This window comes from Haliotis rubra, unplaced genomic scaffold, assembly GCF_003918875.1.
Source record: "Haliotis rubra isolate DU_JTF1 unplaced genomic scaffold, ASM391887v1 Scf403, whole genome shotgun sequence".
NCBI lineage: Eukaryota > Metazoa > Mollusca > Gastropoda > Lepetellida > Haliotidae > Haliotis > Haliotis rubra.
This window is the reverse complement of record NW_025767084.1, coordinates 882,743-954,831: the sequence shown is the minus strand read 5'-3', so window position 1 is coordinate 954,831 and position 72,089 is coordinate 882,743. Positions and strand designations below refer to the sequence as shown.

The 72,089-nt window shown below is 43.0% G+C and overlaps 1 protein-coding gene across 1 annotated transcript; it reads left to right on the top strand.

The window, feature by feature from the left end:
• Positions 1 to 29,218: 29,218 nt before the first annotated feature.
• LOC124287658 (palmitoleoyl-protein carboxylesterase notum1-like) lies at positions 29,219 to 71,368 on the top strand. Its single transcript, XM_046724163.1, has 13 exons — positions 29,219 to 29,470; positions 46,182 to 46,234; positions 48,329 to 48,424; positions 52,372 to 52,432; positions 52,922 to 52,980; positions 53,070 to 53,172; positions 55,981 to 56,169; positions 57,095 to 57,192; positions 62,482 to 62,638; positions 63,465 to 63,512; positions 65,082 to 65,195; positions 66,230 to 66,360; positions 67,228 to 71,368. Exons 1-13 carry the CDS (start codon positions 29,226 to 29,228, stop codon positions 67,437 to 67,439), a joined length of 1,566 nt encoding a protein of 521 aa, XP_046580119.1. The 5' UTR covers positions 29,219 to 29,225; the 3' UTR covers positions 67,440 to 71,368.
• Positions 71,369 to 72,089: the final 721 nt, after the last annotated feature.

Genomic DNA, 72,089 nt, shown 5'->3' with positions numbered 1-72,089 from the left:
GTAGCCTTGTGTTTAAAGCGTTCGCTCGTCACGCTGAAGGCCCTGGTTCGATTCCCCACATGTGTGAAGCCCATTCCTGGTGTCCACCGCCGTGATATTGCTGGAATATTGTTAAAACCCAACTCACTTACTCACTAGCGGATTGATCGTCTATCGTGACAGCGAAAGGTCGGGTTGGATTCCCGCCAGCGTCATACCAAATGACGTTAAAATAAGGTACTTATTGTTACTCGGCCTACTCGGCCTAAAACCTAAGGCTCGGAGCTGGGGTGTCCATGTTCAACTGACCCGTGAAGGTCCTGGTTAGAATCTTGATCTTCAGTAACCCATGCTTGTCGTAAGAGGCGACTAACTGGTCAGGCTCGCTGACTTGGTTGACACATGTCATCGGTTCCCCATTGCGCAGATCGATGTTAATGCTCTTGATCACTGGATTGTCTGGTCCAGACTCGATTATTTACAGATCGCCGCCATATAGCTGAAATATTGCTGAGTGCGGCGTAAAACTAAACTCACTCACTCACCCACTCCATGTTCAACTGCAACATTATATCTCAGGGGACACTTTACTGTAGTGCAAGCAGTTATCAATTCAGGAATCTATATCTTCAAATCGAATTCCCCTTCACGTGCCAGTTGTGCACATGTTGACGTGCGCATGTTGACGTCATATATCATTAATGACGTCACGTAGCGTATCCCGGAAAATATAGAAATGAGTGGCACCTACGTTGTACCATGAAGGTGTCCATATTGGCAGTAGGAAATAAGAAGTTGAGTGGACTGGAATGGAGTTTAACGTTTCAGTTCAGTGAGTGAGTTGAGTTTTACGCCGCACTCAGCAATATTCCAGCTATATGGCGGCGATCGTTACGTTCAGTATTATTGCACCAACTATAGCCGCTTGCATCCACATGTCCAGCGCCAGGCACGCTAACAACAAGTTCCATCTTTTTACACCATCACTATCACTCATTCTTGAAACAGATCGTTAAAAAGTATATGGGGTGTGAAATGAACTTGTAACCAAATAACTCTACCCCGTTTGAAACTTTACGTCGACTATACCCAGATACATGTACCACTCATCAGAAGTTGTGAATGCGATTGGTTTTCATTTTTAAAAGTTTAAAATCAAATTATATTTTTCATGTAAACAGAAGTAGAAATATTCTTTGGGAAATATCGACTTTCAAGTGAGTGAGTATAGTTTTACGCCGCTTTTAGCAATATTCCAGCAATATCGCGGCAGGGGACACCAGAAATGGGCTTCACACATTGTACCCATGTGGGGAATCGAACCCGAGTCTTCGGTCTGACGAGCGGGCGCTTTAACCATTAGCCTACCCCACCGCCCTTATTTTCAATTGAAAAATACATGTTACAACATCAACTGAGAGGTATGTTGTCTGATCCAAGCAGCAGTAATCACACAAGTCACTTACTACTTCCATCGTTACACGGAGGGTAGTCCTGTGGTGAACCGATCGCCCGTCAAGCTGAAGGACCTGGATCGATTCCCAAAGTGGGAACAATGTGTGAAGGATTTACCCGTGTACCACACTGTCATTGTGATAGATATTACTTTACAAGGCGTAAAACCATCTCACTCACTCATACTGTACCTTGTTCTATGACACATACTGCACCATCTTCTATGACACATAATGTACCTTGTTCTGAGACACATACTGCAGCATGTTCTATGACACATAATGTACCTTGTTCTGAGACACATACTGCACCATGTTCTGTGACACATACTGTATCTTGTTCTGAGACACAGATTGTACCTTGTTCTATGACACACAGTGTACCTTGTTCTAGGACACATGGTGAACCTTGTTCTATGACACATACTGTACCTTGTTCTATGACACATACTGTATCTTGTTCTGAGACACATTCTGTACCTTGTTCTATGACACATACTGTACCTTGTTCTATGACACATACTGTACCTTGTTCTATGACACATACTGTACCTTGTTCTGAGACACATACTGTACCTTGTTCTATGACACATACTGTACCTTGTTCTGAGACACAGATTGTACCTTGTTCTATGACACATACTGTACCTTGTTCTAGGACACATACTGTACCTTGTTCTATGACACATACTGTACCTTGTTCTATGACACATAATTACCTTGTACACATGTACCTCTATGACACATACTGTACCTTGTTCTGAGACACATACTGTACCTTGTTCTGAGACACATACTGTACCTTGTTCTATGACACATACTGTACCTTGTTCTATGACACATACTGTACCTTGTTCTATGACACATACTGTACCTTGTTCTATGACACATACTGTACCTTGTTCTATGACACATACTGTACCTTGTTCTGAGACACATACTGTACCTTGTTCTATGACACATACTGTACCTTGTTCTGAGACACAGATTGTACCTTGTTCTATGACACATACTGTACCTTGTTCTATGACACATGGTACCTTGTTTTATGACACATACTGTACCTTGTTCTATGACACATACTGTACCTTGTTCTGAGACACATACTGTACCTTGTTCTGAGACACATACTGTACCTTGTTCTGAGACACATACTGTACCTTGTTCTATGACACATACTGTACCTTGTTCTATGACACATACTGTACCTTGTTCTATGACACATGCTGTACCTTGTTCTGAGACACATACTGTACCTTGTTCTATGACACATACTGTACCTTGTTCTATGACACATACTGTACCTTGTTCTGAGACACATACTGTACCTTGTTCTATGACACATACTGTACCTTGTTCTGAGACACATACTGTACCTTGTTCTATGACACATACTGTACCTTGTTCTGAGACACATACTGTACCTTGTTCCATGACACATACTGTACCTTGTTCTGAGACACATACTGTACCTTGTTCTATGACACATACTGTACCTTGTTCTATGACACATGCTTTACCTTGTTCTGAGACACATACTGTACCTTGTTTTATGACACATACTGTACCTTGTTCTATGACACATACTGTACCTTGTTCTATGACACATACTGTACCTTGTTCTGAGACACATACTGTACCTTGTTCTATGACACATACTGTACCTTGTTCTATGACACATACTGTACCTTGTTCTATGACACATACTGTACCTTGTTCTATGACACATACTGTACCTTGTTCTGAGACACATACTGTACCTTGTTCTATGACACATACTGTACCTTGTTCTGAGACACATACTGTACCTTGTTCTATGACACATACTGTACCTTGTTCTATGACACATACTGTACCTTGTTCTATGACACATACTGTACCTTGTTCTATGACACATACTGTACCTTGTTCTATGACACATACTGTACCTTGTTCTGAGACACATACTGTACCTTGTTCTATGACACATACTGTACCTTGTTCTATGACACACACTGTACCTTGTTCTGAGACACACACTGTACCTTGTTCTGAGACACACACTGTACCTTGTTCTGAGACACATACTGTACCTTGTTCTGAGACACATACTGTACCTTGTTCTGAGACACAGATTGTACCTTGTTCTGAGACACAGATTGTACCTTGTTCTATGACACATACTGTACCTTGTTCTATGACACATGCAGTACCTTGTTCTGAGACACATACTGTACCTTGTTCTATGACACATACTGTAACTTGTTCTGAGAAACACACTGTACCTTGTTTTATGACACATACTGTACCTTGTTCTGAGACAAAGATTGTACCTTGTTCTATGACACATACTGTACCTTGTTCTATGACACATGCAGTACCTTTTTCTGAGACACATACCGTACCTTGTTCTATGACACATACTGTACCTTGTTCTGAGAAACACACTGTACCTTGTTTTATGACACATACTGTACCTTGTTCTGAGACACAGATTGTACCTTGTTCTATGACACATACTGTACCTCGTTCTGAGACACATACTGTACCTTGTTCTATGACACATACTGTAACTTGTTCTATGACACATACTGTACCTTGTTCTATGACACACAGTGTACCTTGTTCTGAGACACATATTGTACCTTGTTTTATGACACATACTGTAACGTTTTCGTAACACATGCACCACCACACCAGGCGATCTACAAAATATTCAAACACTTTCTAAGATCAAACATCTAACCCACCACACTTTACACGTTTAATTCAATCGAGACTACATTTGAAATCGCCCTTCATTTATTACAGTACAAACGGTACCGGTAGAGTAGGCTTTACCGTTATCCCTACACTATGTAAATTGCTCGCCTATCATATCAAACGCCTTGCTGACCGTTGACCGTATAACAAACGAGTTTGTGGTTGTGTTGAGATGGCGAGGCGCTCCAGTTATCAGTCGACTATTCAGCAGGTATGTCGCAGATGATCTCTGCCAAATGCCAGACATTGTTGGGGCGCTTCCTATCCCCTGGAACGTAATAGATCATGCTTGCTGTTTGATGTGCTTATTGTATGATACGTTCTGGGCTTTCTTGGCACGGCGGCAGCGGCATCGCACGCGACGACTGACGGAAGCAACTACGGCGGGAGCCTTCCAGGGCACCTGCCGTAGTTGGCTGTCACTAGCCTAGTGGTTAAAGCGTTAGCTTGTTGCACTAATGATCCAGGTTCGATTCCCTTGGCTTTCATGTAGATTATGATGTTATGATCGCTCAATCATTATTCGTAGGTGATTGGTGAATCGGTATGAGGACATGGAAGGTTTTTGGTACATATGTTTATATAGTACTTCATTATTTTTGTGCGATGTATTTATTTCCAGTGGCGGTGGGGTAGCTTCGAGGTCAAGGCGTTCGCCCATCACGCCCAAGACCCCGGTTCGATTCCCCACATGGGTACAATGTGTGAAGCCCATTTCTGGTGTCCTCCGGTTTCATATTGCTGGAATATTGCTAAAAGCGGCGTAAAACTGAACTCACTCACCCACTATTACTTTTCGAGGCGGGATATAAAGCCATATAGCTGGAATTGTGCTGAGTGCGGCGTAAAACTAAAGTCACTCACTCACTGGCTACCGGTATACAGATTTTATTTTCTTCCTGTTTATAATTAGATGCCGGTTTTAATGGAAGGGTTGTTCTCCTACACAATGTCTGACGAGTTCGAAATAATTTTGTGCCCACTCACTGAGAAAGCAGTTAGCCATCACGTAATTTTGAAAATGACTTTCAAATGTGAAACGTGTTGCCACGTTCTTGCTCCAACCAATCAGTTTGGCTTTGGGAGGCAAGCTGTGTTCTGACTCGCCGATCGCATCAAGAAACGATTTGGAAAGAATGAGTATTATTTTACGCCGTTTTAAGCACTATTCCATTTTCAGGACCGAAACACCACATTGATAAAAAGGAAACACGTTAATATAACGAGTGGTAGGCGGACAGTAATGAGTAATTGACTATTGGTAATCTCTATAACGGTTAATGACCTGTAACGAGTACCGTGAAGATCCGGGTTAGAATCGGTCTTCAGCTACTCATGCTTGTCGAAAGAGGCGCCTAACGGGATCGGGTGGTCAGGCTCGCTGACTTGGTTGACATATGTCGTCGATGCTCATGCTGTTGATCACTAAATTGTCTGGTCCAGACTCGATTATTTACAGACGGCCACCATTTAGCTGGAACATGAGTTGAGTGAGGCGTTAAACAAAAACCGAAATAAAAAAATCCTGCTAAGACACCCCACTGTCAAATTGTAACCACGTCGTGGACACGTTAGATCGATGTTGTGAGATACTCGTTGTTATGATGACTATAATGTCGTCTGCGATGTCCGAATGAGATACATCATCACCGAATAACACAGAGAACATTGTTTGTTTCATTTTAGCTGCCATTAACCGTTAGCGAATACTTTCCTTTGCCAGGTAGTGTATGCAGTGCGGTTTAGTGCAGCCGCTCCCGCCTAACCCCGACCCCCTCTTCCACGAAGTTGTATCGCTTTCGTCAGGTGGCTGGTCTCCCTTCTTTTGCCAAATCTGATCAGTATCGATCAATCAGCGGCGTGCGTGTCGTGACGCGGTCACATCAAAGGCTCGCACCTGTTTCCACGGGGAACCTGTAGCGTTAGACACTGAGAGAACTCTTGTTACCCTTTGGGAGGACGTGATAGACTGAAAAGACTGTTATGAGGATAATTCAAGGGCTTTATTTAAAGATATTAACGTGTCCATAGGAATACACAGAAAAGGTGAACGGGGCTGTCAAATCAAACTTTTTGAGTTTTCTCTCTCGAAATTATAAATTTATCGCAAAAGAAGTTCGGGGGAATTGGTAACTTAACCTTCCACTGTTCAAGAACTCGCCGCACAGTCGAAGCTAGGCTTACTTTTCAAGGTTTGTACTTGTGTATTGATAACTTCAGAACTGTTTTTCTCTGTGCTGAAATTATTTTCAAAAAGTAGGAGGTATTCCTTTTATTTTCTTTGTTAACACCTGCCAGATATGTGATGCAATCAAGTGACACAAAATGACACAAACACATGTATCCTTCGTTACAACCAGGTACAAGGCACCATGACATTATATTGAGATATAGTCTATGTCGAGTGAGTGAGAGAATGTCCTCCAGAACTACCAACAAGTGATACTCCTTATCGCGGGGGTACACGAGGGTGGTATTAGATTATAGTGACGAGAGGGGTGTTCATATTAGACCATTGTAACAAGAGGGTGCCAATATTAGACAATGGCGACACAACTACACCACAGTTACCATAGAGGTCGTGACCATGAAACCCGGATTCATCAAAACAAATCAAACTCGCACATTTTGTTCCACTGAACTGTTTATGCAACGTGGCATAAAAGGTTATCGATCACTAAAGGTGAACGTTCTGTAGTGCAAATGATTGTAATCGATGTATTGTGATTTCATCCAGGACGATCAAATTTGTGAAGTTCAAAGAAAATCACTAGCGGAAACACGGAAGTCCACAGTGACAGCCCCCGGCAGCAACGCGTTGTAAATGTATTATACACACGACTTTAAATAACGCTACAAGAGCGTCAATTTTCTATTGGACTCATGATGACATAATTTGCTTTGAGTTGTGGTGATAATGGAACGAAATAGTTTCGTAACCTTCCGAGAAGTTTAATGACAGCTCATAACAGCAAAACTAGAACACCATTCCGTTCGGGTAAACTTCCTGGTTTAAAACGGACAAGTAAGCATGGTTTCTCGCGTGTTCAAGGGACGTAACTCTGAACAGTGAATTACGGCGCCACTGACAACTGGGTTGCCCTTATTGGTTACACAAAAACAAATGTCTTCCAATAGACTTCCATATTAACGGACCCGAGAAGATCCGGGGTCTTCAGCAACCCATTCTTGTCATAAAAGGCGAATATGCTTGTCGTAAAAGGCGACTAACGGGATCGGGTGGTCAGGCTCGCTGATTTGGTTTACACATGTCATCGGTTCCCAATTGCGCAGATCGATGCTCATGCTGTTGATCACTGGATTGTCCTGTCCAGACTCGATTATTTACAGACCGCCGCCATATAGCTGGGGTATTGCTGAGTGCGGCGTAAAACTAAACTCACTCACTCACTCACTCCATATTAACGTTATATGCTTCAAATTTGAAGCCATTACATGTACATATATGCACAGTATTGCTTCAGAGCTGCAATAAAAACACAAATTTTGACATGGTTAATCAATTCCCTTTCCGAGTACAGAAAGCTGAAGCCACCAACCCAAAGGTCCGCACCAAATGTCACCTACGTGAAAATGTCTGTGCAAACATTCAACATAAGTCATCGTGGGAAAAGGCAGCACTACATATTGAAAAATGTGGTCAGTTTTAATAACTGGATGGATATACATTAAAAAACATAAATATCTTACACAATATTATCTAATCACAGCTGTCGCTGAAGTAACGTGCGATACTCGCTCTTGGAGCAACTAGTTTTTAGTTAGTGTAATAGAACCTATTCCCGGATCTATGAAATCCAGGATGTATGTAGAACAGCAGAAAACCCATGTGTATCTGGATTATTCAAATGTTTCAAGAACCTCAGTTGTGCCAAAATCCTATAATAATGGTTTCCAGAATTATATTCGCCCGGATCCAACCAGGACTTCCTTACTGGTCAAGCGGACTGTGCCACTGTTCAATGTTGCGTTAAAACCTAACCTCACCAAACCATCGACCTCCCGCTCCCCAGGCATACGATGCATCACTCAAAGATGCTTTAACTCTGTTTATGTGTTTTCCACCCAAAACGTGGGCTAAATTACTGCATGAATACAACCAAGTCTTGACAAGGCTGCTTTGTTGTTTAACGCCGCACTCAGCAATGTTCCAGCTAAATGGCCGCGGTCTGTAAATAATCGAGTCTGGAACAGACAATCCAGTGATCAACACCATGAGCATTGATCTACAAAATTAGGATACGATGACATGTGTCAACCAAGTCAGCGAGCCTGACCACCCGATCCTGTTAGTCGCCTTTTACGACAAGCATGAGTTGCTGAAAAACAATTCTAACCCGGATCTTCACGGGTTCTTGACAAGAACCATGCTCAAGAAAGATACCTTAAGACTCGTCGTTAGTTTATGATAAAATGTGACATACGACAGTCGCAAATCAAAGATAGCTTTGTGTCAAAGGACCTACACAGACCAGTGGTGGACATCATAGGTTATGCAAAGGATAACAATCAAGGCGTCCGACCGGCACACAAAACATTTATTCGTGAGGCCTACACAGGACAGAAGACAAGACGAGACTGATGCACACATGCAGCACGGACGTCCCGCTAACAATATTCAGACCTGGGGCGTGTTCAGAACCGCGGACCGCCTCCGTGGTGTTATGGTTAGAGCGTCCGCCCGGAGAGCGGAAGGTCACGGGTTCGATCCCCGGCCGCGTCATACCAAAAGACGTTAAAATATGGTACTTGTTGGTCCCTGCCTGGCGCTCGGCATTAATGGGTACAACAAGGACTGGTCGGCTCGGAGTCAGTATAATGTGTCTGAGTGGGGTATTCATGCTTCACTGCGGTATGGTATCTCAGTGGGCTAGCACTATAAAAACAGCTTAAGTCTGGGCTAGTACAAGCAGCCGCACATACACATACACACGCATGCACGTCGTCATATGAGCGAAATATTCTCAAGCACGACGTTAAACCCAATTTCCCCTCACCTCACCTCAGAACCGCGACCCCACTTGGGCACAATGTGTGAAGCCCATTTCTGGTGTCCCCCGCCGTGATGTTGCTGGAATATTGCTAAAAGCGGCGTAAAACCAAACTCAGTCAGTCAGTCAGAACCGCGAGTGCCCGCGAACGCTAGCCAGCGCTCGATCCTGAACGCCTGTGCCTGTTCGAGCGCCCGCGCGCGCACGCGAACCATCCTCACGGCTGCCTCGCCTGGCGAACCAAGATGGCGACCATGTTTAATGTCATTCGTCACCACTCCCCCCCCTGTCCGTAACCTCCAACAAGAAGACAAGAAGCTATTCGGCTTGTCCCGGAATAACACGAGTTGGTCACGCGGTTCTGAACACGCCTCTGATTGGCTCACCGTGTCATGTGTGTGATGCACGGGTATCGCATTACTTAAAGGGACCATACGTCTCATGTTTACATCTCACAGTTACGATATCGTGACAGTGAAGTACCTTGATAAACTCATACGGACGACGTATGGTGCTGATAAAAATCATGGATCTTGTCAAATCGGGGTTCGAACCCGTGATTACAAGTGCCACCCGTGACTTACTTAAGTAGGTGAGTGGGTTTAACGCCGAATACAAGGTTCGAACCTGGCAGTACAGATAAGCTAAGGTTGCAAGAGCCGTTATATGTGAGTTCATAACATCATTACAAAGACTTAATCCTTAGTTTTGATGGTATTCACCGTCGAAATTCTTCATTCGAAAATCCTGAAAGAGATTCTGTTTTTTCAACTAGATCGTAGTGACTGATGGGTGTATTCTATGAGGCCGTGCATTTCACACGCCGGACCGTAATATTATCGGCGTATTACGAACAGTGTGAAACCCACTCATCCACTCATACGATGGAGATTTGGTTCGTTAATGATTCGTTAAAGGTTCCGGGTTAAAATAGATCCTCACCGATATAAGCGTGAGAGGCGACCAAATTGACTTGGTTGCACCAAGCTAAGGCTGTGGGGTAGTCGTGTAGTTACAATGTTCGCTTGTCTCGCCGAACGGGTAAAATGTGTGCAGTACATTTCTGGCCTGCCCAGCTGTGATATTGCTTCAATATTGATAAAGTTGGTTGTCTGGTTTGTTGTTTAACGCCACACTCAGCAATATTCCAGCTATGTGGCGGCCGTCCGTAAATAATCGAGTCTGGATCAGACAATCCAGTGATCAACAGCATGAGCATCGATCTACACAGTTGGGACACGATGACATGTGTAAACCAAGTCAGCGACCCTGACCACCCGATCCTGTTAGTAGCCTCTTACAACAAGCATGGGTTACTGAAGACCAATTCTAACCCGGATCTTCACTGGTTTATTGATAAAAGAGGCGCCAAACCTTACTCACTCACTCACTCTCTAATATCGTGTCCTTGTTTGCCGACGGGGTGGATCTGTGTTTATAATATCAATCACTAGATTTGTTTAGACTTTATCACTCATGTCACGCTCTCGCGACAAAACTGATAAATCTCTCGCCAAACTTGGTTGATATAAAAAATAAAAATTCGTTAAATATCTCACAAATAGATCTGTGTGTATCGTTTTCAGTGCATTTTTCTGAGAAGGGAATTTTCAATTAAGCGTTGTCCTCAGGGGGCTTCAGGACCCGACCGGGGAGTGTGGCCCTTTGACCCCGGCATCTCAAGCGTTTTGTCTCTCTTGGTGTTCGAAGCTCTGTAATAGTGCTGGTGATATTTAAAAGGCGACGTAAGATCCTATCTCATTCACACAACTATGTAATATTGGATATACAAATGAGGCTGTTTTGGCCAGTAAAGAGATTTCAGTGCGACAAAACAGTTTAGTGTTAAGGGTTAATGTAATGAGGATGGGCGTGATGCACGTCGGGGACAAGGGTCATGGGTTGGCGTTAATCTTGTAGAAATGACCTTGTCGAAAAAGCCCCTTGTCGGAAACACTCTATGAACTCTGCGCATTGCTTGGTGCATGAACCAGAGGTTGCCTAACCTTCATTCATCGCTGTGTAGAGTTCGCCACTGATACATCGCTCTCACGGTGTACACTGTTCACGCGATATTGACAAATGTGAATTATATTCACCAAGAATTGAGTTATTAACAGGGTGTTGCCGATACAATGAAGTCTTTCATGGCGAATGCATCTCACGTGGAATGAGCCGTGTACTGGTTGACCTTGGTCCAGGCTATCAGTTACACTGCGATTGATGGGGTTCTGTCACGTGATTACCTTGAATCGAAATCCGATCAAAACCGTACCTAAAATTCGCAGAAAACCAATCCCCCTGTTATTGTTTACTGAAACTTTTCGCATTGTAGCGGAGGTTGTTAAAGGGAGTCTTGGCTCCGTCAGATTGACAGGCCCAGCGGGTTTGCGTCATGTCGTTGAGCGCAACGCGCCACTCTGTGTGTGTTCTAATTCACTTTTTACTATGTATATCAGCTTATCTGATAAAGACTACCCTTTTCACAAAAGAGACATTTTTCAGTTACACGTGAGACATTCATTTCAGCGGAAAAGGAAATCCCCCCATACCCTCGCTCCGAATAACTACGGGGTGAGGCGACATGGGGTTGAACGTTCAAAATTATTGCGCAAACATGCGACATGAATGATTGGTTGGTTGGTTTGTTGAGAGAGAGAGAGAGAGATAGAGAGAGAGAGCGAGAGAGAGAGAGAGAGAGAGCGTGTGTGTGTGTGTGTGGTTGTGTGTGGTTGAGTATTTATTATTGTGTCACGCAAATGTGTACATAATATATAAAATCTTCAATATCACATATAAAACATCTGTCAGGCACATAAAGTCCATAAAACAATGCATAGATAAACTATACCTCTATACACACATAGTAAAACTTAAAGAAAAAGTGAGTGGTGTAATGTCATACGTTATTATAATTAACACATTGATAAGTAACACTGAAGCAGCTAAGGGATATACTAGATTATCACATTCCATAATAACAATAGTCTGGCCGACAGGAGTCATCAAGCTAAACCATAAAACTGACCTTATATCGGAATATATATTACATTTCGATAGAAAATGGACCTCGCCTTCAACGGCACTATTCTTACAATATTTACATAGCCGTTGTTCAAGAGGGGTTTTAGGCCATGAAAAACGACCAGGCTCAGTCTCCAGTGGTAAAGTTCCATATCGTAACTTGGCCAGGTTACTTCGTTGCGACCTTTTGAAAATAGTGCGGACATATGTTGATACTGATAAAGAGGTCTTAAACAGCGTGAACGTTCGTAGTTTGTTGCCGTTACAACAGCCAGTACCATCCCATAGTTGTGAATACCAGTTAGAATAATCAAACAAATTCTCTTTTATGAAAATGAAATTCATTGGTGAAATATGCAGCATATCAAGAAGAGGTAAATCCAGAGAAATTAATAATTGTAGAACTTTGTTATCCCATGACTTACGGAAGGACAATGACCAGTTGTGAATATTGCTTATAATACTATCGGGCCTAGAAGACTGTAGGCGTTTCCAATAACGGACAGATTCAATACGATGTTTTGTGGGGTTAGAAAACTAACCCATCTCGCCTCTTACGGCTAGGTTCGGGGTATTGCGACCTACACCCAAAAAGAAACGACATGCCCTATTTTGAATAGCATTTATACAACCGAATTCACGTGTTTCCCAAACAGCAGAGCCATACGATAGTGTTGGTTGAACTAATTTATCATAAAGTATCATAATGCATCTCACCAACTGCTTTAATTTACTAATTAAAATACCCAGTGCTCTTCCAGCAGACTTAGCGATTTCCTTTGCAGTGAAATTAAGATCAAGGTGTTCGTGTAACCACAGTCCTGGATATTTATAGACGTTACATACATCGATGTCGTCATTGCCACAAGAAAATTTGTACTCTGTTCTTGCCATAGAAACAGGTCTATAATGAACTATTTTGGTCTTCGAAGCATTAATCTGCAAACGCCATCTTCTACACCACTGATTGACACAGTCCAACATAGACTGTAAGGAATCTTCGTCCCCTGCAATGAGCGCAGTATCATCTGCGTAAAGAAGAACACTGAGCATGAAATTGGCATTGATCTGAATACCACAATTCAGCTGATTGATTTCATCCACCAAATCATTTATGAACACCGTTAGTCGCCTCTTACGACAAGCATGGGTTACTGAAGGTTCATTCTAACCCGAGCGCTTGTGTGTAGCTGCTTGTTTGGTTTATTCCCTTAAATCCGAAAGGCAGGCAGGGCAACAACAAGTACGTCGTTTGAACTTAAGTTTGTATGACCGTGAATCAAACCATCGACCTTCCGCTCCCTAGGCATAAGCTTCACCCAGACCTGGGAGGCAGCTCAGAAACAATATGGCTGAATCTTTCTGTCTGACGCTCACATTTCTTATCACTGGCTTTGAGTTTTGAATATGAAAACCACACGAAATTGCTTTTACATTGTTGTTAAGAAGGTGATGTGTTAAGCTATGAACTCGTTACGATGACGCCACAAACTGTTGCTTTAAAGGATTCTCCATCATTCTCCATTATCCCTCCTCTGCTGGACTTCCTTAATGTTCCAAGTAGCCAGAGTAGCTTTAAAGGCACTGTGTCACACCACACTTCTCTAAAAATAAAGAATGTATTTCTCTCAATAATACTATCAGTCCTCGGAGAAGCTACCATACAATTTATTCCAAAAACAATATTACATATTTAGATTACTATATTAAATTAAAAAGTTCGAATGAATTAATGCAACGTTGCATTAAATCGACTTTCGCGCCTTCTAGTGGCCGAACATTATTTCAAGGAAACCCCATAGTGTTATGTCCCTTAGAGCGCTCTTTACGGATATTCTACGCACAACTTGTGATTGAAACCAGTTCGACAAACACGGACAAAACCGCGTGCGACAGTTTTCGATGTACGGAGCAATTGTTTGAATTCCATATATGGCCACCCTCGATAATCTCCAGGGTATACGTTACGATCACTCTCCACTATACCCTGGATGCATCCACGGCTTGGGGCGATGATTGTATTACCTCCCTTTGCTGGCTCCGCATTCTCACAGTAGCCAATCAGCTAAGCCGCCGTTACAACCGAGTTTGCCAGTGTCAACAAAGATAGCGGTCGCAGTCGCGAAGGTTTGTTCGCTGTGCCACTCAGATTTTTGGGGAAATAATAAAGACAAATTCACAGATATGAAACTTTAAAAAAAAATATATGAAATAACTCCTTCTACCTCTTTCAGAGTACTTCTGCATCAATTGTGTTGCCAAGTTTAAACGGTTAGATAATTTAAGAAGCGAATGTGAGTTGTGATTGGTTCGACAACTTCCCAGCGTAGACACCTGATTGGATAAAAAGCCAGCAAAGGGAGGTAATAAAATCATCGCCCAAAGCCGAGTTAACTTTCACGATGATGAAACTTGATGATGGATTCAGTAAAATCCTCCTAAATAAACTCACAGCCATTCACTCCGCAAAGTTCTGTTATACGCCGAGTCATTGCATTTTTTGCTGGGTGCCGCGTAAATCGCAAAGTAAGTGAGTTTAGTTTTACGCAACTTTTAGCAATATTCCAGCAATGTCACGACGGAGAACACCACAAATGGGCTTCACACATTGTACCCATGTGGTGAATCGAACCCGGGACTTCGGCGTGACGAGCGAACGCTTTAACCATTAGGCTACCCCACCGCCTCAAATCATCAAAGAGTCCTGTGGTATTTTCTACGCCGAGTTCACATTTTCAAAAATGTTAATAGACGGGGTATAAGTATCACACATGATTAAAATGAAATGAAATTAATAGTTGGTGAAATAGAGGTGAAAATTTAATAATTGAAACTAATAATTCTGATTTAACTATTCATAATCACTTAGGTTCATGAAACAAATATACACTCACGGTATATCGTATTGTCAGTTGAAAGAGTTATACGTTCTCGGCGGAATAATCCCTTTAACACTGAAGCGGTTTACGTACAAAGAATTGCTTCTCCTACCAAAGGCTGGGATCACAGGGCTTGTTACACATGGTGATAGGGTTTTCATTTACTTCAAAGAACAGAAGATCGATCGCTTGTCTCACCTGTGCCGCTGAACCTCATGAAAAGCACTGCCGCCTTTTGATAAGAACTACCTGTTCACTACACACGAGGCACAAGACGCTTAACGCAGGATTTCATATGGTCATTACCTGACCACAGTGGTGGACACGTGATCTCATTGAGCGGTCAACGCTGCAGTAGGCATGTCACCAGTGTTACAGCCAATGCCCTGGTCTATATATTTTCTAAGGACTAATTATCCCAGACTTTCAAAGAAATCTCAGAACAATCTCATCAAAGGGGAGGACCATAGGGTTTCGCTATACCGTACAAAGCCGTATAATTATCACTCAAGACTTCAAACCTAATTCCTGAAGCGAAATGAGCATCGGACGCAAAAACAGCCACGGTTTGCCCTCCCTCGGAAGCCAATAAGAACCCTTCGACCGACATCGAGAACAAGTGCTAATCCCTGTCTCATTGGGTTCACAGTCTCTCTTGTACTGTGTCGACCGAACGCAGCAATAGATCGGGTGTGCTCTACACCGACGGTCTGCCCCTTAGCTGAAATATACACTCATACCTGTCCATCAACGTCCCCGATGCTACGGAACTTATTTATTCTCATGAGACTTTGTTATAAACAAGAATCGCGAACAGGTGATGGTGAAAGAAGTCCGCAAATGTTTCTCGCTTTTTGATGCAACCGTTTAAGTCAGGAGACCGGTTAATCAATTAACGAATTATTTGTTAGAGTGGGGTTTTTTTCACGTTTTGACTGAATAGTCTAACACTGACGACCGGTAAAGACATTTGCAGGCTGTCTAATTTTCACAAGGGCTTTGTGAAAGATACTTTCTCATCCTTTACCTGGGGAGTTTGTATTTCAACAGGTGTCAGCAACTATAGGAACGGTTTCTTGGACCAGCTGCAATTGACAAGAACTGAAAATCAGAAGCTTTTGCCCGGATTGTACAGCCCGGACCATGCCAGGATGAGGCGACAATCATCACTGTCTGGATTTCTAATTCTCACTTAATCGGATCGCCTTTGTAAGGTAAGAAATCTCTTAAACAATTCGACTTTTTTGATTAAATCACTTGTATATTTATTTTCTTTGGTATGCAACCTGAAAACATAAATAAACTTTAAATTGCCATCGCGGTTGCCGAAGGTTTCGGTTTTAAATCCAGGTGTACTTTTTGTAAAAACTGTAATTTATCTTCCGCTTTTTAAACTTGACTTATTAATTACAGATTGTTTCGTTGTTCCTTTTTCCTCTTCGTTCGAATACTTCACATATATGCTTAGTACCTCGTTCGTTTAACGATTATTCAGTTCAACGGAATTGAATCCTCGGATCCCGTTAATAAGAAATTCCAATCCCCTTTTGATGTTATTTGGAAGTATTTGGATTTTCAAGGGACATCACTCCTGAGCCATAAGTCATTAATCCGGATATGCCGAGCGATTTACAACGGTACCGTCCGGTTTAAAAAGTTCAGTGTCCACTGATGTTTACTTTGAAACGGCACGATCTGCTTTAACAAGGTTCAGTGTGCCCAGCTGTTAGCACCGTCGTCTCCAAATCAATTATTTCTTTAGTTTTCATTTGATATGTAGTCAAACACCTGCAGAAAGGTCTGCTCAAACTGTGCACTCAAGACGCTAATACCACGACTCGCTCCGCGTAAATGCCTGTGGATCTGTTTCATTCACGCGACTGTTTACATTTCTCGCAGGCGAGCGAGGTTGCGGGAGTGTTTTGCTCGTGCAGCGCGTGTGACTGCTCATTCCGTACGCCGTTGAGGTGTTTTTCAGTACATAAACTACTGATTGAATAGTTCTCTAATCAAAGAGGGGCGATGGGGTATCCTAGTGGTTAAAGTGTTCGCTCACCATGCCGAAGACCCGGGTTCGATACCCCATATGGGCACAATGTGTGAAGCCCGTTTGTGGTGTCCCCCGTCGTGATATTGCTGGAATATTGCTAAACTAAAACTAACCTCACTCACTTAATAACTCAAGTCAATCCGTTTTACATTAATCACATGACAACTGTTTGACAAGGGAATCAATTTGTAATGAAATATGTTTAATACCCTGAACGGGAGACATTCAACTAGCTGTTCGATTAATTCGACTTAGTAACTAAAACCGTCCGTAGGGGAAGGGATAGCGCAGTGGTTAAAGCGTTCGCTCGTCATGTAGAAGACCTGGTTCGATTCTCAAAATGGTTGGTTGAAGTCACTTGGTAGTGGCAGTGGTAGTAAGTTGGTAGTCACTTACTGAACTGTCAAAAAATAATGTATGATTTAAGTGCTAGGACTGTATTCGTTAATTTTTAACATATGTTATATTTGGGATTACACTTTCGTAGTAAAGAGTGAGTGAGTTGAGTTTTACGCCGCACTCAGCAATATTCCAGCTATATGGCGGCGGTCTGTAAATAATCGAGTCTGGACCAGACAATACAGTGATCAGCAGCATGAGCATTCGATCTACGCATTTGGGATACGATGATATGTGTCAACCAAGCCAGCGAGCCTGACCACCCGATCCCGATAGTCGCCTCTTACGACAAGCATGGGTTACTGAAGGTTCATTCTAACTCGGACCGTCACGGGTTTCCGTCCTGAGTACTTTTGGACGCTTTAGCCATATAGCTGGAATATTGCTGAGTGCGGCGTAAAACTTAACTCACTCACTCACTCCCGGATGAAGAAATCTCGGGTTTAGATACCGAATGGGTGGGTATACGTTGTTCATTCTTGCTGTCAGATAGCTGGAGTGTTCATGATATGTCTTTAGTTTTACGCCGCTTTTAGCAATATTCCAGCAATATCACGGCAGGGGACACCAGAAATTGGCTTCACACATTGTGCCCATGTGGGAAATCGAACCCGGGTGTTCGGCGTGACGAGCGAACGCCTTAACCACTAGGCTACCCAACTGCGGTCAGTGATATTTCGCACTTGATGTGTGTACGGTCTGTTTTATATCTGGGCTAAAAGCGGCTAAATAACTTTCTCATTTATTTTGGGGGATCTTCGGGACAAACACGTTTCTTGATGGAGTTTGAGGTCGTTGGTGCATAAGGTGTTTCAGTGTGTAATTATCCAACGACACTTTTATTCAGTGTCCACTTAAATTAATTTACATTCTCATTACACAAAACAAGCAGGCATTTCAAAATACATACAGTTAAACCTCGACAGTACGAACCCCGTTGAATTGGAACCCCTTCGTTCTGGACTTTACTACATAGGGCACTCACAGCGAACTCCAATTAAGCTGCGTATCTGCATAAAACACCCTCAATAAATCACAATAATGAGTGAGTGAGCTTAGTTTTACGCCGTCTTTAGCAATATTCCAGCAATATCGCGGAGATGGGGTAGGGTGGGTGGGGTGGGGTGGGGTGTGACCGGACACCAGAAATGGACTTGTGGGGAATCGAACCCAGGTTTTCGGCGTGGCGAGCGAACGCTTTAACCACTAGGCTACCCCATCGCCCCAGTAAGCCACAATAACTCATTTGAGTTGTTTGTGTACAGTCATGCAAACAAACAAAAAACAACCGTGAATAGTATAACGGCACAGTCCCCAATTACCCAAGGTAGCATTTTCAGTTGAGTACATATGTTTTTATTGATCCTTTTTTTACTGATGGATTGCAGGAATCACGTGTACGTATATATCTATAAACACAGAACGCCTCATTGGTATAGTGGGTAGAGCGTCTGTCTAGAGAGTGGTAAGTTGGTGGTTCGATCCCCAAACGGATCAAAATACGTTAAAAAATGGTACTTGTTGTTTCCCTGCCTGGTAACAGTAAACAAGGACTGGTCGTCGGCTACATTGTCAGTGTTTATGTCTGGGCATCAATATTAAGTGCAGTAATCTGGAATGCGACGATTTGCCCAGTTTCATTCATTCATTCATGAGTGAGTGAGTATGGTTTTACGCCGCTTTTAGCAATATTCCAGCAATATCACTTCGGGGGACATCAGCAATGGGTTTCACATATTGTATCCGTGTGGGGAATCGAACCCGGGTGTTCGGCGTGACAAGCCAGCGCTTTAACCACTAGGCTACTCCACCTCCCGTTTCATTCATGTCACTTCATTGTTGTTTAACGCTGTCAGCAGCAGTATTCCAGCTATATCTGTAAATAAATTGAGCATGGACCAGACAATCCAATGAGGAACAACATGAGCATCGATCAATGGAATTGAGATACGATGATTGTTGGTTTGTTGTTTAACGCTGCACTTAGCAATATTCCAGCTATATGGCGGCGGTCTGTAAATAATCGAGTCTGGACCAGACAATCCAATGATCAACAGCATGAGCATCGATCTACGCAGTTGGGATACGATGACATGTTCAAGCAAGTCAGACCCGTGAAGATCCGGGGTAGAATAGGTCTTCAGCAACCCATGTGCTTGCCATAACAAGGCGACTATCTTGTCGTAAGAGGCGACTAACGGGATCGGGTGGTCAGTTTCGCTGACTTGGTTGACAAATGTCATCGGTTCCCAATTGCGCAGATCGATGCTCATGCTGTTGATCACTGGATTGTCTGGTCCAGACTCGATTATTTCCAGACCGCCGCCATATAGCTGGAATATTGCTGAGTGCGGCGTAAAACTAAACTCACTCACTCACTCACTCACTCAAGCAAGTCAGCGAGTCTGACCACCCGATCCTGTAAAACTAACAACTGGGGGGTCCCTGGGACATCCAAGTTTGTGAGTCGAGGTAAAATCCTGGGCATCTTTTACCGTTAAGGTACCCACTTCATCTTTTTTAAACTCAGACATGACTCGGCAGTAACTGTAGATAAAATAGTCTTACATATGTTCAGTGCATTTGTCTCATAAGCGTCATGCGAAAATTTAAACAAGAGGCCTTAACACGTGTCCAACATGCCGCGCGAATGAATACCTTGCTGGTTTCTTTGAACTTTTCACGCAGTTCCGCTTGCGCTATTTTGACGCGGCACTACACATTAAATTAATCACTGTAGGTGCACCGCAGCCGTCGAAACAGGGGTAAGACGTTGTTTTAGCGTTGAAACATCGTCTCTAAAATCATTTCTGAGCTAATGTGGGGTTAAGAAATACTGCTGTTTGCATCGCACTCTGCCAAGGACCACTTCGAGGCGAGTTCTCTTTGATCTGGATCCAAGTCCGATGATCGTGTTTGGCGAACTATTTCGTCTGTGGGAATACTAGATGTTTTTTGATGCCGCCTCAACGCGCGGTCTGGCATCGGTGTTCATCATCAATGGCTGAAAGCCTTTGATGTGTCGCGAGGTGGCATTCGATAATTAGAAGTAAAGGTACATGGAGTAACCTGGTATATCTTCGGACGGGTACTCTCTCTGCTTTAGCGCTTATCTGCATCGTAGTTTCTCGCTTGTAACTCCGCCTTCAAATTACATCCTTGGTTCAAGTCCACAACCTAAAATACTATCCCCACTCCATATGCAGTTCCGACCTACAATCAATGTCCCGCCCCAATGCGCTCCACACACACCCCACTATCACCTCCACCCACCTCGTCGTCGGTCTCCCCCCAACCCCTTCCTCTACCTCTCCTTTATCCCCACCCTCGCCGTCAATCCCCACCCCTTTATCTACCTCTCCCTCCCATCCCCACCCCCTTTATCTACCTCTCCCTCCCATCCCCACCCCTTTATCTACCTATCCCTCCCATCCCCACCCCTTTATCTACCTCTCCCTTCCATCCCCACCCCTTCCTCTACCTCTCCCCTTCCATCCCCACCCCTTCCTTTACCTCTCCCCATCCCCACCCCTTCCCCTCTCTCACCTCTCCCTCCCCTCCCCCACCCCTTCCTCTACCTCTCATCCCCACCCCTCCTCTCCCTCTCTCCCATACCCACCCCTTCCTCTACGTCTCCCCTTTCATCCCCACCCCCTACTCTACATCTCCCTTTTTCCCCACCCTTTCCCTCTACTCTCCCCCTTATCCCAACCCCTTTCCTCTACCCATCCCTTCCCCTCTACCCTCCCTTCCATTCCCATCCCTTTCTCCCCACCTCTCTCCCTTTTATCCCCACCCCTTCCTCTCTCCCACCCCTTCCCTCTACCTCTTATCCCCAACCTTCCTCTACCTCTCATCCCCACCCCTTCCTCTCATCCCTCCTCCCCCACCCCTTCCATCCCCACACTTCCCCTACCCCACTCCCTTCCATTCCCATCTCTACCTCTCATCCCCACCCCCTTCCTCTCATCCCCACACCTTTCCCTCCCTTCCATCCCCACTCTTCCTCTACCCCATTCCCATCCCTTCCTCTATCTCTCACCCCACCCCTTCCTCTCTACCTCCATCCCCACCCCTTCCCTCCCTCACCCCTTCCATCCCCACCTCCCCTACTCCACCCCGCCGTCACTTTACACACACTTTTTCCACTCCCCACCTTTAAGCCACACCCACTACCCTTCCAACCCACACCCACTCACCCCTTCCAACCCACGCCCACTACCCCCTTCCAACCCCACACCCACTACCCCTTTCCAACCTACACCCACTACCCTTCCAACCCACACCCACTACCCTTCCAACCCACGCCCACTACCCCTTCCAACCCACACCCACTTCCCCCCCACACCACACCCACGACCCCTCTCCAACCCACACCCACTACCCTTCCAACCCACACCCACCTACCCTTCCAACCCACCCCACACCCACTACCCCCTTCCAACCCACACCCACTACCCCTTCCAACCCACACCCACTACCCCTCACCCAACCAACACACCACTACCCCTTACACCCCTTCCAACCCACACCCACTACCCCTTCCAACCCACACCCACCCACGACCCCTTCCAACCCACACCCACTACCCCCTTCTACCCCCTTCCAAACCACACCCACTCACCCCTTCCAAACCACACCACACCCACTACCCCTTCCAAACCACACCCAAACCACACCCACTACCCCTTCCAACCCACACCACACCCACTACCCCACCCACGACCCTTCCAACCCACACCCACTACCCCCTTTCCAACCCACACCCACTACCCCTTCCAAACCACACCCACCCACCACCTCTTCCAAACCACACCCACCCACTACCCCTTCCAAACCACACCCACTACCCCTTCCAACGCACACCCACTACCCTTTCCAGCCCACACCCACGACCCCTTCCAACCCACACCCATGCCAAGGCATAAAACCAAAATTAGAACCTGCCACCGATCACAACCAAATAAAATTATAATCAATGAGTTATGTTGCACATGGCTCGTCCTTTTAGATAAAATGGACATTCGCGCTTGTGTATTCTCTCACGAATGCATATGTTCCAATTTCACACGTAACCAATATGATACCCTTTTTTAATATATGCTTCAATTTTCTCCTTGGTTCCAATTCATTGCTACATGAAAGGTTGGGAATTGCTTTGAACGACGTATCCGGCATCACTTCACCTAAAGCCTAATGCCATTTACCGACGGCACACAGTAACTTCACACTAAAATAAGTTGTTAAGAAAATACGATGTCTTCTGTAATGGTAAAACGTATCAACAAACACCTTTGAATGATTGTAGATAATGTTGAAAGGGATGTAAACATCTCAGACGGGGTAACCTTTGATCCGTGAGTCTTATTTTGTAATTCCAGATTAGAAATAACAGTTAATGTGGGATTAATGAGGAAAGCGTTGGTCAGGAGCCATCAGTAAGGCTGTGAAGGTTTTTTAAGGATTGAAAAAAACACATATGTTTCAATTACGGAGTAATTTATGGTACGGAGCTTACATTTAACAACTGATTTTTATGATAGATGTGTATGCGGAAAGATATTTAAAAGAAAGCTAAACAGACTTCAGTATGTATGTGGAAATGTTTTATGTTTACAAAGTACCGAGTATTCGGTAGTCGTGAGTCAATGAAGTTAATCTTTTGAGATTGTCAGTGACTTGGGTCCCGAGAATGAAACTTGAGTCATTAATGAGTGGGTATGACTGAACGTCGCTTTGAACAATTGAGTGAGTGAGTGAGTGAGTAGTTTTACGCCACACTCAGCACTATTCCAGCTATATGGTGGCGGTCTGTAAATAATTGAGTCTGGACCAGACAAGCCAGTGATCAACAGCATGAGCATCGATCTGCGCAATTGGGAACCGATGGCATGTGTCAACCAAGCCAGCGAGCCTGACCACCCGATCCCGTTAGTCGCCTCTTACGACCAGCATGGGTTACTGAAGAATGCTTGACACATGTCATCGTATCCCAAATGTGTAGATCGATGCTCATGATGTTGATCACTGGAATGTCTGATCCAGACTCGATTATAGCTACAATATTGCTCATTCACTCACGTTTACATTTGAGAAATTCTTATGATTTCTATTTGTTTATTTCATGGCATATTTCATGACCCCTACTATCGTCTTTTCGGATCCAATTGTGCACAATTGACCAGTGGCCGCTAATCAGATTTTTATTAGGAGCGGAGGGGTAGCCTAGTGGTTAAAGCGTTCGCTCGTCACGCCGAAGACCCGGGTTCGATTCCCACATCGGTACAATGTGTGAAGCCCATTTCTGGTGTGCCCCGCCGTGATATTGCTGGACTATTGCTAAAAGCGGCGTAAAACTAAAAACTAAACTCACTCATTCTTATGACATATCATGGGAATGCTGCTCTCAAAGCACTGCCCTATTTTCTGTCTCATGAATGTTATTGTGGTATGCAATAACACAGACTATTACCTAGGAATGTGAATCGTGGCAACCCCTTAGATTTCAAAACATGTACAGTAAACTGGTTGCAACAAATTCAAAGGAACCACTAAAATTTTGTTCGTAATAACCGAAGTTCGTATTCGTATTTTGTCCCAAACACATAACTTCCTGGGCCCCCAAACAGTTCGCTTTATCCGTCAGTTTGTTATAAGTGTGTCGTTATATACGTAGCTTTCTGTCTTCAGAACATGTCCTGTTTTGTTTTGAACAGTCACCAGGAATCTTGGGAAGATCAGGTTTGACAAACATCCATCATCATCATAGTTTGGTTTTGACAGTTTTCCGAGAAAACATAACGGAACAAATTATATTTTCTTTGTGACTCAGAGATTGGTCTTGATCTTGGTAAATATAAACCACGAGGTCCGCCATGACATGACAATGACACGGGCACCTGTCGCGTCATGCCCGCCAGCAGACATCAGTGCACACATGCAAATAGTTGTTAGGAAGGCCTATCTAAGTTCAACCGGTTCACATATTCCTCCGCCTTCACGGCCGTGTGATTGTCTGTTTTGATGAAGTACTCCGTGGCGAGAAGATAGTTCCCTTGATAAACTACTGGAATGAGATGTGTACTGAATAACCTCAACGATGTATTATCCAAATTCAATCAACACGTTTTGTTCTTGGAAAACCTGCGGCTGCTTCTCTATACCGCAGACCCTATTTACTGTGCACGAGCTGCACGTTTTGCACACTTTCCATGTGAACGATCTACGAAGAATTCCCAATCGCCCAGGTGCGATAGCACTTGCTACGACGCTTCCATAAGAAACGAAATCAACGACATGTCGAGAAACGCTTCGTTTAGAGTATGTGTATATATAGCCACTTAGAAGACAGCTTACTGTACTTGTGGTGCCACCTGTAGTTAAGCCATTATGCAAAGTGGTAATATGCTGCTGTCCTAAGAACAACTATCAGCATCGTAGTCTGGCAATGCTGTCAGCGCATTAACCGGGTTATCTGTTTTAGGGTTTATGTTGCAGAATAGACTGAGAAACAATTGCGCTTTGATTGTTCTTTCTGCGGTTTCTTTACTAACCATGAACTGTAGGGGTTCTTAGTCTAATCGTTAAGGCGTCGTTCTTCAAGCTGAAGACATAGGTTCGATTCCCACGTAGATAATGTGTGCACAGCCCATTCTTTGCTTTCTAGGAGCGGTGGGGAGCCTAGTGGTTAAATCGTTTAAGCCCATTCCAGGTGTCTCTCGCTGTGATATTGCTGGAATGTTGCTAAAAGCGAGGTAAAACAACACTCACTCACTCCCTCATTCTTTGCATTCTGTTGCACCAGAGGTAAGGTGTAAAATGGTTTAGATAGCCCTTTAAGTGTATATTAGTACGGACTCGTAAGATCCAGGTTAGAACCTAACTAGAAGAAATAAAGACCAATGTCTCACTATCACAATATTACACACAAAAGCCAGTGTCTCATCAGAACAAATGAACACCAACGTCTAAACCGAAGAAATGAAGACCAATGTCTCACCTTCAAAACAATACACAAAGACCAATATCTCACCAGAACAAGTGAAGACCAATGTCACACCTTCAAAATAATACACAAAGACCAACGTCTCACCTTCAACATAATAGGCAAAGACCAATGTCTCACCAGAACAAATGAAGACCAATGTCTCACCTTCAAAATAATACGCAAAGACCAATGTCTCACCAGAACAAATGAAGACCAATGTCTCACCTTCAAAATAATACGCAAAGACCAATGTCTCACCAGAACAAATGAAGACCAATGTCACACCTTCAAAATAATACACAAAGACCAATCTCTCACCAGAACAAATGAAGACCAATGTCTCACCTTCAAAATAATACACATAGACCAATGTATCACCAGAACAAGTGAAGACCAATGTCCCACCAGAACAAATGAAGACCAATGTCTCACCTTCAAAATAATACACAAAGACCAATGTCTCACCAGAACAAATGAATACCATGTCAAACCTTCAAAATAATACGCAAAGACTAATGTCTCACCAGAACAAATGAAGACCACTGTCTCACCAGAACAAATGAAGACCAATGTCACACCTTCAAAATAATACACAAAGACCAATGTCTCACCAGAACAATTGAAGACCAATGTCTCACCTTCAAAATAATACACAAAGACCAATGTCTCACCAGAACAAATGAAGTCCAATGTCTCAACAGAACAAATGAAGACCAATGTCTCACCAGAACAATTGAAGACCAATGTCTCACCTTCAAAATAATACACAAAGACCAATGTCTCACCAGAATAAATGAAGTCCAATGTCACACCTTCAAAATAATACACAAAGACCAATGTCTCACCTGAACAAATGAAGAAGACCAATGTCTCACCAGAACAATTGAAGACCAATGTCTCACCTTCAAAATAATACACAAAGACCAATGTCTCACCAGAACAAATGAAGTCCAATGTCTCACCAGAACAAATGAAGACCAATGTCTCACCAGAACAATTGAAGACCAATGTCTCACCTTCAAAATAATACACAAAGACCAATGTCTCACCAGAACAAATGAAGACCAATGTCTCACCAGAACAAATGAAGACCAATGTCTCACCAGAACAATGAAGACCAATCAAGAACAATTGAAGACTAATGTCACACCTTCAAAATAATACACAAAGACCAACGTCTCACCAGAACAAATGAAGACCAATGTCTCACCAGAACAAATGAAGGCCAATGTCACACCTTCAAAATAATACACAAAGACTAATGTCTCACCAGAACAAATGAAGACCACTGTCTCACCAGAACAAATGAAGACCAATGTCACACCTTCAAAATTATACAAAAAGGCCAATGTATCACCAGAACAAGTGAAGACCAATGTCTCACCAGAACAAATGAAGACCAATGACTCACCTTCAAATTAATTCACAAAGACCAATGTCTCACCAGAACAAATGAATACCAATGTCAAACCTTCAAAATAATACGCAAAGACCAATGTCTCACCGTCACAGTAACATACACAAAGACCAATGTGTCATCACCCAAACAACAAATTAACCCAACCTTGCCCCACTATCAAAACGATCAGTCAAAACAAGGTTACAGTTAAATAGCGTCACCATCATCAAAGCAAGACTCGCTGAAAATATATATTAAAATATCTATATAAATATGAAATAATCGATGTTCTTTAACTTATTTCGAGTAGTATAAATACAAAAATAACCTCTGAATACACAATGCCATTTAGAAAGATGTCTTTGTAACATATGTTTTATTTGGGATTACATTTTCAGTTTTACCTGATGATGGGGCCAGAACAAGCCCTGAAACGTTGTACTCGAGAATAAAAAGAAGATGTAACCCAGAAAAAATCTCTATGTTCATACATTTTCTTAGTAAAGTACAGATTCTCGTACTTTTGTCTGCTGGCGATTAGGTGCCTGACTCTCAGTGTGAGGGTCCGAGTCCCTGATGGGACTGAACTCAACAACAGCACTAGAATCTGTACTTTACTGAGAAAGTGTAATCCAAACTATAAGATATGTTACATAAAAAAACTTCACACAATGACATTCGCATACGATTAGAAAAAGATCATGAATTAATTCTTTGTATTTTATAAAAAAATGACTACCCCGACTGATTGTATTTGCAACCCAATAAATACAAAATTAGAGAACGAAATCAAACTCTATTAGCCTTAAGCACTATCTTAAACACTATCTTAAACACTATCCGTTGTTAACTGTGAAATTATTTGCCCGAACTAAGCCAAAGTCTGTAACGAAAAGAGAAAAGCCCCAACCATGTCTAACCTCCTCTCGTATGATGCCACTCCCTACTGTCACGGAGCATTAAGCTCAATGATAAGTCTATAGGATGGATGTATGTGACGTTGAAAGTGTTCTACCTCCACTAAATGCGGCCATAAACTACCGCACTAAACCAATACGCCAACCCCGTCTTGATCCATAACTCTAATATAACAAGGTTAACCTTTGCCCCTTGACGATCACCAGGGCGTTTTACTACTGAAGCCTTTAATCTCCCCAACTTTTATTAAGATAAGCAGTTCTCGTGAGCGTTCTCGATTTATCAATTACGGATACTTTCATCGCCGACGCGTGGTTTAACCAGCACTCGGTCGTTTTGAAAACCCAACCGAAAATAGACGCTGATATGTAGTTTGCGTAAAACGTGGTTTATTCGATTAGAAAACCTTGTACCGTCCACCTCCACTGTCTGATCCGACAATTTTCTAATCCAATTTCAAAAAGATAAAATCAGGAATCATGCCATTCAATGTCCCCATGCTTCGGTAGCGGAACAGTTTACGCAGGTATCGGGGTGCCAGTGTCGCCGTCTCCCAACATTTACCATTCCCTACACGCAACAGACCATTCCTTCATTCAGACAACGTTGAGTTTTGTTTATGCTTTGGTACGCTTGGTTTAGTGGAGATTGGATATCAAAGAAAACGGGTTGGTTGTTGGTTTGCATTTACCAAACACATATCCCTCCTTCCCTGGATGAACTCACAGATACCAGATAGTGTGAAAGCACGAACTGCGTGTCCGCCAAATAAGCTTTCGTATTGCTAATACCTTTCTAGTCTCTTGCCGGACGCTATACTCCCTTCTACATGTTCCCCAATCTCCCCCTTCCCTTCTATCCACGCCTGATCACCGATACCGAGTTAGGCCTCATTAGAGTAGTGTTCCCTTTGATCTTAGCCGCTCTTATCTCTTTGGTCGTGGAAGAGCTCGGCCCTTGCTTACCATTGGAAGATTTTTTCAAAGGCGGGAGTTCCCTTCTATCTCTTGTACTTCCAGTTTGATCAAGCCTTTGATTTGCGAATCAAGTGATCTTATTTACGCTTAACCTTATCTTGCTTGAGACCCTATTGGATACGTTTGTACAGTTTTGACTACGAAGATGACAAAAACGTATAAGGTACCATGTGTAACCATTTATCTGAAAGAGCTTTTTTTCCTCTTTCATATGAATACCCACTCATGTGGTGTTGCTGTATGACTCTTGGATTTGCGAATTGGGTAGACATTTGTGTAAAGAGTGATTTTCTCTCGTTTATATGAATACCCATACGTATAGGCTTTCTTTAGCCTGATAACAGACGAGCCGTGTTGTTATGTCATATTTATTGCTCTTTTCTCTTTTTCAGGCTTTGTAACATTATGGAGTTCCACCATCTTCTTTCATGGATGTGCGTGGTGATTGTGAACGCGGGCCCTGCCGACAGAGGAAGGAACGATATCACTTTAAATACTGAAAAACTTAACGAACTCGGCAGCCAGGGACAGTTGTTGTTACGTCACATAGCGATTACAACCCACAGCTGCGGCATAAAGGAACAACCGAAATTCAGAAGGAAGCTGCTCCGCCACAGCTCCGTCACATGCAACGACGGCAGCCCAGCCGGGTGAGTAGACCGGGTTATTAGCCTTGAGTGACTCTTCTATCAATGAGGTATAAAAGTTGTTAAATTGTTACCAAAGAAACCATGTAAACAAATAGTTCCTTCATGAAAGCGTCTCGTCTCGCCCCAACAACCATTAAACTAAGTAGCGTGGCAAACCTAAGCGATAGTTATGTTTCTCCTGCTGTGAAAATTCCTGCAATTACTACGCCAGACCTAAGGGCCCCTAATCAGGATCGCAAGGTTAAAAAACGATACTGTTGCCCTACGACTAGCTACCTGTTATTGTTGCACATCACCGGCCCGACATGAAAGGCGTACTTGAAATTCCGCATTCGACAGCTATTACTTCATGGAAGAAATGATTCTACGGATAATGCTCGTCACATGAAACCTGCTTTCAGGTTGTGAGGATAATGAATGGGCACCTCAGATTGTTGTCGTTTTGTATTTATTTGTTCCTTCTCGCGATGTACGTGATTACCGCTTACGTTACAAGTGGCTGTAATTATAATAGAATGAATAGTGGGAGTGTTGTGGTAGTTAGTGATATTGGAAACTAGATTATGATGAACGGATACAATGAACTGATTTTTTGTCCCGAACCCTTGCAGAAAGTTAAAACAGAAAGTTATAACGAACTGAGGTTGTAACGAACTTTCTAAGTGGCCCTTGTGGGCGGATCCGGGGGTGGGGGTGTTTCAGAGGGTTCGACCCCTTTCAAAATTCCTGGATCCGCCCATGACCCCCATTGAGTCCGTTAAAACTGTAGTGAGTGAGTTTAGTTTTACGCCGCACTCAGCAATATTCCAGCTACATGGCGGCGTTATAAATGTACTTTACTGCAGTGGCATAGCATTAGCAGAGTGAGTTTTGAACACCGCTTTGAGCAACTTTAAGGTTATAACAGTGTGCGAAATTTACGCTGGCCTTGTGGTCCCTGGCTAGTAAAAATTCATCAGGAACACTAAACGATAAGTTTGCAGTGGTCCTGATGGCCAGTGAATTTTGTATTGATAGTTAAGTAAATCTACGAATGTTATTTTGGACCAGTGAAGTACAGACAGGACCACTAATTATTGTCCACTCACTGGTTCTGTGGTTTAGTGGGAAATTTTGACAGGTTTCTTTCCGTGTTACATCACAGCGTCTCATGTGATGGGAAAGCCTTCATTCATGTACATAGGTGGCGTCTACCAGTTTGTTTGAATGAATGAGTGAGTGACTATGGTTTTACGCTGCTTTTAGCAATATTCCAGCAATATCACGGGGGACACCACAAATGGGCTACACACATTGCAACAATGTGGGGAATCGAACCCGGGTCTTCGGCGTGACGAGGGAATGCTTTAACAACTAGGCTACCCCACCGCCCCTCCACTTTGAAACCTTTGATGACAAAAGAAAACGACCAAGGCGAATGTGGGATTCGAACCATATTTAAATATATGCCTTCAAGAGTGGAAAAGAAACAGAACAAATCTCATTTAGCCATAATAACGACGACATAATACCTATATTATTAAAGTATAGTTGTATCAATAGTAGCGCTAGTAGTGTTGGAATGTGGGTAGTAATGGTGAGGTGAGGTGATGTGACATTGGGTTTAACGTCGTGCTTGAGAATATTTCGCTCATATGACGACGTGCATGCGTGTGTATGTGTATGTGAGGCTGCTTGTACTAGCCCAGACTTAAGCTGGTTTTATAGTGCTAGCTCACTGAGATACCATGCCGCAGTGAAGCAGGAATACCCCACTCAGACTCATTATACTGACTCCGAGCCGACCAGTCCTTGTTGTACCCGTTAATACCGAGCGCCAGGCAGGGACCAACAAGTACCATATTTTAACGTCTTTTGGTATGACGCGGTCGGGGATTGAACCCACGACCTTCCACTCTCCGGGCGGACGCTCTAACCACTGCACCACGGAGGCGGTCGGTCGGTAGTAATGGAAGACGTAGTAACAGTGTGTATGTAGAACATAGTTACACTCTTTGTAGTATTTACGGTAGTAGCTGCATTAGTATGGGGTACCAGTAATGGTAACGGTGTAATGACACATGTTAGTAGTGGACGACGTCGTAACGGTACAGTGGTGGAAGTAGTTGTAGTAGAAGCATCAGTAGTAGTGAGTGAGTTTAGTTTTACGCCGCACTCAGCAATATTCCAGCTATATGGCGGCGGTCTGTAAATAATCGGGTCTGGACCCAGTGATCAACAGCATGAGCATCGATCTACACAATTGGCATACGATGGCAGTCCCGTTACGACAAGCATGGGTTACTGAAGATCAATTCGAACCCGGATCTTCACGGGATCAGTGGTAGTAGCAGGGGTAGTAGTAGTAGTAGTAGTAGTAGTAGTAGTAGTAGTAGTAGTACTAGACGCAGTAGAAGCAGTGATAGTTTGTAGTAACGTTACAATCAGTAGTATTTCAGCTATATCACGACAAGAGGGTTTGGACCAGACAATCCAGTTATTGACAAAATGAGCATAGATCTATGCGACTTGCATACGATTGCACCAGCAACAACATTAGCAGCAGCAGCAACAACAGTAGTAGTAGTAGTAGTAGTAGTAGTAGTAGTAGTAGTAGTAGTAGTAGTAGTAGAAGTAAACGATTAACGCCGCATCCAATATTCCAGCTATATGCCAGCGGTATGTAAATAGTAGTAGTAGTAGTAGTAGTAGTAGTAGTAGTAGTAGTAGTAGAAGTAAACGATTAACGCCGCATCCAATATTCCAGCTATATGCCAGCGGTATGTAAATAATCGAGTCTGGACCAGAGAATCCGGTGATCATTAAATTCAGTGTCTGTTTTAGCAGTTACTCAGGAGTGTTCAGTTCACAGACTGGACATTTACAACTATACCAACACGTGGTACTGAGTAAAAACATAAGGTGACCTAATGCCCGACACAACACCTTACATCGCTTATTCTGAAAGATGAAAAGACATACTATTTTCCAGTCTACTATTTGCAGATTAACATTTCATCAAGTAATTGTTTTACAACATTCAAAACAATTTGTGCCACAAAGTCAACCCTTACTGCACAATCAACCCACCGAGCACTTCAATAGTCCTACAAAGTTTTGATTCAACACACATGAGATTAGCCGGGTCTGATAGCGGGAGTGTTTCGAAAACACCGTGCCGAAAGTCAAATCTGTGTCGAACAATTGTGTCGGAAAATGTTTCTGCCGTGGGACCCAGCCCCTAATTCCTTCCAGGCGGAGTCCAGGCTTGAGCTAGTCTTTCATTCTTCTTTTATTCTGTGAAACAAGATGGAGGGCATTAGCGTTGGAAATCCAAACTATACGATTAATTTCTTTCTCTTTTGTAACAAAGCATATCCTGCGGTTCTTTGATAACTTAAAATGATAACAGACCCCTTTGATACTGGGCGAGTGATAACAATGTATATCTTTGATATAAGTCATTTCAAAGGGTCGTGGATTTGTTTGATATCGTGGAGACCTTATGTGATGTCATGCATGATGGGGCGCTTTGTTGGGGAGACATTTCGACGGCGCTGATATCATTATACACAGGCCCAACGCACTGGCCATACTTCCAATAGTACAGTAGCTACTGATCACATTCATCAAGGATATCTAAAAGTTCATCGCTCAGATATCATTGCGTGATATCGTTACAATAAGTGAGCGACCATTTTATTTTCATAAACATGGGCTTGGGATTTAGGGTTCAAGATGAACAATTATATCATGGTAATCGAGGTGTATCCTTTCAACTGATTGTATTTAATATGTCAAAGAATTTATCCAAAGAACGAATATTTGAATAAGATATTCATCTCTCAGAGGAAAGAAAAACATGTTTTCGCAACTTAAAGAAAGAATTTATTTTATAAATCAGCGTATTACCTGTAGACTGTTATTGAGTAGTCACAGTGGTCGTAGTTGGCTAAGTCATCGTATGGCGAGGATGTTGCTTGTTACAATGTCCACAACATTCATTTCTCCATTAGAAGGGGGTCGTTTCGTTTGGCTGAATATTGCTGACTTCGACGTTGAACAGTATTCATTCATTTCTCAAAGTGGCTTTTTCTTGAAAAGAGGAATCAGTTAAGTGAGTGAGTGAGTTTAGTTTTACGCCGCACTCAGCAATATTCCAGCTATATGGCGGCGATCTGTAAATAATTGAGTCTGGACCAGACAATCCAGTGATCAACAGCATGAGCATCGATCTGCGCAATTAGGAACCGATTGCATGTGTCAACCAAGCCAACGAGCCTGACCACCCGATCCCGTTGGTCGCCTCTTACGACAAGCATGGGTTACTGAAGGTTCATTCTAACCCGGACCTTCACGGGTCGGAATCCGTTATGGGTCTCCATGATATGTCCTTACGTTTATATTCTGGATTTCCTGGAAATAACATTCTGTTGAATGAGAAGCATCTTCTGAAAATGTCAATGGTATGAGAAGAATAAAGAACAACCTCTTGTACGAATTTTGAACTGAAATTTGGATCCAACTTGAAAATATTCGCGTGATTGAGTCTGGTTTTTACGCCGCTTTTAGCAATATTCCAGCAACATCACGTCGGGGGACACCAGAAATGGACTTCACATATTGTACCCATGTGGGAAATCGTGTTTTCAGCGTCTGAAGTGTATTAAACTTCAAAACGTTTGGAAAGATGTAAAGTATAGGTTTTATGTATCTTTGTCTTAGATGGCTATTAACTTTAAAATATTTGTTTTCATATCATTTTAGTTTCGGACCGACATGTTTTACATTCGCGAGGAATTTTAATATGTCGACTATATTCAGTCTCTAAGTTGTGTTAACTGAGCCAAATTACCGAATGTGAATCATTTATAATGAATAATGGTTCAACCACGGTTGCGGGTCCGGTGCCAATGCAGATAAACATAAATCTCATAGAGTCACTTTACTGCGCATTAGCGCTGGGACATCGCGCGCTCCGTGTCTGAATGATGCGTCTGTAGCAGGCCATGACTGTGTTATCTTGCTGTGGCTGTTTTTCAAAGACTTGAAAATAACCGTGCAGTTTTTGAACGTTGCATTAATGATGGACCTGTATCCCTGGCGGAACCACGAAGGCTGCCACATTCATCTTTCTTAATGTGCATGTCAACATGGCGAGCCCATAGCAGGGGCAACACGGTGTAGGGGGAAAGATCAAACCCGTTATTATCTGTCAGGTTGCCTGATGGTTAACCCTTTGTGTACTGAAGGAACCCTGGTGGTTGATGGTTAACCCTTTGTGTACTGGAGGAACCCTGGTGGTTGATGGTTAACCCTTTGTGTACTGAAGGAACCCTGGTGGTTGATGGTTAACCCTTTTTGTACTGAAGGAACCCTGGTGGTTGATGGTTAACCCTTTGTGTACTGAAGGAACCCTGGTCTTGATGGTTAACCCTTTGTACTGAAGGAACCCTGGTGGTTGATGGTTAACCCTTTGTGTACTGAAGGAACCCTGGTGGTTGATGGTTAACCCTTTGTGTACTGAAGGAACCCTGGTGGTTGATGGTTAACCCTTTGTGTACTGAAGGAACCCTGGTGGTTGATGGTTAACCCTTTGTGTACTGAAGGAACCCTGGTGCTTGATGGTTAACCCTTTGTGTACTGAAGGAACCCTGGTGGTTTGATGGTTAACCCTTTGTGTACTGAAGGAACCCTGGTGGTTGATGGTTAACCCTTTGTGTACTGAAGGAACCCTGGTGCTTGATGGTTAACCCTTTGTGTACTGAAGGAACCCTGGTGCTTGATGGTTAACCCTTTGTGTACTGAAGGAACCCTGGTGGTTGATGGTTAACCCTTTGTGTACAGAAGGAATGACTGATGGTTAACCCTTCCCTTTGTGTGCTGAAGGAACCCTGGTGGTTGATGGTAAACCCTTTGTGTACAGAAGGAATGACTGATGGTTAACCCTTCCCTTTGTGTGCTGAAGGAACCCTGGTGGCTCATGGTAAACCCTTTGTGATGCTTGAAGGTTAACCCTGGTGGATGATGGTTAACCCCGTGTGCAATGAAGAATCCATCTTGCTTGGTGGTTAACCCTTTGTGTTCCGAGGAAGTTGTTGCTTCACGGTTAACACTTTGTTCCCTTTCACTGAAGGAGCAATGTTACTTGATGGTTAACCCTTTCTGCTCTCACGGAAAAATGTTACCTGGGGTTGATCATTTGTTCTCAGGTTCTGTAACATGGTGGTTAAAGATGGTTTCACCACATGGGTCATCTTGGTTGCTCCAGAGCCCATGGTATATACACCGCAAGCCTTTTCTCGTTAGGTAGCCTTCCTTGAAGTGACAAATGAACCGCCCTCCTCGAGGCTTAACGTTTACCATCTAAAGGAACTGACCACATCCGTGGTGTAGTGGTTAGAGCGTTCGCCCGTAGAGCGGAAGGTCGTGGGTTGGATCCCCGACCGCGTCATACCAAAAGACGTGTAAATATGGTACTTGTTGGTCCTGCCTGGCGCTCGGCATTACTGGGTACAACAAAGACTGGTCGGCTCGGAGTCAGTATAATGTGTCTGAGTGGGGTATTCATGCTTCACTGCGGCATGGTATCTCAGTGGGCTAGCACTATAAAACCAGCTTAAGTCTGGGCTAGTACAAGCAGCCGCACATACACATACACACGCGTGCACGTCGTCATATGAGCGAAATATTCTCAAGTACGACCTAAAACCCAATTTCACCTCACCTCTAAAGGAACGGTGTTTTATGACGAGTAACTTCCAAACGATCCTTGTCTCCTGGCTGTTGACACTTTATGTTCCAATGAAACGCTCATGCTTGACCGTTAACCATGTAAGTGATAAAAATAAACCTGCGAGACTTGTCAGTTAACCATTTACCTGCCAAAGGAACTCAGTTGCTTGGCAGTTAACCATTCAAGTGCCACACCATGTTGCTTGGTTACGTTTCCCTTATCTTGCGCAGGTGCATGTATTTTGGGAATGGAGTTGGGTGAGTGATCACTAAATTTCGGATTACAAGTTAGCATACTAGTTGAAACATGAAAGAAATTTTTTTTTAATTTGTGTTTCGTAGGAGTGGAGTTGTGCTGAGACTGTCTCTTTATGACCTAAGGAGTGGGTGATATGTATATGGACTTTCTCCTGTATCCCATCAGGCCAAATGTCATCGATGATCTGTGTGGGAGATGTCGCAATGTTAAGCAGAATCTGTATATCGTTTTGAAATAACTTCTCGTTTTATAAAGTTAAAACGAAAGTATTAGGGGACGTTGATGCACGCTCGGTATATTATGTCTCGGGGCGATACCACTTTCACAACAATTATCTCCCCTATTGTCAACAAGAATCGATGACGTCATACACGCGGCGCCAGACTTCGAAGACCATCTACACTCAATCTCGTGTCGCGTTCAAAGCACACTATAATAGCTGCAGGAAGGACTGTCTATCGTCGTTTGCCTGTTAGTCTGTTAAGAGTTGAAAGAAATGAAAGCTGGATATGAGAACCACCAAGTGGCGCTACTTGAGAGCCAGTTATGTTCGAGCTCCTATATGTCACCTTACATAGGCCCTCCGCAAGTCACGAACTTCAAAAGGTCCTGATGGTTTGTTCCGAATGATGGAGTGGAGTGACTATCGATTAAATCCGATTGGGGTTAGGCTTTGACCAAAGCGGCTATTACAATGGGATAGAGGCTCTTATCCTCAAGAGAGGACAGAGAAGGCAAAGTGTGCCTCCTTCTATCGTGATTCACTTCATCAAAGATCTATGCTGAATGGGATCAAACGGCTGCGTGTTTTGGCTTGAAGTCTTTTAGGACTTAAGTGGTTAGGGATAGTTTAGTTTCAGTGCTATTTTCGAGAGAACTGACGATCTAGTAACATCACAATATGACCATATATCGGAATCGGATGGCGATATGCCCATTACTGTTGTTTTGGTGTAACAAGATTTGATGTTGGTGAATAGTGTTTTGATGTTTATAGTGTTTTGATGGTTCAGGGCCCGATCATAAGGTTATCATTTACTTCATCACTGTGACAAAAACAAAACATTATTGACATCAGTATCAAACCGTCTCAGTATTGAATAAAAGGACATCACTCTATCCACATTTTCAAGGGCCGGTGGAGTAGCCTAGTCGTAAAAGCGTTCGCTCGTCACGAAAACCCGGGTTCGATTCCCCACATGGGTACAATGTGTGAAGCCCATTTCTTGTGTCCCCAGCCGTCATATTGCTGGAATATTGCTAAAAAGCGGCGTAAAACTAAACTCACTCAGCCACTCATCCTTCAATCTCGCTCAAATCAAACAATCAGTTGAGGGCAAATTATGAGAGATAAATACGATAATACTGTGTAATGGAGAGTATCGTGGTGTGTTTTCATCTAGTTTGGCTGTAAGCTATTTTTCAGTTAAATCAAACATTAAGCTGAGGTCGATTTTCTTGAGATCGTTTATACTCTCAATTGAAACGCTTATTTCACTCACTGCAAATGATCATAAACATCAACTAACCGATGCCCACCACGACCCCTGCAAACCCCAGCCTGGGGGTCAAGAACTGGGCGGCCTTCTTTCATGTCCGTTGATAACGTGTTGGTCCAAAAATGTGTTTACCGATATTTACATTGGGTTTGTTCACAGCATGTGCGTATAGAGATCTGCCGCCATCGTTTGCTCAGAGCTTCCGATAAACTAACTCGGATCTGTTTGATTGGCATTTAGAAGTTGGTGACTTAACATAAACAATCTTACTTTCTAACTAACTCGGAGTAAGTCAAGGCTCGCGCGGGTGGTTTAGACCCTCACTGTTAGGTTTGGAGTGGAATAACCACCTCAGACAATTTGTATGGGTGGTTTTGAAAGTTTCTAAACATTATATGATACTTTTTGGAAAAAAAGTCTCTGGTAGAAAACGTATTTAGTGTATGTGTCAACTGACAATTGTGGCTGTCAAATGAGTTTTTTGTTTTGTCTCCTGGATACACAATGTAACACCTCCAGTAAGATGACAATCCTATCGAATAGTGGTTTGTGGTGTCCCCAGTTCGATGATTAATCGATTGATTGTTGTTTTACCCCGCAGTGAGAAATATTTCAGCTGTCATGACAACGTGTAAATAAATATTCGAGCCTACACAGAACGAACAATGTTTCGTGTGTTGTTGAAGCGTATGGTGAGGTGGGGTACAGTAGGGTGTAATGTCGCGTTTAACTTTATTTCCCTTCATATAGCAACGTGTTTGTGTATGTCCGTGGGCATGTGCATGTGCATGTGCGTGTTTTAACTAGTTAGATCGTATGCCGGAATTATATACACCTCAACAGTTTGGGCTTAACAGATGGGCTTAACACATTGTTCCCATGTTGGGAGTCGAACCCGGGCATTCAGAATGAACCTTCAGTAACCCATGCTTGTCGTAAAAGGCGACTAACGGGATCGGGTGGTCAGGCTCGCTGACTTTGTTGACACATGTCATCGGCTCCCAATTGCGCAGATCGATGATCATGCTGTTGATACCTGGATTGTCTGGTCCCGATCCGATTATTTACAGACCGCCGCCATAAAGCTGGAATATTGCTGAGTGCGGCGTAGAACTAAACTCACTCACTTCAGCATGACAACGCTTTAGCTACAGGCTACCTCACCTCCCGGACTCAAAACGAAGGTATGGCAGAGTGTGTGTAAGGATAAGTATGGCATGATCTAACTTAGTTTAATGCACCTGATTATCGAGGATGCAAAAAATTCACAGACAAACGTTTCTGAAAAGATAAAAAGACATTCTTGTCCACTCTGGACAAATCGTTTAACGACAGGTGAGAACTCAATCTCACTCCTCGATTTTCTTAAACTCCGGAAATTATCCCAAAAGAAAATTGCTCCGGACAAAAAGTTTTCCTCCTTTTCTGAAGAAACTTATTAAATTAACAGATCAAAGCATGGAATTTTGTTTCTTTATTGACGCCAATACTGTTTGTGACTCAAAAGTCGGTTAAAAAGTTTCGTGGGTTAAACAATTAGGTAACAAACAATTTGTCTCGGACGCAAATGCAAGCCCCCTGAAAATAATATGGTTGGTTCCTGAAGCTCTTTGTTAAACTAGAAAGACACATTCTAGGGGCACAACTAAAGGCATTTTTTCCCACAAAGGATATTTTGTTATGTGGCTGGCGAGTAGGATACGGTCTAAACTATATACTCACCAGCGATATGCTCATATAGTGGAAATGCCTTGCAAGGCGGTTTGCGGCTTTCATGGTTCTTTGAACGCTATCCGATCCTATATTCAAAGGGATGTCTGGAGTATCAACCTTTTGAGGTATGGGAAAAAAGCAATATTGTCTTTGCTGTGAAACCCTTTTGATGCTGTGATCGGCCTCTCTCTTCTCACATCTATGTGATATCATTTGCTGTTACAATTTGACTAAATACAATTTTACACGTCTCAAAGGGTTCAAGGGGATAGCCATCTAAGACTGTATACACATGGCTCGTAATCAGTTTCTCACAGTACAAACTAGAACTGTTTCATTTTGTAATCGGGACGGTATTACATTGACTGGGTATGTCGGTCTTTTTATAAGGCATAGGTTACTCTTTGAATGGGCATTTTGTCATTTGGCGCCAAGTGCTTGGAGATTTATATTGATCGCATGGCTGTGAAATTCATAAAATACTGAAGTTAATAGTGTGTACTTTGCCTGGTGTTATGCCGGCAATAAGGTGCGGTACTTCTAGAATGGCTCTCCTGATGTCGCGGCCAATGGCGAGTGAGTATTGTTATACGCCGCGTTTAGCAATATTCCAGCAATATAACAGCGAGGGACACCAGCAATGGGCTTCACACATTGCTCCAATGTGGAAATCTAACCCAGGTCTTCGGCGTAGCTTAGTTCATGTATCGTATCCTATGGCATGGTTCGGTGTTCATAACATCAATCACTGGATCGTATAGTCCAGGGTCGATTATTTACAGGCAACTAGCATATGGCTTGGATATGTAGTGCGGCGTAAGGGGCGGTGGGGTAGCCTAATGGTTAAAGCGTCCGCTCTTCACGCTGTAGACCCGGGTTCGGTCCCCCACATGGGTACAATGTGTGAAGCCCATTCCTGGTGTCCCCCCGCCCTGATATTGCTGAAATAATGCTAAAAGCGGCGTAAAACTCACTCACTCACTCACTAGTGTGGGGTAAAATACATTTAATCTAATGGTCCGCCCGGAGAGCGGAAGGTCGCGGGTTCGATCCCCGGCCGCGTCATCCCAAAAGACGTTAAAATATGGTACTTGGTCGTCCCTGCCAGGCGCTCGGCATTAGTGGGTACAACAAGGACTGGTCGGCTCGGAGTCAGTATAATGTGTCTGAGTTGGGTCTTCATGCTTCACTGCGGCATGGTATCTCAGTGGGCTAGCACTATAAAACCAGCTTAAGTCTGGGCTAGTACAAGCAGCCGCACATGCACATACACACGCATGCACGTCGTCATATGAGCGAAATATTCTCAAGCTCGACGTTAAAACCCAATTTCACCTCACCTCACCACCTTTGATCTAATGAGGATTGTAGCACACGTGAACTCTGAGACGCGACTGTAACCCATTTCGCGACGCTCGTAATTGACTGGTTAGACTAAACCTGACGTTCTCAACGCGGAAGTACATCCGTCTCTGTCGTGATGACGTCATATCCCCCAGATGATGAATCGCCACTTAAAACTGGCATATTCCAGATCGTAATAGTAGTCCATTAAAGTAAATCATACTAAACAATTATGTTTACTTCAATACTAGAAGGCGTTGAACGAAAACGTCAAAGGTCAACCTTTCCGTCTGGGCTTGACAACCAATATATTTACCGTTATTCGCAGAAGCAGCTAGTACCGTTTGCCCGGTCCTGTATTGGGTTTGGCAAAGCAAGGTACACACTCCAAGACCTCCCTTATTTCCACGTGTAAAAGGAACGGTGTAAGACCCCCGTGATTCCAAACGTAAGAGGAACAGTTTATTAATACAGAGCTATCGTGTGTGTAGTTAATTAGCGTAACAACATCGCTTATTTACAGACAGTTATGCACGCAAGCTACTCTTCCACGCTCCCAGGCTGCTGGATCCCAGAACCTATCAAGCCGATTACATTTCAATCCTGGCTCGATTAGACTAAATAAAAGGACTGGGAAACAATGCGCGTGTTAGCATTGGAAGTTTATATCCACAGTAGCTAAAGGTGTACGGTGTCGACAGACAGCGCAAGGTGGGGGATCTCGCTGTCTGTTCGTGCGCAGGCGCGTCTACCAGGAACAGTGGGAATCTACAAAAGACGAAATGGTGAGCCGGAGGCGGGATGCGGAATCTTGTGATCAAAGGAAAGTACAAAGGGGCCGCTCGACTCTTGATTGCTTGTTTATACGTGTTGCACGTGAGATAGAATTATTCCGCATTAAGTTTTCTTTCTCTTCGCTCCCGGACAAATGTTTGTTAGATTTGACAAGTGGCGTGTACTGAGACGAGAGTGTGAATCATTTCATTTTTTTCTTTGTTATTCATAATAAACAAATGTTGTAGTCTGTAGAGTGATTTTTTAGGGATTTTGGCGTTTTTGTCATTGATTTTGAGTCTAAAGAGTCGTCATCGACATCATCATCATCATCGTCATCATCATCATCATCATTCCTGTTCACTCCTCCGCCGCTTCATCACTCATCAAAACTATTGCCTAATTAGAGTCGGTAAGTCCGAGTGGCTCCTTAGATGCCGTCGCTTGTTGTGCAGAATAGCGCCCCTTAGTCGTGTAAGGATCCGCTGGTCGTGAATCATAGTCAGTATTATACTCTTTCGCGTTAGTGATAAACGGGTAGAACCTGCTTCAGTTACAGCTCTCCCTTTGCATTATTACCACACTCGTCGTATAAAAGAAAATTGAAAGATTCGTAAAATCCGTGTCGCTCAACCAGCAGCGAAGGTGTGGCGAATGACAGCACTCACCTTATTAAACCCGGGTTAGGATTGGCCTTCAGCATGTCACATGTCATCGTAACCCTCGAATATCAGTATGCCATGCATGTGAGAGGCGACTAACAGGATCGGGTGGTTCACACATGTCATCGTATCCCAGTTGCGTACAACGATGCTCATGCTGTTGATCACTTGATTTTCTGGTATAGACTCGATTACAAACCGCCGCCATATAGCTGGAAAATTGCTGAGTGCGGCGTAAAACTAAACTCGCTCACATGTCATCGTAATGCTGCTGCTTCAATCGATGCTCATACTATAAATCACTAGATTGTCTGGTCCGGACTCCGTTATCACAGACCTCCCATACTGCTGAGTGCGGCGTAAAACAAAACTCACCCAAATCGGCAACAGACCTTCACCTTTGAGGAAGCTGAACTTTGACATGTGTGTTTTGCGGTGTTAAATTAAGCGTTAATATTTCAGTCCTCATAATGTATATCGGACATGTTTGAATATCAATGGTGACAGCAGTTTGCTACGGTTTTGTTAAGATTTCCAATTGCTGACTACATATATAGGTGAACTACAGTGTTGGGTGACTCCATTACCATTATGAACTACTAGTACTCTGTACTACTAAACCATGCCTCACTACTTAGAATCGCCCTTCAGTACTTAAAACACCACTCTTGACTACTTTAAACGCCTCTCTGGACCACTTAAAATCCCCTTTTCACTACTTAGAATTCCGATTCATTACTTCAAACATTTATGACTGTTCCGGTTTCGTTTTGACCCGTTTAGGTTAGAGGTGGGTGGTCACTATTGCATGATTGTACTGGACGCTTCAACTGTCACCCAGACGCCAATCAGTTACTACTCAGATAGCACTGGACGTCGGTCAGTGACCACCCACTATCACTGGTCACCTTGGCAACACTGGACTTCAGCCAGTGACCGCCCACTATTATTGATCATCTTGAACATCTCGACAACACTGTGATCGCCCACTATCATTGATCATCTTGACAACACTGGACTTCAGCAAGTGATCGCCCACTATTATTGATCATCTTGACAACACTGGACTTCAGCCAGTGACCGCCCACTATCATTGATCATCTTGACAACACTGGACTTCAGCCAGTGACCGCCCACTATCATTGGTCACCTTTACAACACTGGACTTCAGCCAGTGACCGCCCACTATCATTGGTCACCTTTACAATACTGGACTCCAGCCAGTGATCGCCCACTATCATTGATCATCTTGACAACACTGGACTTCAGCAAGTGATCGCCCACTATCATTGATCATCTTGACAACACTGGACTTCAGCCAGTGACCGCCCACTATCATTGGTCACCTTTACAACACTGGACTTCAGCCAGTGACCGCCCACTATTATTGGTCACCTTGACAACACTGGACTTCAGCCAGTGACCACCCACTATCACTGGTCACCTTGGCAACACTGGACTTCAGCCAGTGACCGCCCACTATTATTGATCATCTTGACAACACTGGAATTCAGCCAGTGACCGCCCACTATCACTGGTCACCTTTACAACACTGGACTTCAGCCAGTGACCGCCCACTATTATTGGTCACCTTGACAACACTGGACTTCAGCCAGTGACCACCCACTATCACTGGTCACCTTGGCAACACTGGACTTCAGCCAGTGACCGCCCACTATTATTGATCATCTTGACAACACTGGACTTCAGCCAGTGACCGCCCACTATCATTGATCATCTTGACAACACAGGACTTCAGCCAGTGACCGCCCACTATCATTGATCATCTTGACAACACTGGACTTCATCATCTTGACAACACTGGAATTCAGCCAGTGACCGCCCACTATCATTGATCATCTTGACAACACTGGACTTCAGCCAGTGACCGCCCACTATCATTGGTCACCTTTACAATACTGGACGTCGGTCAGTGACCGCCCACTATTATTGGTCACCTTAACAATACTGGACGTCGGTCAGTGACCGCCCACTATTATTGGTTACCTTGACAGCACTGGACATCCGCCAGATAGCACAGGACGCCGATCAGACGCCACTCAGCCTCACAGGTCAATTTGACAACTGTGGCCAAGCACACTCCCTGGTTACTTTGACAACACTAGACGCCGATCAGTGCCCACGACCAGTGAACTAAACTTGGCTTCAACCAACATCGGCGTACATTTAGGTTTTGAACTAATCTTGGCTTAAAGCAAAATTGAGGTTTTCAACTAAACTTTGGTTTAAATAACATTGAGGTTTTGAATTGAGGGTGTGACCTATCGTGTCTAGAAACATTGAACAAATGTGTGTCGAAAAATATGAGGTTAGAACATCGGTCCATCAATACGGAGGTTGAGAACTGAACATAGGTCCGATAACATTTGTGTTTGTTTGTTGTTTAACGTCACACAGCAGTATTCCAGGTCCATGACTGCAGTCTGAGATTAATCAATGTGGACCAGACAGTCGGGTGATTCACTCCATGAGCATCGATCACAACATGATTTACGAACAAGACAAAAACATTGAGGTCACTTGGAGCATTACAACAATGGGGATTTGGGAGCATTACAATATTGAGATCACTTGGAGCATTACAGCATTGAGGTCATTTGGAGCATTACAAATGAGATCACTTGGGGCATTACAATATTGAGGCCTCTTGGAGTATTACAGCATTGAGGTCACTTGGAACATTATAACAATGAGGTCACTTGAAGCATTACAACACTGATTGTGTCAATAACTAGCTAGTCCATGACTAGCCATGTATCAACTACTAACACACTATCTATCGTAAATCACCCTACCAGAAGCACCCTAGTCTCACAAGACGCCTTTATTTCCGTCTATTCCACAACAAATAAAATAAATCATCGTCTTAGTCATGATACAAAAAAAAACAATTTTGTCTCGACATTTTTTGGCAAACTGTAACCTTCATGTTACACCTTGAAATTATTTTCCAACCTGCACCCTACACTTGGCTTGGCACGGCACCGTGGACGACGAGATCAAAGGAAGCGCGCCGCCTCCGTCTATCCGAAGACAGAGGGGGAACGAAGTGGCTGATAAAAAGAGAGAACTTTGATGTCGAACACAGCACTTAATGTCGATTGTCTTCGGGCATGCTATATCGTTCTCAGTCAGGTGGCTTCGTAATTAAACTGTTTATAATGAGAATTTTCTGTTGGAGTGCTGGTCGTCATATTGAAGAAACGTGGTAACTCGAAGGCTGTTTAATTTTGATTTCTTGGTGGAAACACCAGGCTTGTGTGGAGGCTGGATGGACCATCTTCAAAGCGATGCCAAAGGCATACATCCTCGCTTGTCAAAACACTGCTCCCATTAACATAAACTACACACGCCAAATAATAACTTAAAAGACCTCTGGTGCACCAGCGTTTTGAAGCAGCAGGCGGGTTCACGATGTGTGTAGTTACCGTTATTTGATTTGTTTACTTCCATTGAACTTCTTGGTAAAAAGAAACTGAAAAAATAACTCTAGACATATGAGGCGAAGAATGTGAGTTTTGCTGGAAACCTTTGAAGCGCCCCTGGCGGTGAACCAACGACCAACAGGTGTCGCTGCTCTTTGACTCTCAGCGCCACCTGGCGGGTCTCAACGTATGCTTATAGCCATTAGTACCTGGTTTGAAATTACACAATCACGCCATATAAATTGGATAATAAATGGGTTTATAATCATCACATTAATAACAAGTGGTGTTCTGTTCCAGGTATTACATCCGGAAGTCACATGGAAGCTCAAAGTGGATCGTATTTTTAGAAGGTGAGTTGTTTGCGACGGAGGCAAATTAAGACAGCGCACTTTTCTGGAGAATGTTATTTTGGACTAAATAACCTTGTTTCATACATATATACATGTATACAGTGCATGTTTATATAGACAGAAACATCAAAGTAACTCTGATGTTGAAACAGGTCATTATATGCATCTAAAATGCGTCTAAAATTAAAAACAAAAACAATTAATTTGTTTTTCTCTCTTATCAATTACGTGCGGACCATGCAAGCATTTATGGACATATTGTTATTTACAGACATATGATTTAGGGGATTGGGTGACCAGGCTCGCTGACTTGGTTGACACATGTCAGCTTGTCCAAATTGCGTAGATTGGTGCTCATTCTGTTGATCACTGGATTGTCTGGTCCAGACTCGACCCACCGACCAGGAAGAGACATATTCAACCATACCCCTTTCTAGACCTGTATCGGCCCCAAACATGGTGGGAAAAACGTATCCAAATATATCTGCCATGCCGAAGATTTAGTTACACAGACAACGAAACATGCCATATTGTAAAATCTAAAGTACAATTACAATATTTGACTAAGAGAGTATTTGTTGTGTTCTGTCATGGAGACATTAAAATACATAAGTGTGAGTATGCTTGTGCGTATGTGCGTTTGCATGTGCATTTGTTGAGTGGGTGTACTGCAGTACTCAGATCGCTTCTTAGATATTTGGGGGCGGTGGGGTAGCCTAGTGGTTAAGGCGCTCGCTCTTCACGCCGAAGACCCGGGTTCGATTCCCCACATGGACACCATGTGAAGCCCATTTCTTGTGTCCCCCGCCGTGATAATATTGCTGAATTATTGCTAAAAACGGCGTAAAACTTAACTCACTCACCCAATCTCAGGTATTTGGCCTTAAACGTTATATAATCTTTTACGTTCAAGTGAGTCTTTTATTTGTTTTAGGCCGCTTTTAACAGTATGTGAGTTATATCACGGTGTGCCAGTGTGACATGATGGGTGAGTGAGTTTAGTTTTACGCCGCTTTTAGCAATATTCCAGCAATATCACGGCGAGGGACACCAGAAATGGGGTTCACACATTGTGCCCATGTGGGGAATCGAACCCGGGTCTTCGGCGTGACGAGCGAACGCTTTAACCACTAGGCTACCCCACCGTCCCTCCAGTGTGACATGGGAGGGAAGCTTGAAGTGGTGCAGGTCTCGCCTCACTTGTGAAGACCACGAGGGTAGATGGTGCTTATTTGCATAGAAACATGATCAGGAAGAATCTGAGTCGAGTCAAAAAATCATTTACAACATATACAGGAAATTAAGACGCCATTTAAATGTAGAGTGATCTACGGTTATAACGAACTAAAATTAGTGGTGACTTCGAGTTCGGTATAATCGTAATTTTCTGTACACAGAACAAAAACAGGTATCGTGATTTAAAAAAACATTTTGCATTTGTATGAATCTACTCGATCTTCAGTATAAAACCTATGTCCACTGGTATTGCGTGATCCCTAACTTACTTAGCTCAGTATAGAACATGGATATGACAGCAGGGTGACTCTGGAATATCAACCTACGAAGGGAGGTGATCTCACAAATAAACATACATGCACTTCTTTAATATTCATATCTACAGTGCATTGTTATGCAACTAGGTGCTGTAGGCGTACTCACTCGACAAGAGTGACTAGTCGTATTTACAGCAGACCTGCATACTGTATTTTGTCGCTATTTGAGGTGAGAAAAAAGATCTAAGGCAAAGTGCGATCTTCTTATTAACTTAGTGTAGGAGCAGCGGCTTATCCAGCTCATGATACTTCTTTTGATGTCCGTGGTCTCTACAAAGGAGCACCCACTATCAATTAGCCAAGATTAGTGGATTAATAAACAGCTTTTGTAACACGAAGGTAACTTTGAAGCTATCACGAATATTGAATTTGACAGTTAGTTCTCCGAGCAACACGTGTAGCGCCCGACAGCTCCCGAGTCGGCGCCTTTTGATGTCAGGGATAATCTACAGCTTCTATTCTTCTCCCTGTTGATGTGGATTATCCTGAATGGCCGTCTACTGGAAACGAGTATGTTCAAAGAATGTCTTTATTCCGCCAGGTGGATGGTACTGCCTTGACAGGACGAGCTGTGCCGAGAGATACACAGTCATGCGAGACTTCATGAGCTCCAGAAATTGGCCTCGACATCGGAAAGGTTAGTTGACGTTGACATTGTAGGTCATATTCAAAGATCGTCAGTCTCCGGCGGCTCGTGTTCAAGATCGCCAATCTCCGGCAGCGCGTGTTCAAGATCGTCAATCTCCGGGAGTAACTTGTTTGAGTGGCATTTAGAAGTTGGTGTGATGAACAACGAGGAGAGTTATGGATATACAACTTCTTTAATATGATATGAGCGACGTTTTGGTGTAGCTACAAACAGCTCGTGTTAAGATCGTCGATATGACGTTGGGTTTATTCATAACGGGTATCATTCCAAGACAAATCTGAAGCTTCAAGTAAAGGTCGTGTTAAAGATTCCGAGATTTGACACAACCGAAATATGATAAGTTAAGAAGGAATATGCAGGGATCAAGATTTTACTTCGAGAGAACTGTTTGACTCATATTAATGCTGTTATATTAATTGCTTCTCGTGGAGATTTAGGAACCTGTGAAGATACGGGTTAGAATTGGTCTTTAGTAACCCTTGATTGTGGTAAGAGGCGACTAACGGGATCGAGTGGTCAGGCTCGTTGACATGGTTGACATATGTCATCGTATCCCAGTTGCGTAGATCGATGCTCATGCTGTTGATCACTGGATTGTCTGGTCCAGACTCGATTATTTACAGACCGCCGCCATATAGCTGGAATATTGCTGAGTGCGGCGTAAAACAACAACAGCAGAAAGAGTTCAGAACTGGTCCAAGAAACCATTGCGTGTCGAAAGAGGTGACAATACAGATCGGGTTGTCAGACTGGCTGATGGCGTGTCAGCGTCCCCAGAAAGCGAGACAACGTTCGAAATTAATTAATATGACGTCGGTCCTTAGCCCGAAGCCAACTGGAACCACTCGGACCCACAATTTTTGTTTTCTGCAGGTCCTTATGGCCGACAGCTTATTCATTCCCAGTAACTAAGAGTATTATTTCCAAATTAAAATATAGGGCCTACAAATTCTGATCTGGACCCACAACTTTTTATGGTCCTTAGGGCCTGCAGCTTTTCAGGGTTAAGGGCAAACACTGCAGCGAGGATAGTTGCTCAAAGTAACGCCAATGGATGGTCTGGTCCATACTCGCGAATCTTCAGACCTCCGTCTCACAGCTGAGATATATCTCAGTTGTGGCGTTTAACAAAGAACTCACAGTCGTAATGGCTTTAGTAGCTTCCATAGGCCACCCGACAAAATCACCCCGCCCGGCAACTTCACTCCACCCGGCAACCTCATTCCCCCGGCCACCTTACTCTACCCGAAACACTACTCCACTAGGCCACCTTACCCACCCGTTAATCTTATAACACCCGACTACAGTGACTGGGTACACTATTTGATCCAGTCGTTACAGTGTCTGATTTGGCTGCTTGTGTGACATCAGACCCGGACTGGGGGCGGTGTGGCCCAGTGGGTAAAGCGTTCGCTGTTCAGCCCGAACCCCTAGGTTCGATTCCCCCATGAGTACAACGTGTGAAGCCCATTTCTGGTGTCCGTACCTGTGAAATTGGCACATTGCAAAACGCAGTGTAAATCTTCATTCACTCTTACCTTGACGTCATGGTAGTGCGCTGTTGCTGTCAGTTTGTCTGTCCTGACTGGGGGAGGTGGGTAGCCTAGTGGTTAAAGCGGTCAATCGTCACGCCGAAGACCCGGGTTCGATTCCCCACATGGGTACAATGTGTGAAGACCATTTCTGGTGTCCCCCGCCGTGATTTTATCTTGAATATTGCTAAAAACGGCATAAAACCATACTCACTCACTCACTCACTCTGTCCTGACTGGACTATGTACAGGGGTCACCGTGATATAGCTGTGGTGTTTTACCCTGCGGCGTTAAACAATATTCACTTTGGTGAATGGTTACGGTGACTGGACTCCGACGAACGTTCAATGAAAACCGTCAGTTATGATCATGTGATTATTAAACACAAGATGAACCCAGCCCTTCCCCACTTTTAAATTAAAAAAAACAAAAAAAATAAAAATATATTTTTACAATCAGTTGAAGGAAAAATTTCATTAATACTTAAAACAAGTAATCATGCTTTAAGCGAAAGTCTGTAAAGAAGGTTCGGATTGCTAACAGCGGGCTAAAGCGCATGCCCTCTCTGAAGTTTTCGCTTTGATGATCTTGGCTGTTTACTTCATACTCCCGACTGTTATGACAGACCCGACCGTAACTCTTTTCTTTCCCCAAATAAAAGAGGTCAAGTTGTACATGGCAAGCTTCTTCCCATCATATCAGACTTATATCAGCCGACACTTTATGAATTCAAAGCCCACGGAACATGTTTGATACATCCCCACCGACCTTTATCTCGGTATCTTCCGCCACACGGACCGAGATTTCAGAGGTCAGTTTGGGTAGCTCTGATGTGCTGTGCGGAGTGTGTAATACCCGTCCAGACGTTGTTATGTTGTCAGCAGGCGACTCCGGTTTAAAGGAAGAACCGGCAGTAAATATAGGGTCGTATTTATTGACAGGAGAGTCTTGTTTACAAACAGGCACATCACTGGCACTCAAGGAGCTTCTTCAAATCCAAATATACTGTAATCTGAGAGTTACCTGCCCTTTGGAACGTCTGAAATTGAATTTTCAAATAAGCCTGTTAATAAATTAATAAGTTAATAAGCTTGTTGTAATAGACAATAATGAATAGTTTATTCAACTCCACTTTGAACTGGTAGGTTGATGAAACCTATCAGTCACTGGTCTGTCTGCTCCAAGAAGCTAAAGTCAGACTGAATAAGATAAGATAATATATAAGATAATTCTTTATTGTCCCAAGGGAAATTTCTTTTGCATCATACGTTCTCCAGTTTTTCTTTCATAAAGCAGCCATACATAACATTGCAATTGGTAATCATGAAATAATCAGGATATAAATACATCAATTTAGTACACAAACATAGATATTGAATAGAATTTGGACAATTAAAAGACAAGTCATTCACTGAATTTGTCTAATGCATCTAATACTAGCTGGAACAAATGAGTGGCGAACCCTGTTTGTTCTAAAAGTCGGCATACGCAGCCTGCGTCCAGAAGGTAATGATGAATATTCCGAAAAGAGTATGTGAGTAGGATCGCTTAAAATTTTGTATGCCTTTTTATAAATTTGCTGCTCATAACAACTGCCTATACTTTCGATAGGAAGCCCAATAATTTTAGACGCAGTGTTTACGATTTTTGAGAGTTTGTTTTATTCTGGACAGATAGGGTTTCCGAACCAACTCAAGAAATTAAAGTTTATGACACTTTGAATAAAGGTTTTGTAAAATAACATCATGATAGTTTGGTGGATTTTAAAATGTTTCAGCTTCCACAAAAAATGCAAGCGTTGTTGTCCTGTTTTATATATTTTCTCAGTGTTTTCGTTCCAGGAGAGTTTCGAATCTAAGACAGTACCCAAATATTTGTATTCAGTTACTCTTTCGACTTCATTATCTTCAATATTTACAGCATTTAATGTTGACTTAGCTTTTCTAAAATCTATGATCATTTCTTTGGTTTTTTTGCACATTCCAAAATAAAAAGGTTGATTTACACCATTCTACGAATTTTGAAATTTCAGCTCTGTAACTAAGTTCTGATTCCCCAATAAGGCCTACCAATGCAGCATCATCCGCGAATTTGACTGTAAAACATGTTTCTGTGTTGGATACATAGTCATTGGTGTACAATATAAACAAAATTGGTGAAATAACGCAACCTTGTGGAGCGCCAGTTGATGTGTTTACAATTGATGATTTCACATTATTAACCTGTACAAATTGTTGTCTGTTAACTAGAAATGAATTAATCCATTTGATGATGTTAGAATAAACATTCATTTTGAAAGATTTATCAATTAACAAAATTAACAAATACGGTGTAACATTCACTCACATGTTCTTACAACAATGTCGTGCTGTTGTTGCTTACGATATTTATTGCTGTTTCAGCGTCAGGAATCTTGTCATGGGACCCGGAAGAAAATCCATTTTACTTTCACGCAAACATGGTGTAAGTATTGATATATACTCATGCCAATAATTGTTGTCACCCCTGTCAATTTGTTTATTGGAGAGGGTGTGTGGGGTTGGGGTGGGGAGGGGGGTGACAACCATTATTGGCATGAGTATAAATGGATTCAGAGAATTGGCGATTTAATCGCAGAAATATAGGTGTCGCAGATGCATCTTGGACGATAACGGGTCCTCAGGAATCTAACAATAATGACCCCTCAAAACGTCATGTCAACAAACAAAATCCGAATCTCTCATGAGATGACAGTAAATATAAATCAGCTTCGAGAACACTGGTCGCACTTTCACGGCAACCGGGGCGATGGGGTAGCCTAATGGTTAAAGCGTCCGCTCGTCACGCCGAAGACCCGGGTTCAAATCTCCACATGGGTACAATGTGCAAAGCCCACCGGTGATATTACTGGAATATTGCTAAAGCGGCATAAAACCATACTCACTCACTGCAATCGTGTATGTTCTGTTTCAGGATTGTGCCGTATTGTTCTAGCGACTCCTGGAGTGGGGCCAGAAACTCGTCATCAAGAGGTAATTATATGTATTTATATATGTCCAAATTCTCTTTAATCTCGAGGTTGGATTCACGTGGATACTAAAGCTTGGGATTTGTTTCATAGGTGACTTTGCCTTCATGGGTTCCCTGATCCTGGAGGAGGTTGTGAAGGAGCTGCTCAAGAAGGGGCTGAGGAACGCCAAGAAGATGCTGGTGATGGGGAGCAGGTCAGTACAATACTAGGGACAGGTCAGTACAATACTGGTGAACAGGTCTGTACAATACTGGTGAACAGGTCAGTACAATACTGGTGAACAGGTCTGTACAATACTGGGGAGAGGTCAGTACAATACTGGTGATCAGGTCTGTACAATACTAGGGACAGGTCTGTACAATACTGGTGAACAGGTCTGTACAATACTGGTGAACAGGTCAGTACAATACTGGAGAACAGGTCTGTACAATACTGGTGAACAGGTCTGTACAATACTGGGGAGAGGTCAGTACAATACTGGTGATCAGGTCTGTACAATACTGGGGAGAGGTCAGTACAATACTGGTGATCAGGTCTGTACAATACTGGGGAGAGGTCAGTACAATACTAGGGGCAGGTCTGTACAATACTGGTGATCAGGTCTGTACAATACTGGGGAGAGGTCAGTACAATACTGGTGATCAGGTCAGTACAATACTAGGGACAGGTATGTACAATACTGGTAAACAGGTCAGTACAATACTGGTGAACAGGTCAGTACAATACTAGGGACAGGTCAGTACAATACTGGTGAACAGGTCTATACAATACTGGTAAATAGGTCTGTACAATACTGGTGAACAGGTCTGTACAATACTGGTGAACAGGTCTGTACAATACTGGTGAACAGGTCTGTACAATACTGGTGAACAGGTCTGTACAATACTGGGGAGAGGTCAGTACAATACTGGGGAGAGGTCTGTACAATACTGGTGAACAGGTCTGTACAATACTGGTGAACAGGTCTGTACAATACTGGGGAGAGGTCAGTACAATACTGGTGAACAGGTCAGTACAATACTGGTGAACAGGTCTGTACAATACTGGTGAACAGGTCTGTACAATACTGTGGAGAGGTCAGTACAATACCGGGGAGAGGTCAGTACAATACTGGTGATCAGGTCTGTACAATACTGGTGAACAGGTCTGTACAATACTGGGGAGAGATCGGTACAATACTGGTGAACAGGTCAGCACAATACTGGTGAACAGGTCTGTGCAATACTGGGGAGAGGTCGGTACAATACTGGTGAGAGGTCAGGACAATAATGGGAAGAGGTCAGTACAATAATGGGAAGCAGGTCAGTACAATAATGGGAAGCAGGTCGGTACAATACTGGTGAACAGGTCTGTACAATACTGGGGAGAGGTCGGTACAATAATGGGGAGCAGGTCAGTACGATACTGGTGAACAGGTCTGTACAATACTGGGGACAGGTCAGTACAATACTGGGGAGAGGTCAGGACAATACTGGGAAGAGGTCAGTACAATATTGGGAAGAGATCAGTACAATAATGGGGTGAGGTCAGTACAATACTGGTGAGAGGTCAGTACAATAATGGGGACAGGTCAGTACAATACTGGGAAGAGGTCAGGACAATACTGGGAAGAGGTCAGTACAATATTGGGAAGAGGCCAGTACAATAATGGGGAGCAGGTCAGTACAATAATACAATGGGGTGAAGTCAGTACAATACTGGTGAACAGGTCTGTACAATACTGGTGAACAGGTCTGTACAATACTGGTGAACAGGTCAGTACAATACTGGTGAGAGGTCAGTACAATAATGGGAAGAGGCTAGTACAATAATGGGGAGCAGGTCAGTACAATAATACAATGGGGTGAAGTCAGTACAATACTGGTGAACAGGTCTGTACAATACTGGTGAACAGGTCTGTACAATACTGGTGAACAGGTCTGTACAATACTGGTGAGAGGTCAGTACAATACTGGGAAGAGGTCAGTACAATACTGGGAAGAGGTCAGGACAATAATGGGAAGAGGCTAGTACAATAATGGGGAGCAGGTCAGTACAATAATACAATGGGGTGAAGTCAGTACAATACTGGTGAACAGGTCTGTACAATACTGGTGAACAGGTCTGTACAATACTGGTGAACAGGTCTGTACAATACTGGTGAACAGGTCTGTACAATACTGGTGAACAGGTCTGTACAATACTGGTGAACAGGTCTGTACAATACTGGGGAAGAGGTCAGTACAATACTGGGAAGAGGTCAGGACAATAATGGGAAGAGGCTAGTACAATAATGGGGTGAGGTCAGTACAATACTGGTGAGAGGTCAGGACAATAATGGGAAGAGGCTAGTACAATAATGGGGAGCAGGTCAGTACAATAATACAATGGGGTGAAGTCAGTACAATACTGGTGAACAGGTCTGTACAATACTGGTGAACAGGTCTGTACAATACTGGTGAACAGGTCTGTACAATACTGGTGAGAGGTCAGTACAATACTGGGAAGAGGTCAGTACAATACTGGGAAGAGGTCAGGACAATAATGGGAAGAGGCTAGTACAATAATGGGGAGCAGGTCAGTACAATAATACGATGGGGTGAAGTCAGTACAATACTGGTGAACAGGTCTGTACAATACTGGTGAACAGGTCTGTACAATACTGGTGAGAGGTCAGTACAATACTGGGAAGAGGTCAGTACAATACTGGGAAGAGGTCAGTACAATACTAGGGAGCAGGTCAGTCAGTAAAATACCTGGAAGAGGTCATCTATACATCAAGGGGACAAGTCAGTCAGTACAATACAAGGGACAACCAGTACAAAACTATATGGAGAAGGCAGTGAGATGAGGTAGGGGCAGGTCAATATGAGCCACCACTCCGAAATATGAACGCAAGGTAACTAGATGACAATATTTAACCATGTTTATTGTGTCTCATGTGCCAAATCGACCGCTGCCATGAGGCATTAGCGTAAAACAACATTTAGTTCCCCACTCATAAACCTGGATCTCCCGACAGCGCTGGGGGCACAGGTGTCTTGCTTAACCTGGATCGAATGGCGAAGGTGGTGAAGGACCGCGCCCCAGGGGTGGAGGTGAGGGGAGTCGCGGACGCAGGGTGGTTCCTGGACAACGAACCCTACAAGGAGAGGCACTGCCGGGACGCCTACACCTGCTCCCCAACAGATGGCATCAAGAAAGGAATCGAGTAAGTCTGGTAAAGGGACAAAGGGAGATAACTCGTAGTTAAACACCTATAATAAGATATATTTGGCTTAAATATTTCAGTATATTTCCTGTCAAATTAACATGCCACAAGTTCAGTCATCGTATATTTTCAAAAGATATTTCCCGATTCTGGGTCAGACTTTCAATCTTCTTGGCAATCTCATTTGAAAGGGAACTGTCAGAACTCGTATTCATAAGTTGTCTCCCTTGTGTTATTCATGATTCGCAAACATCCATCAAAATTCTTTGTTATGGTTTATCCCGAGATATATGTTTAAACCTCGGTACACAAATGCCATACCTTCTTCCAGGTTGTCGCCAGTGCAAAGAAATTGAAACGACACAATAAGATAATCTTCTTCCGATTCTGTATTCCCGTATGAATTATAGACCTTTTGAAAAAAAGAACAAAATAACTATTTCAGGATAATATTATTTTTGAATATGCCTGATCTAAATGCAAATATATTCGAAGTGACGTTCAACTTTGTTCATATATACACAACCTATAGCACTGGCATGTTTGTACTCCTACAGAAAACCAGGAACTGTTATCAAACTGTATGATTGGACTGGGCATGTTGTCAGCTGCTTTATAGCTATTTTTCAGAGACACCATGTATAATCTATTATAGATCTTGAACTTCAAAGACTGTTTCAGTACAAAGATTTTATCAATGTGTCTTTGGAAGTGTGGCCCAAGTTTTCTCCCTAAAATGGCTACATGTTGAGACGGGAAGGGCACCGTTTTGTAAAATGATGCTTGAGTAGCAACAGCAACAATACCACTGATAATGATGATAATCCGCATATCTAAATTTTCGCCAAGGTCAATGGACAGTGTGCAGTCAAATAGCGTTTTCAACTCCCTGGGGAGTATACAACATGTACCCGTCACATTGCAGATACTGGCATCCCCGTCTACCCGAGGACTGTATAGCTAGACACCCTTCTGAGGTATGGCGGTGCTACTTCGGCCATAGGATATACCCGTCATTGAAAAGTAAGCCTGTCCCCTGCCCTTGATTTACCCACCCCGTCTATCGTTACATGTATTGCCAGCAGTTGTCACTTTTTGGTAGGTGTGGTGGAGTGGCCTAATGGTTATAGTGTTCGCTCGTCACGCTGACCTGGGTTCGATTCCCCACATGGGTACAATGTGTGAAGCCCTTTTTTGGTGTCCCCCCGCCGTGATATTGGTGGAATATTGCTAAAAGCGGCGTAAAACTCACTCACTCACTAGTGTGGGGTAAAATACATTTGATCTAATGGTCCGCTACAGCTACCACTAATTGTCATGGTTTACAGAATTGCAGACAAACCTATGTTTTAAATGGGGACGAGGGTGGTTCAGTTCTGTAAGGCGTAGCAGCTAGCCGTGCCGAGTTCTGTCCCTTAGGTGTGCCAGGCCCCAGTAATATTGAACTCGAATCCCAAATACTAGGTTTCGTGGCACTGTACCAGTCCATTTGGCAAACAAACTGCAAACGGGCTCAGATCCTATATCCTATTAACAAGCTGCCGCGTAACTGAAGTAAATTCCAAGCAGTGTAGAACTACTCACTAACTGTGTGGTACACTCGCGCGCCAGGGTATATTTTACTGGTGCTTCTATGGCGTCTTTGTTGAGGTACAACTCATTCGTGACCGACTCGTGTTATTCCGGGACAAGCCGAATAGCGACTCGTGCCCCTCTGGGAGGATTTCATATTGGCGCATGAACATCAGAACTACTTTAAACAGGAACGATAACTCAATTCTTCTTTGATTCCAATGGTACTTAATATCACCGAAGTAATCATACATTGTATTGCTGTTTGTGTTTTGTTAAGAATTAAACCTTTTTGATACAACTAAAAGAAGGGGGAAAAACTTATTTGTTACAGACTTATTCTCACGTAATTATTATCAGATGTTCACGTTATATTTCCAAATATATTTCTAAATAGGATTTGATAATCACCATAGGGATTTGTTTTATTAATTATGTAAATAAAATTTATAAAAGCTACATTAAATCCCAAAGCAGAAACTCAAAAATGACTTTAAAATATTTCTCAAGCTGAACATTCGTGTAACCTTGCTGTCATACCCCAAGTGGAAATTTAAATGAATTCGCTGATAATATATGAATGACCAAAAAAAATGTCAGACTAAAATGTTCCCAGAGATGTGAAATATAGAATCTATGCCCAATGTTAAAGATTAAAGTTGATCAGTTACATGCAGATATATGTTTTATATTATTGTTTTGAAACTCGAAGGGATTAATAATTACATTTCCCAAAATGTTGGAAGCGCACGTACAATCTCCATAGCAAGCCCGCAAGATCGTCAGAAATACCCTCAGTTGGACCAATGAGAGCCGTTTTGTCAACACACGCACGTGCGTGTATTTGAATCTCTCACCGTCAATCGCATGATTCTTATCAAAAACTTTCATAATAGGCAGCAAAATCCTGTTAGCTCAGTTCTTTGTACTTTCAATATGACGGTATATATTTTTGCCTGATTATTTAAACAATGACATAATGCCATAAACGATTTAAGTACACAGGATTATTTTTACCAGAGCACCGCGTTCTGATTGGTTTGTCGTATTTTCGCACATAACAAGCATCGAGAGGGGAGCGAGTCTGCTTGGAGGTTACGGAAAGAGGCGAGTGGTGACGAATGAGGTACAACTGTGTGGAAAGTGGCCGATTGTGTTTCTTGTTTAGCGCACTCACCAATATCCCAGCTATATGGTGGTGGTCTGAATCTGGACCAGTCAATCTAGTGATTAATATGAGCATCGATCAACCCAGTTGAGATACAATGACATGTATCCACCAAGTCAGCGAGTCTGACCACCCGATCCCGTTAGTCGCCTCGTACAACAAGCATGGGTTACTGAAGACCGACTAGTCTTGTAGTGCTAGCCCACTTATATACCAAGCCTCAGTTGATCATGGGTACCATACTCAGACTGACCGTCCGATCCCGTTAGTCGCCTCGTACAACAAGCATGGGTTACTGGAGACCGACTAGTCTTGTAGTGCTAGCCCACTTATATACCAAGCCTCAGTTGATCATGGGTACCATACTCAGACTGACCACCCGATCCCGTTAGTCGCCTCGTACAACAAGCATGGGTTACTGAAGACCGACTAGTCTTGTAGTGCTAGCCCTTTTATATACCAAGCCTCAGTTGATCATGGGTACCATACTCAGACTGACCACCCGATCCCGTTAGTCGCCTCGTACAACAAGCATGGGTTACTGGAGACCGACTAGTCTTGTAGTGCTAGCCCACTTATATACCAAGCCTCAGTTGATCATGGGTACCATACTCAGACTGACCACCCGATCCCGTTAGTCGCCTCGTACAACAAGCATGGGTTACTGAAGACCGACTAGTCTTGTAGTGCTAGCCCACTTATATACCAAGCCTCAGTTGATCATAGGTACCATACTCAGACTGACCACCCGATCCCGTTAGTCGCCTCGTACAACAAGCATGGGTTACTGAAGACCGACTAGTCTTGTAGTGCTAGCCCACTTATATAAGACCGACTATTCTTGTAGTGCTAGCCCACTAATATACCAAGCCTCAGTTGATCATGGGTACCATACTCAGACTGACCACCCGATCCCGTTAGTCGCCTCGTACAACAAGCATGGGTTACTGAAGACCGACTAGTCTTGTAGTGCTAGCCCACTTATATACCAAGCCTCAGTTGATCATGGGTACCATACTCAGACTGACCACCCGATCCCGTTAGTCGCCTCGTACAACAAGCATGGGTTACTGGAGACCGACTAGTCTTGTAGTGCTAGCCCACTTATATACCAAGCCTCAGTTGATCATGGGTACCATCCTCAGACATTGTCACAGGGCTTGTAACTCAAATATAAACTGTCATCATGGTAAATATACTGAACATCATTGAAAACGCACCAGTCTAAAATTGTCCATATTTTCATCAAGATGGATTTCAGCATGACAATGATCAATGAATATAACTAACATGAAGTCGAAGGGCATGTCCAGTTGAAAAAATGCTTTAGAAACAAATTCCTATCCACAGTATGACTCTTAATTCCAAAATGCATCAACAAGCAGCCCCGCCATGAAAAAGCGCGAATTTCATTCTGAAATCATACTGACTGTGACATTAAAAGCAGGTGTACGAGAAACGATTCTCATTCCTTCACTATCGATTGTGAAACGAGGACAGAGATGCCGAGGTTAACACCTCACGAAAGAGAACGTGCACTAGGCATGATTCAGGTTTGCACCAGCAGCAGGGATATTGCTCGACAACCTGGACTTGGCCACTCCACCATCGTTAGGCTTCATAGACGACATCAGTAGGCAGGCAGTACCCGTGACCTTCAATGACCTTGGCAACAACGTGTTACGACGCTCCATCAGGATCGCCATATTGACCTTTTCCATATCAGTGATTGAACACTGCCGACTGCCAGGACTGCTGCACTAGTTCCAGGTTGACGTGGGGGTCATCAGCGCTGACTCCATGCGACGCGGTTTACACGCTACAGGGCTCCATGCTCGACGTCCTTACGTTGAACCAATTCTGACTGACAGACACCGTAATGAGCGTATACAATGGGCTAGCAGGCATTTTCAGACAAGGTTACAACAGTGGCATGGTGTGGTAGTCACTGACGAGTCACGTCTTCATCTACGTTTTGCTGACGTCCGATTACGTGTTTGGCGTAGACGTGGTGAACGTTATGCTGATGAGTGTGTGGTTCAGACAGACCTTTGGGAGGTGGGAGTGTCATGGTCTGGGGTGGAATAAATTACAATCACAGGACTGCCTTCATGTCTGTCAAGAGAGAGTTAATGCCCTTTATTACCGCGGGCAGATTCTTCAGAATCACATCGTATCTGTCTTCAACCACCACCAAGATGTCCATACTTTTCAACAGGACAACGCACGGGCACACACAACAAGACTTTCCATTCAGTATCTGGCCCAGCAACACATCCAGGTTATTCACTGGCCAGCACAGTCGCCAGATGTATCCCCCATGGAGCACTTTTGGGACGAAATTGGTCAAAGTCTTTCGCAGCAACAACAGATGCGAAACATCCGGGAACTTGAGGCTGCACTACTGCAGAAGTGGAATGCCATCCTCAAGAACTCTATTCAGACGCTTCTTGACTCAATGAGGAGACCCCACGTGTGTTTGGTCCTTTCTGACTGTGACCCGTGAAGATCCGGGGTAGAATAGGTCTTCAGCAACCCATGTGCTTGCCATAAAAAGGCGACTATCTTGTCGTAAGAGGCGACTAACGGGATCGGGTGGTCAGTTTCGCTGACTTGGTTGACACATGTCATCGGTTCCCAATTGCGCAGATCGATGCTCATGCTGTTTATCACTGGATTGTCTGGTCCAGACTCGATTATTTACAGACCGCCGCCATATAGCTGGAATATTGCTGAGTGCGGCGGAAAACTAAACTCACTCACTCACTCACTCACCTTTCTGACTGTGGAACATTTCAATGAATGAGCGTCTTTTCTGTGTTGTTGTTTTTGTCAGTCGTCCATCTGTTATTATCCACTCAAAAAATATCAATTCCTGACAGGTGCTTTTAATAATCTGAACTTTTATAGGTGGTGCGTTTTCAATGATGTTCAGTATATTATCACTGACGGGGTCATAGCGTTATATACAAGGAGTTGTATAGGGGTATATACAGTGAGCATTGTTGAATTCGTCCTGAAACGAACTCGTTACCCCCTTTTCCTATATACAGCGCTAAGGGTTAAAGACCCTGTCAGTGATAACATTTACCTTTGTACTGGTTTGTTTGTTTGCGTTACAAGCCCCTGTGGACACAATATATACTCATGCCAATAATGGTTGTCAACCCGTTCAATTTTTTTGGAGAGGGATGCGGGGTGGGGTGTGTTAAAAAGGGGTGACAACCATGTTGGCATGAGTATATATACTGACTTCAAACCGATAAAATCTTGCTTTGTGAGTCCAAAACGTCTGTCGCTTCAGAGTCTTTATTATATAGTTATTAAATAATTCAGAAAAACTTAAAACCTAGATTAAATAGTCATGAAATAATTTTTAAAAAACTTATGAACTCCATAGATTAAATAGTCATGCATCCGGCTCTGAACTTATCAGTCGTGTTGCAACTGTGTTGCAAACAAACAAAACTATTTCTGTGATACAGCAAGAAAAACGTGCATGAAATGTAAGTGTATTTCTTCCCTAACAAGGCTGTATATGTTGTTAACGTCGTTCCGCATCTCTCCAACAGCGCCAGTTTTCATCATCCAGAACCTGTACGACGCGGCCCAGATCAAGGTGGATAATGTATTCGAGGACAAAGGTCGGGGGTCAGATCTGTCCAATGACCAATGGATGTATCTGTTACAACTGGGCGAGGAAATCAAGGAAACGCTCATGAATGCATCGTACGTATACCGAATACACAAGCAGGGCAACCAGTCTTCAAAAGAAGACTTTTGAAAAATGGAGGAATAATGGTGGCATGGCCAGTGAAAGTGTGATCCGATTTCTGTTGTCACCTCGTAGTAAATACATCACGATATCTAGTCTCTACTGGGACTGTAACCAGGTGATCAAACCACGTGATCGCTAGCAAAATGGTTGTTCATTGAATCGGACACTTGGCATTGCCCTTAATGTTAGTGATACTTGTTATCTCCAGAATGATTAGTTTTCTCTTGTTAGAATTAACACACGTGCAGCTATATTAATTAATTAGTTTTGATGAGGACTTTGGTGCTTATTCAGTGCAAAAGCGCGTGTGTAGAGATTCTACCAAGTGTTTATTTCACGGTGATTCGGGGTAAGAAATGGTCCCAGGAACATATTGTGTGATCGGACCCGATGGCTTGGTCACTGGAACGCTGTTCATAATATCAATCACTGGTTTACTTCGTCCAAGTACAGGGCGGTGGGGTAGCCTAGTTGTTAAAGCGTTCGCTCGTCACGCCTAAGACCCGGGTTCGATACCACATGTGTACAAAGTGTGAAGCCCAGTTCTGGTGTCCCCGCTTTGATATCGCTGGAATATTGCTAAAAGCGGCGTAAAACCATACTCACTCACTCGTCCATGTACGTACTTTTTTTTTGAATACTGCCATTGAGAAGTCAATCACCAATCACACAAGCAAGTGTATATATTTCATTCATGTTAGTAAATAAAATATCTTTTGACACAAATCGTCATATTAGTAAGTGTTCTTAACGTTGTCCGTCTCGCCATTGTTTCAGTGCCGTCTTTGCCCCAGCGTGTGTCTCGCACGATGTCCTCACGAAGAGGTAGGTTAAAATCATTCGTCACCACTCGCCCCTTTCCGTAACCCCCAAGAAGACACGAGTCGCCAATCGGCTTGTCCGGAATAACACGAGTTGGTCACGAATGGGTAAAAATGTGTCCTGAGTGAATGCCCCGGAGGAATAACAATCACACACGCACACACACACCCTTTCACACTCATACACACAGAGAGAGTACCCCTTCTAATTATTTCTTCCGGGTAGACCCAACATCTGCTCCAGTAAACAACGGATCAGCAAATAATCCAGTTTCACTTTGGTGCCATGTTCGACCAATTGATGAAATTATTCTTTAAACAAGTGTACACATTTGAGGCAAAAGATACGACGACGTTGTGTTAGGAAAACACAAAATATCATCAGTAAAATATAAACCTGGCCACAGTCTCTGAGTATTCTAAATATGTCTTGATCTGGAGACCCGTGAATATCTGGGCCCCGTTCCTCAAAGCGATCGTAGCGCTACGACAGTCGTAAGTCTATGTTAAAGTATGGGAGTTACGATCATCTTAGCGCTACGACAGTCGTAAGTCTATGTTAAGGTATGGGAGTTACGTCATCTTAGCGCTACGACAGTCGTAAGTCTATGTTAAGGTATGGGAGTTACGTCATCTTAGTCGTAAAGTGTGGGGAGTTACGATCATCTTAGCGCTACGACTGTCGTAAGTCTATATGATCGATCATCTTAGCGCTACGACTGTCGTAAGTCTATGTTAAAGTGTGGGAGTTACGATCATCTTAGCGCTACGACTGTCGTAAGTCTATGTTAAAGTGTGGGAGTTACGATCATCTTAGCGCTACGACTGTCGTAAGTCTATGTTAAAGTATGGGAGTTACTATCATCTTAGCGCTACGACTGTCGTAAGTCTATGTTAAAGTGTGGGAGTTACGATCATCTTAGCGCTACGACTGTCGTAAGTCTATGTTAAAGTGTGGGAGTTACGATCATCTTAGCGCTACGACTGTCGTAAGTCTATGTTAAAGTATGGGAGTTACGATCATCTAAGCGCTACGACTGTCGTAAGTCTATGTTAAAGTATGGGAGTTACGATCATCTTAGCGCTACGATCGCTTTGTGGAACGGGGCCCAGGGTTAGAATTGGTCTTCAGCAACCCACGCTTGTCGTAAAAGGCGACTAACGGGATCAGGTGGTCAGGCTAACTGACTTACTTGACACATGTCATCGCATCCCATTTGCGTACATCGATTCTAATGCTGTTGATCACTGGATTGTCTGGTCCAGACTCGATTATTAACGGACCGCCGCCATATAGCTGGAATATTGCTGAGTGCGGCGTAAAACAACAACAATCCAACCAACTTGATCTGGGACACGGAAGTGGTAACATTGTTGAGATTCCTGTGTGACAGTTGACATCTCTTCACAGTGTGGGGTAGCCTAGTGGTTATAGTGTTCGCTGGACTAGAGGTACGCCCGGGTTCGATTCCACACATGGATACAATGTGTTAAGTCCATTTCTGATGTTCCCCGCCACGACATTGCTGGAATATTGCGGCCTAAAATATAAACTCACTCACTCTCTTCACAGTGAGTGGCACAAGACCAGCATAGCAGGGGTGACGTTGGCACAGTCTATATTCTGCTGGGAAGAGAGCAACGCCGGCAAGCGACAGTGTGGAAAATCTACCTCAAATAAAAGAAAGTAAGTGAAGAATTTGAAATGGGTAAAAATGGGTACTTTTCAAGTACAACCTTATGTTTGGAATCACTGTCCGTTTCAGTGAACGGGAAACGTTTCCTCAGGGAGCGTTTTTTTTCAGATTGGAGTAACTCTATAAATAGAAAGATATCGACGGTCTTACATTGTACCAGGAATACTGTTTTGAAAGAGAGAAGTCAAAATTGCATTACACTTCGGTGAATGATAAGCACTTAATTTATGACCGTTCATAATTTATGTGTAGGGGTGATGATGATTTTTTAAGGGGGTCACCCATGTTCTTGGGAGCTAGGTAGTGTCATCAATTTTATACACACATACTAGGGGGTCATCAATTTTGTACATAAAATATATTATTTAAAAAATTATGCTAAGAACAGATGGTAAATTTTAGGGTAAACATAGTACAAGCTTTGGTACATCACATGACCCACCCCCACCACCACTTATTCCCTCAGCAGGGTTGTACATTTTTAAATATAATCCTTCAAGCTCGATTATCCAAAACAAATAAGGTAAAAAGCAAAATAGCGGTGAAAATGTAGGATTCTATTTGTTGGTGTAAGTCCCAAAAACTTTCAAAGTAAAATTTTCCCGTACCAAGTTTTTAAACGTAGTATTTTTGTTCTTTTAAATTTCGGCTGAAGGGATGGTGTAAATCCAGCTAGGGTCCATGCATGTAGCAAAAGTAATGTAAGTCCCCATGGCTCCTAGTATGGTGATCTACCTTCAGTTGTTGGCGACCTATAGCCAGTGTTTTATACTGTATTGTCTTCTTTAATTGGAATGTTTTAGCTTTGTTCGCTAGTTTTATATTATATCTGGGAGTATCTACTATTTTTACTGTCCATCGTCGACAGGTTTTAATCTTCAACATATTTTCACTTTTATTGTATGAATTGTTTTCGTCACGATATGGCTGAGATATTGCCGATGTTAAATATTAACTCACTCACTCACTCACTATTTGTTGGCCGGCGGAATTCGTTACTAATATATTTACATTGTTTTGTCAGAATCAGCCTGTTAGGAGTCAATGAAACCCCTCTTGCTGACGAGCCTCCATCTGGGTCAGTCTATCAGAGACGTCGACAGAAGAACCGGAAGAAGAGGAGGCGAAACAAGAGGAAGAGGAGGAAGAACAGAGGTATGTGGGCTACCTGTCTGCGCCTAGAGTGAGTGAGTGAGTTTAGCTCTGCAATATTCCAGCTATATGGCGGCGGTCTGTAATTAATTCGAGTCTGGACCAGACAATCCAATGATCAACAGCATGAGCATCGATCTGCACAATTGGAAACCGATGACATGTGTCAACCAAGTCAGCGAGCCTGACAACCCGATCCCGTTAGTCGCCTCTTAAGACAAGCATAGTCGCCTTTTGTGGCAAGCATGGGTTGCTGAAGACCTATTCTACCCCGGATCTTCACGGGTCACTCTGCACGTAGAATGGTAAACAAGTATTAGTGAATTTGAATCTACTTAGAATCTGGGATTCGAACCCACGTTCGAACACACTGGTTTCCGTACTCCTAAGTGATGCAACTCTGCACAGCGACTTGCGGTAGCTTAAACAACTGTACCAACCTGCCGCCAAAGATTGCCCAGTGTCTTATGCTGTAATATATTGCGTAAGTGACTGTGTACCTGGGTAGCCATAGTAATTTTTGACAGCAAATGAAAATGTATATATTTGTATCCCCATATTGAGATTTTTATGGACTGGAACGAAACCCTCTTAGACAGCTATCTGGAAGCAATCGTTGCTTCTGAAGTGAGTAAGTTTAGTTTTACGCCGCTTTTAGCAATATTCCAGCAATATCACGGCGGGGGACACCAGAAATGGGCTTCACACATTGTACCCATGTGGTGAATCGAACCCGGGTCTTCGGTGTGACGAACGAACGCTTTAACCACAAGGCCACCCCACCGCTCCTTCCTTATAAAAAACGAAGCTGATCAAAGCGGCCCTAGCTTTCCATTCCCCATAACATATATGTATCCTTTTTCTCACCAGGTCGCAATGGAAACAGAGACAAAAGAGCCGCCAAGAGTAACTGCAAGTCCCATCTGATCGACAGTTGTCCATGGCCCCACTGTAACTGTTCATGTCCCAAGTGCCCGTGGGCCACGATGGCTGAGGTGAGCCAGTACTTCATGAAGTCTCTGGCTGGCGTCATGGGGATCGACCCCAAGAAGATGCAGAACGTCAATTTGTGCGGATACTGAACCGTTCATCTGAGGTTCCAAACTCAGGCTTCTTGCTTTGACAATATGTCGTGCGGAAAGTAGCACACCACATATACCTCCATATCTCGCGATATTTAGCGAGACCCAGACCGGTCCAAGAGCCTTGCTTTGGAGCACGACGCTATTAAGGCGATAGTTTCTGGAAATGAAAGACTCCTTTAGCCCTATACATGTTGGCACGGACTACGATATTTCGAATGTGTCGTTAATGGTTTATATCAGAACGTGTGGCACTGTGAAAAATAGTTGCAATAATCTGAGGGCAGCATTGAACGTGGAGCCAAGGGTTTTGTTATGAGAAGAATATATTGCCATATTGATGATGAGTTGCAATGCAATCACAATCTCATTAAAATCAAATCTTTTATTCTGATACCAAACCACTCTCTGTAAAGATGTTTTGGCAAAACCAGCGAAAGTATATATACCACCCACAGTATCAACCGTTCCTGAGCCATCTGCACTACACGGCTTTATTTGTTTGCATTCGGGTTTCCTCGACTAGATTCGTATTAACATTCAGGGCCCAGATTTTCGAAGCTCTCTTAGCGCTAAGATAGTCGTAAGTGCCATACATTAACATTAATTTTCGACTATATTAGCGCTAAGAGAGCTTCGAAAATCTGGGCCCTGGTTCCCTCGACAAGAGTCGTTTTGGAGATCCACATAAATCAGATAACATTTACTGAATGCATTGAACGTGTGCACGTATCACTCAATCGTACTGAAAATAAATACCAGTCAGACAAAACATTTCTCAGGCAAGACTTTAATGAGATCTTTATGTTGAGTGATTCCGCGTCGGACTAAAAGATCTGATTTTAATGAGATTGAATGAAACCTGTAATTCTCTTTGTATATAATGTCACGTGACATGGCATTCATGTTGATTGGATATTGTGGTATCGTGACGTCACTCCGATTTTGAGTGTTGATTTGCTGGCTGCAGTGACGTCTTTTGTTGTGTTCTGTTCTCATGCGCGTTCATTCACATATAACAAACTCCGATCTACCTCCTGGGTATCAGAATGTTCACTATAGGCTTCAAGTTCTGCTATTGTTCGTACTGCGGTTCATGTTTTATGTGTTCTATTTTCAAAAAGCTACATTCGATACCTTATTCAGAGTAGGTTCAAATTAAAATTGGAATAATCAAATTAGTTACCACTTGTTTAAAAGTTTGACTTCGATGATCTGTCAAGATATTTAACGAAATGAACAGGCTATGATGTGTTATTTTTACGAATCTGTTAATTTGTTTTGATAATAATAAACTATAAAATCGAAGATCTTTAAACGAAGTAGACAAGGTGGTGAAATCACACCCTATGTTTTCCAAATTACGTAATCTGAAGATTTCGGAATGGAAAATGAGCGAAAGTACAGGTCAAATTATAATACCCTGTATATTTTATTCTCTTCAAAATGGTCGAGAGGTTTGAACATAAATTCTCAACAAATTTTGATTATTAATTTTGTTTAAATTATTGTGTTTATATTGACAGAGACTCTAAATGAGTTGCGTTTGTTAATATGTTGTTTGTTTTTTGTTGGCCGCATAAAAAGGCATTTATTTTTATTTTTTATTTCATTATATTTTTTGTGCGTCAGCGGATTCGTAAACCTAGGTAACGGTTAAGTGGAAGTACGTTTATGTCGAGTGAGATGTATGAACACATTGAAGAAGGGTATCAGTCCGAAGCCTTTCCGAGAACCTTACGTCAATCATGAAAACCCGAGAACTGTAATCCAGTTCGATAGTGTGTCTCTATATACTGATGGACACAAGTAAGAGAACGCATATAAACGTAAGCATTTGCCTGTGACACCATATATGTAACAAGAATTCGCCTGGCAATGCAATCAAGTAGTTCTAATGGTTTACTCACGGGCTGGTTGTGACGTCATGAATGTCGTCATATCCTGTTGTTAACAATGCATACATATTGTGACGTATTAGTGCTTAAACTGACCAATCACCTTTGAGAATGTGAAATACACGTGTTGCATTAAAGGAAAAAAGATTAAACAAGAGGGTTTTCCCTTCCTTACAATAGTAAAAATAAACTGACGTTCAAAAGAAAGTACACACTGATTCTTTGGTAAAATATGTTCTTAAAAACAGCATTAATATTTAAAAAGTGTTTTGATTCTGCCTTATCACGAACATTGTGCAAGGGTTTCCAAAACACCACAGATATCGTAACCAAATGTCGTACCCAATTACAACATTGCTAGCAAAATATTTATGGGGGTTTTCTTTGGGAAATATTCCTAAAACACCAGGTGTGAACTTTGTTATGTCCGTCAGTATATATGGCTAGCATTGGACAACTTAACACTCTAAATTCACAGGCTTTCCGAAATGCTTCCAAACCGTTGACTAAATGCTGTTGTAGTGTACAGTGGTAAGACAATCCGTATTTGTGACTGTGTTTCTCATGTCCTTTACGATCTTAAATTGTCGTTCTGCTAAAGTTAGTTATAAATATCCAGTCAATACGTCCTGTAACGAATTTCTTGCGTCGAAACAAAATGCGCGTGAGGATATACGAAGAAGGGAGGTAACTCTGACCTTTTCGGATCTATTTCAAGATCTTTACACTGATCCAAAACACTAGATGTGCTCCGAATATAGCTCAAAGGCGATCTAACGGAACCATTTTTGCACAAAATTCATTAACAGTAGCCAACTTATTTGTTGTCTTCACAACCAGATATGGGTTCATTTATAGTCAAGATTTGACATTCTTCCGCCCACTCAATCACTCAGGAGCTGACCTGGAGATGATGAAAACTGGGAATAATACGAATATAAATGTTGATACAGAGAACTTCATGTGAACAGTCTGAAAAATACATTATTGTGCTATCGTCGTTTTCAAAAATATGAAATACCTTGGGGGATTTGGAATTTCATTTCGGAAAAAAATCCGATGTGTAAAACAAAAGCACCATTTGGTCCGTCTTTTGTATGATTTTCGTCAAGGCATCGCCCTTTTCATCCATACATCAAGTATGTACAAGGATGCAACACTTCCCTAAGATATACTGCTCAAAAGAAGTTGAGGACCACCCGGAAACAGTAGCCATGGTATGACAGGTGACTGTAGAAGTGTGAAGGAATCGGCAGGCATCTTTCGAGTAGTGTTCCATCTGTTCAGGAAACGATACCCAGGTTGTGCTGTATAATGCCTATTGTCCAATGTTCATGGTAACCATGGCAACACGATGTCACGTGGGCAGGAGGCCCTGTATTTTTCACGTTACGGGTATCGAGATTTACCACGAGTTGTATTACATGTTTGTTGAGATGTCAGTATTGGATTTGTAGCGCTTGTATGAGTCTCTGCAGTTAAGCTCTGTTACCATGGTGATCTTGACAATTTGGCACCGTCATTTTGTTTGGTTTGTCATTCTAAAAATTGCATGATTTTTTATATTGTGAAAAAGTATAGACCTATTTGATATGACATCCTATCGTTTTTAAAGAGTATTTAGCACGATACATTTACTGGAATCATTTGAAATAGTTATCACATGGTCCATAAACTTGCTTGCAGAGAATTGCAACATAAATTAGTTTCTCATCCACGGGCGCTGCCGTGCATCTTCAACACACTGCCTTTTGTTTGTCTTGTGGAGGAGCGACTTCTCGGAGTGTGCGAGAAAGTGCGTGATTTGCCCCGATATTTGGAGGGCATATTTTCTATTTTCGTGATATGTGTTTCGAGTTTGTGTACGTGCATATTATTGCATTATATTTCAGTACATAAAGTCTGAGCTGTGAATAGTTTTTGTAAGCAAAGTGCTATTTTAATCATTTGACACTAACCATATGTAAGGTTATTGATAACACAGACCTGTTGATACAGTACCAAAGACGTATAAAACTGCGCGAGAATGTTTGCCTTGTATTTTTTTAATGAATAATCGACTTTGGTTGAAAGTCCTTATTTGCGAATAGCCAAGCCACAGCATGATGGGAGCTACCAAATTCGATCAACACATTATTGGGAATCGAACCTGGGTTTCATGGTGACGAGTCATTAACAACAGAGCTACCCATTCTTCACTTGATCGTCATGGCAACTCGATGTAGAATCAAACTTGGTCGCTGTATGGGAAGGCGACACGATGCCTATTGTGCTAATGTACCTGGAACTCCAGCGCAGAGCCGGACCCGTGAAGATCCGGGTTACAATAGGTCTTCATCAACCCATGCTTGTCGTAAGAAGCGACTAACGGGATCGGGTGGTCAGGTTCGCTGACTTGGTTGACACATATCATATCCCAATTGCGTAGATCGATGCTCATGGTGTCAATCACTGGATTGTCTGGTCGAGACTAGGTTATTTACAGACCGCCGCCATGTAGCTGGAATATTGCGGCGTTAAACAACAAACGTACCAACCGTTTTGGAATGTTCACGCTAACACCAGCAGTCAGTGCGTACTTCATAAGCAATATTTACATAATTCAAGACCTATGAATAAGGTCCGGGTTAGAATGAACCTTCAGTAACCCATGCTTGTCGTAAGAGGCGACTAACGGGATCGGGTGGTCAGGCTCGCTGTCTTGGTTGACACATGTCATCGGTTCCCAATTGCGTAGATCGATATTCATGTT

What these genes read in the sequence shown, in the direction of transcription:
- LOC124287658 (XM_046724163.1), top strand. Translation starts at nt 29,226, where the DNA reads ATGGAGTTCCACCATCTTCTTTCATGGATGTGCGTGGTGATTGTGAAC. An exon ending in CAGAAACTCGTCATCAAGAG is followed by an intron (nt 52,981 to 53,069) that starts GTAATTATATGT and finishes TTTGTTTCATAG; the next exon opens with GTGACTTTGCCTTCATGGGT. An exon ending in GAAGAGGAGGAAGAACAGAG is followed by an intron (nt 66,361 to 67,227) that starts GTATGTGGGCTA and finishes TTTTCTCACCAG; the next exon opens with GTCGCAATGGAAACAGAGAC.